Source organism: Canis lupus, chromosome 9 (assembly GCF_048164855.1).
Source record: "Canis lupus baileyi chromosome 9, mCanLup2.hap1, whole genome shotgun sequence".
NCBI lineage: Eukaryota > Metazoa > Chordata > Mammalia > Carnivora > Canidae > Canis > Canis lupus.
In genome coordinates, this window is record NC_132846.1 from 3,782,667 (window position 1) to 3,854,755 (window position 72,089).

At 40.2% G+C, this 72,089-nt stretch overlaps 2 long non-coding RNA genes, 1 other non-coding gene, 2 pseudogenes and 1 gene segment (V, D, J or C); 2 read left to right on the plus strand and 4 right to left on the minus strand.

The window, feature by feature from the left end:
* Window positions 1–5,159: 5,159 nt before the first annotated feature.
* LOC140639617 (mRNA cap guanine-N(7) methyltransferase pseudogene) lies at window positions 5,160–7,201 on the minus strand (annotated as a pseudogene).
* Window positions 7,202–14,539: 7,338 nt separating this feature from the next.
* LOC140640702 (U6 spliceosomal RNA) lies at window positions 14,540–14,646 on the minus strand. Its single transcript, XR_012037345.1, has one exon. It is a non-coding gene; the product is annotated as a U6 spliceosomal RNA (small nuclear RNA).
* Window positions 14,647–30,355: 15,709 nt separating this feature from the next.
* LOC140640642 (T cell receptor alpha variable 40-like) lies at window positions 30,356–31,196 on the plus strand. The segment is given in 2 exon segments: window positions 30,356–30,523; window positions 30,954–31,196. Coding segments are annotated over 2 exon segments (411 nt in total).
* A 4,059-nt stretch (window positions 31,197–35,255) lies between these two features.
* On the plus strand, window positions 35,256–36,268 carry LOC140639335 (uncharacterized). The gene is made up of 2 exons (XR_012036078.1): window positions 35,256–35,414; window positions 35,607–36,268. It is a non-coding gene; the product is annotated as an uncharacterized lncRNA (long non-coding RNA).
* A 9,331-nt stretch (window positions 36,269–45,599) lies between these two features.
* LOC140639336 (uncharacterized) lies at window positions 45,600–48,001 on the minus strand. Its single transcript, XR_012036079.1, has 2 exons — window positions 47,640–48,001; window positions 45,600–46,150 (listed from the first exon to the last, which is right to left on the minus strand). It is a non-coding gene; the product is annotated as an uncharacterized lncRNA (long non-coding RNA).
* Window positions 48,002–56,968: 8,967 nt separating this feature from the next.
* On the minus strand, window positions 56,969–58,554 carry LOC140639337 (mRNA cap guanine-N(7) methyltransferase pseudogene; annotated as a pseudogene).
* Between the last annotated feature and the right edge of the window lie 13,535 nt (window positions 58,555–72,089).

Below are 72,089 nucleotides of genomic sequence, written 5' to 3' on the forward strand. Positions count from 1 at the left end.
GCCTACTCATGTCATGGAGAGTAATCTGCTTTTCTCGGTCTATTGACTTTAACATTAATCTCATCTTAAAAATACCTTTATAGAGGCTCCTGAGTGGCTCAGTCAGTCAAGTGTATAACTGTTGTATTCAGCTCAGATCATGATCTCAGGGTCGTGGGATGGAGCCCCATATTGGGCTCTACACTTGGTGTGTCGCCTACTTGAGATTCTTTCCTTCCTACTCCCTCTGACTCTGTCTTTCAAAAAAACAAAACAAAACAAAACAAAACAAAACACCATCAAAACCCAACCCAAAACAAAACAAAACCCCAAAACAAAAAGACCTTCACAGCAACTTCTAATTTGACATTTGACCAAATATCTGGGTACCATGACTTAGTCTAGTAGACACATAAAATTAACCACTGTGCCTTCTTTACCTCCAATAATTCTATTCTGAAAGCCTAGTTTCTATTATACGCATACAATATGCCAGGTTTCTTTTGGTTATTTCACATGGTCTGTCTCTTTCCATCTTTTGCATATACCACTCTGTGTCCTAAACTTAACCTTGCAATAAAGCCTCATACATATATCTACACTCTCAACTATTCATTGAGAAAATAGAAGTAATAAGAGGAGAACTTTCATGAGCTTCTAACTTACTTGACTAACAAACAGAGTTGCCAGGTCTGTGCTCAAATATCGTGCCTTTCTCTTACTAGATTGTAATTCCACGAGAGCAGAGATTTTGCTTATTTTCAACACATATGAGCATACCTGACATACAGTAGGCCTACAAAAAATCTGTCGAAATACCAATGAGTACTAAAAATAGTACTGTTAGTACTAGAGCAAAGCATCATCATCTTTTCATTCAATAAAGCTTTCCTATGTGTTTTTTTCTACAAACTGAGGGTATAGGAGAGAATAGAACAGGATCCTAAGGAGTTTATGTTTAGTTGAGGGCTAAATCCAAACGATTCCCTTCTGTAGGCACTTTATATGCATCTTCTCTTTTGTTTAAATTTTTTTTTTCCAATTTTATTGATGTTAAGTTGTTTGTGTTCCTTATATATTTTGGATGTTAGTCTCTTATCAGATGGGTTGTTCACAGATATTTTCTACAATTCCATAAATTATCTTTCACTCAGTTGACTGTTTCCTTTACCATGCAGGAGCCTTTTAGTTTGATGCAATTCCACTTCTGTATTTTTGTTTTTGTCGTCTGTGCCTTTGGGTCATTCCCAAAAAATTAGCTAGATATCTGAGAGGATCAGGCTATCCATTGTTCTGTGCTCTGTATGAGGTGAGAAAGAAACTGGCTCATGAAAGGTGATTTGAATTATTTGGCATAAGGTCTCCTTACCTTCATCCCCTTCTTTTTGGGATTAAAACCTGGGTTCTGCACTTATTCCCAATCTTGCAAGCAATACCACCTGTGAAGTGTTCCCTTTCCTTACTTTTGTCCTAGCTGTTCCAGTGGATTGGGCCCTGTCTGTCCTTCAAACTGATATGAGGTAGCATTGAGCTCAGCCCCATGGAGGGGTTCTGAGAGGCTAGGAAGCCCAGGACAAAGCCCCACTTATGGCATAAACCAGAATGTGTGGTCTCATCATGGGAGTAACGGCATCCAATGTTCCAACTAAGGACTGGAACATAGCACCCCTCCATGGACACCTGGGAGAGGCAGAGCCGGTGTGTAGCTGAGCGGGTGAATTATCTCTGCCCCAGGGCCTGGAAACGAACAGAAGTGGACTGTCTTCAGTTCCCTCCATTAGGGGGGGAGCTGATGAGTGCACAAGATGGTAAAAGTTCTCCCACCACTGGTCACCCTTAAAATTGGATGAATCCAGCACGCAGTAAGAGCCTGTAGCTTGTTACTCGAGGGGAGCTTTCACTCCATGGCTGGAGATTTGGATGCCACCATTTTTTCCCTCTGCTTTCTCCCTGGAGACAAACAGTCTCTAGGGAAAAACGGCCTCACCAGACAAAGAGTTTCACACGGAGTCTGGCCACCTGGCAAAGCGTGGGGCTCCTCTGCCCAGGCACAGACACCTGAGAATGAGTATAGCAGGTGTCTTCCCCAGAAGGACAGCTGGAAGAACAGTGTAACAGCACGTTTACAGACCATGCAGCCCTGGAAAGTCCAGGACTGAAGGAAAATAGTGTATAGGAATTCAAGGCTTTTGCTTTTTATTTATCTTTCACATTAAAATTTTCCAATATTCTTTCTTTTTTCCTGCCTTAGCTAAAATATTTTATAAACTGTTCATTTTTCAGTTTTTCTTTTTCAAGTTTCCTATTTTTACAATTACATCTAGTACCTATTTTCTTCATTTTTGACTTCCTTTCATGTATTCAATTTAATTTTTGTAGATATATAAGTTTGGGGTTTTTTGTTTTTGTTTTGTTTTGTTTCATAATTTTGTAATTTAGTATCTTCTAAGATACAGATGAAAATACACTCAGAACCAGTTGGAAAAGTATATAGGTGTACTCTGTGATATTATGTTTTCTCTTCCTTCCTATTCTGCACACCTATTTTGTCTCCTTGTTTTTGTGATTGTTGTTGCTGTTGTTCTCTATATAAGTTTGCTTGTTTATATAAATCTGGAATTGAGCACCTTCTCACATACGATCAAAATACACTCAGAACTAAGAGTATCACTGTCTTGATCCACTCTGTGAGACAATATTCACTCTCCCCCACCACTCTTTTCCCCCCTTTTAAAATTTTTACAATTTAAAAAAAATTTGTTTTCTACTTTCATAGTCTTCTGTTTCTTTTATTTTCTGGTACCTGACCTCTTCAGAATTGTCTAGGGGGTATTTTATTTAGGTCATTGTTGATATTTTTAACTCTGCTCACTCTTACAAGAGCCATTCTCGACTGCACAGAATGACTAGAAGGGAGAATTCATCAGAAAATAAAGAATCAAATTACCGGTGGCTTTTGAAGAAACATAAAAGACTGTATAGATTCTCTTACTACCAAACTGAGATCTAATCAGGCCAAATTTAACAGTATAAACTGGATACTCTAACAGCTAGGCTTAATAAGGCAGAAGAGAGTGAGTGACATAGAAGACAAGTTGATGGTAAGGAAGGTTGATGGTAAGGAAGTAAACTGAGGGAAATAGAGAAAACTGACAAAGAGCCCACAAAGAGAGAATCTGGGAATTAAGTGATAGTTTGAGAAAGATTAATATTCATCGTATTGAGATTCCAGAGGATGTGGAGAGAAATTATGTTTCAACAAATCATAGCTGAGAACTTCCTTAATTTGTGGAAGTAATAGCAGCAATGTCCACAATAGCCAAACTGTGGAAGGATCCTCGGTGTCCATCGAAAGATGAATGGATAAAGAAGATGTGGTCTATGTATACAATGGAATATTACTCAGCCTTTATTTTATTTTTTTTTATTTTATTTTTTTTTATTGGTGTTCAATTTACTAACATACAGAATAACACCCAGTGCCCGCCCTCCTCCCCTTCTACCACCCCTAGTTCGTTTCCCAGAGTTAGCAGTCTTTACGTTCTGTCTCCCTTTCTGATATTTCCCACACATTTCTTCTCCCTTCCCTTATTTTCCCTTTCACTATTATTTATATTCCCCAAATGAATGAGAACATATAATGTTTGTCCTTCTCCGACTGACTTACTTCACTCAGCATAATACCCTCCAGTTCCATCCACGTTGAAGCAAATGGTGGGTATTTGTCATTTCTAATAGCCGAGTAATATTCCATTGTATACATAAACCACATCTTCTTTATCCATTCATCTTTCGTTGGACACCGAGGCTCCTTCCACAGTTTGGCTATCGTGGCCATTGCTGCTAGAAACATCGGGGTGCAGGTGTCCCGGCGTTTCATTGCATTTGTATCTTTGGGGTAAATCCCCAACAGTGCAATTGCTGGGTCGTAGGGCAGGTATATTTTTAACTGTTTGAGGAACCTCCACACAGTTTTCCAGAGTGGCTGCACCAGTTCACATTCCCACCAACAGTGTAAGAGGGTTCCCTTTTCTCCGCATCCTCTCCAACATTTGTTGTTTCCTGCCTTGTTAATTTTCCCCATTCTCACTGGTGTGAGGTGGTATCTCATTGTAGTTTTGATTTGTATTTCCCTGATGGCAAGTGATGCAGAGCATTTTCTCATATGCATGTTGGCCATGTCTATGTCTTCCTCTGTGAGATTTCTGTTCATGTCTTTTGCCCATTTCATGATTGGATTGTTTGTTTCTTTGGTGTTGAGTTTAATAAGTTCTTTATAGATCTTGGAAACTAGCCCTTTATCTGATATGTCATTTGCAAATATCTTCTCCCATTCTGTAGGTTGTCTTTGAGTTTTGTTGACTGTATCCTTTGCTGTGCAAAAGCTTCTTATCTTGATGAAGTCCCAATAGTTCATTTTTGCTTTTGTTTCTTTTGCCTTCGTGGATGTATCTTGCAAGAAGTTACTATGGCCGAGTTCAAAAAGGGTGTTGCCTGTGTTCTTCTCTAGGATTTTGATGGAATCTTGTCTCACATTTAGATCTTTCATCCATTTTGAGTTTATCTTTGTGTATGGTGAAAGAGAGTGGTCTACTCAGCCTTTAGAAATGACAAATACCCACCATTTGCTTGGACGTGGGTGGAACTGGAGGGTATTATGCTGAGTGAAATAAGTCAATAGGAGAAGGACAAACATTATATGGTCTCATTCATTTGGGGACTATAAAAAAACAGTGAAAGAGAATAAAGGGGAAAGGAGAAAAAATGAGTGGGAAATATCAGAGAGGGAGACAGAACATGAGAGACTCCTAACTCTGGTAAACGAACAAGGTGTGGTGGAAAGGGAGGTGGGCAGGGGGTGGGGGTGACTGGGTGACGGGCACTGAGGGGGGCACTTGATGGGATGAGCACTGGGTGTTATGCTATGTGTTGACAAATTGAACTCCAATAGAAAAAAATCTGGGGAATTAAAGAGGCATTCATGTCCAGGAGATAGAGAGGACCCCAGCCCCCAAGATCAACAGAAACTGAATAACACCTCGACATGTAATGGTAAAACTTGAAAATTTCAGAGAGAATGAGAAAAACCTAAAAGCAGTGAGAGATAAGATATTCCTAACTTATATGGCAAAGAATATCATATTTTTTTCTAGGTAAATAATTTTTATTATCATTTAAAATTCTGTTTTAAACTTGCAACTTTAGTGATATATATCGAACACATTCAATAGTACAGAACACAATCCATTTAATCTTGAACACACTATATAACAAAACTACAGAAATAAGCACAAACCCCACTAACCAGTATGCTCCCTCATCAATTCTATAACTGCAATAAATTTAATACTGTAAACAAACACTGAACAAATCAGAGCACTGTGGAAAGAACTCAGCAGCTCAAACAAGTCATACTATAATTTTTATGCGCTCAGAGAATAGTGAGGCAAATCGAATTCTTAGAATGTTACTTAAAAATAGGTTTTTAAAGACAAAGGTCCCAACTGATTCTTATATACACACACAAAAGTTCAGCTGTCACAGACAGCAAATGTTGAATTTATACACTGGAGTTTCCGGCAGCATCCTGCACATTTGGAATAATTAAACAAAGTTGTCAAATCTAGGATGGATCATTCAAATCTGTATAGGACGGGACACAGCCATCCTGGGCTACTGCGTATGTGCTCACTGCTGCTTCTCAAATGCAAAAACCAAGTAAATGCTTGTGGCTTCCCACTCTGATCTACTTAAGGTTCCCCAAGGTAACCTTACTTGACTGTTCTTCATGTACTCTGCTGCATGCTCATAGTCATCCACCTTCTCGGAGGCAAGTTTGGAATTCTTATTTGCTGGATATGGCTCCAAGGCCTGCATTCATTTTAACAGCATTTTATTTTCGTTGTGCTTAATCTTTTCCTCATAGAATTCCAGAAATGTCTTTTTGTAGACTAGTTTCATATTGTACTTCTTCGCCATTTCATTTAGCAATGGAAAATAGACCAGGAATTCAGGGACATCCACAACACCTTCCAAGTTGAAGTCACATTTGCAGCCAAATAAAGGATAATCTCCTTTCTTCTGAAACTTCACAGTATATATCTCATTCCCAAATGATTCTGTTTCTGAAGCTTCAAGGCGTCTTATCAGTTCAAAGCTATTGGGAGTGGTACCAATAAAATAGCCTCCAGGGCTGAGTCTCTCGCAGGCATTTCTGAGCATCATGTCAGCCTGCTCATAGGATTCAAATGAATAATGACAGACAAACTGACAACTACAGATGTCAAAGCATGTTTCGGTGTCATGAAATTTGTTAATCAAAAGTTCCTTTGAACAATCAGCAGTTACAAATTCTGCACTGAAAATATATTCATTATCACGACAACGATTTTTCATGTCCTCATACCGCTGCTGACACTGTTTGACAGAAACATCAGCGATATCTGTACAAACTAGCTTGTTAATTCTTCCCTTTTTCCATTTGAGCAAATCTCCACCTTTACCCCATCCCAGGTCCAAAACAGTGATATCGCATTTTTTTTTCTGTCGTACCTTTTCTAAAAATTCCCCAATGATGACACTTTTCATCCAATTATTAAAGTTTCTTAGGTAAAAAATACGACTTTGGCTACGCTTCTCCAAACCAACTTCCTGTAGTTCATTATAGTGGGCAGCCACTGCTGAACTGTGTCCTTCTTCTAATTTTTTTTTGCTTTTCAAGAACATCCGCAAGCTTTATTTTTCTCTTCTTCTGTGTGCCATCTCCAGTAGAAGGTTCATCTTTTGGAAAATCATCAGTTTCCATTCTTCTTTTCCTTGAAATGCCCTCATCATCACCAGAACCTTTTTCCTCTGGGACAATTTCAGCATCAAGTTTTCTTTTCTTGGTTGGAGTATCTTCCCCGCAACTAGAACTTTCCTTTATAAGATCATCTTCAAATCCATTTTTCTCTTTTTTGGTGTGTCTGCTTGTCCCCAGACAGGAGCCTTTTCAGAAAGTCGAGTCCCAGGAGTGGTTGTGTTTTCATTAATACTGAATGAAGACATTGTTTCCAAATCTTTTGATGCTTTTGCCTCTTCTAGAGAGAGCTTTTCACACTCTTCTGCTTTTGCAGAATTTTCCATTTTTGATTACTTAAGTAGGTGGCAAAACTTCATGAACTAAGATAAGTGGAACTGCTGGGTGTTTCTTCTGGCTTGGTGACACCACGCAGGCGGCTACGGCTCTCAAGGAATATCATATTAATAACAGACTTATCAACAGAGCCAAGGCAAGCCACAAAGCGCTGGTATGATATATTCAGGGGCCTGAATGAGAAGAACATGCAGCCAAGAATAGTTTCTCCAGCAAGGCTGTCATTCAGAATAGGAGAGATAAAGAGCTTTCAGGATGAAGAGAAACTGAAAGAATATGTGATCACCAAAGCAGCTCTGCAAGAAATATTAAGGGTGACCCTGTAAGCAAAGAGGGAGCCCAAAGAAACAATCTGAACAGGGATCCCTGGGTGGCTCAGTGGTTTAGCGTCTGCCTTCAGCTAAGGGCTTGATCCTGGAGTCCCGGAATGGAGTCCCGCATCAAGCTCCCCCATGGAGCCTGCTTCTCCCTCTGCCTGTGTCCGTGCCTCTCTCTGTGTGTGTGCCTCTCATGAATAAATGAATTTTAAAAATCTTAAAAAAAGAAACAATGTGCACAAGTAGTGACTGAATAGGTAACACTATGACACTAAATTGATATTCATATCTTTCAGTAGTTACTCTGAACATGAATGGGCTAAACGATCCTGTCAAAAGATACAGAGTATCAGACTGGATAAAAAGCTTATGTATATGCTGTCTACAAGGGACTCATTTTAGACTTAGGGACACCTTCATATTGAGGGGGTTGGAGAACCATTTACCATTCAAATGGACCTCAAAAAAAAAATAAAGCTGGGGTAGCAATCCACACATCAGAGAAATTAAAGTTTATCCCAAAGTTTGTAATAAGAGATGAGGAGGGATAGTATATCATATTTAAAGGGTCTGTCCTTTAATAAGAAGACTAAAAATAATGAATATTTATGCCCCTAATGTGGGAGCAGCCAAGAATATCAACCAATTAATAATCAAAATTAAGAGATACTTAAATAATAATAATTAATAGTCAGAGACTTCAACAAGGCACTCTCAGCAAAGGACAGATATTCTAAGCAGAAGATCAGCAAAGAAACCAGGGCTTTGAGTGTCTCACAGAACCAACTGGATTTCACATATACAAACAGAACATTCTGCCATAATGCAATATAATACATATTCTTCTCAAGTGCACATGGAACTTTCTCCAGAATAGACCACATACTGGGTCACATCAGGTCTCAACCTATATCAAAAGATTGGGATTGTCCCCTGCATATTTTGACCTTAATGCTTTGAAACTAGAACTCGATCACAAGAAGAGAGTTGTAAGGAAGTCAAACACTTGGAAGTTAACCTGCATCCCACTAAAAGATGAAAGGGTCAACCAGGAAATTATAGAAGAAGTAAAAGATTCATGGAAATTAACGAAAATGAAAATACAACTGTTCAAAATCTTTGAGATACAGCAAAAGCGGTCGTAAGAGGGAATACCTCAATACAAGCCTCCCTCAAAAAACTGAGAAGTCTCAAATATACAGCTAACCCTATACCTAAAGGAAGTGGAGAAAGATCATCAAATAAAGCCTCGATCAAGCAGAAGAAGAGAGATAATAAAGATTTGAGCAGAACTCAATGAAATAGAAACCAGAAGTGTAGAACATATCAATGAAACCAGGGCTGATTCATTGAAAGAATTAATAAGATCAATCAATCCCTAGCCAGACTTATTAAAAAGAAAAGAGACTCAACTTAATAAAATCATGAATGAAAAAAGAGAGAGCACAACCAAGACCAAGGAAATACAAACAATCTTAAAAATGTATTATAAGCTACTATATGTCCGCCAATTAGGCAATCTGGAAGAAATGAGTATATTGCTAGACATCTTCAAATTACCAAAAGTAAAACAAGAAGAAATAGAATACAGGCCAAAAAGCAGTGAGGAAATTGAACCAGTCATCAAAAACCTCCCAGGACACAAAAGTCCAGGGCCAGATGGCTTTCCAGGGGAATTCTTCAAACATTTAAAGAAGAAATAATACTTATTCTACTAAAGTTATTCCAAAGGACAGATGGAAAGAATGCTTCCCAAGTTGTCCTATGAGACCAGCAATACCTTGACCCCAGAACTAGACTAAGACCCCATCAAAAAGAATAATTACGGACCAATATCCCTGATGAGCATGGATGCAAAAATTTTCACCAAGATACTAGCCAACTGGATGGAACAGTACATCAAGAGGATTATTCACCAGGACCAAATGAGATTTATCCCTGAGGTGCAAGGGTGGTTCACGAGTCCTAAAACAGTCAATATGATAATCATATCAATAAAAGACAAGAACCATATGATCCTCTCAATAGATGCAGAGAAAGCATTTGACAAAATACAGCATCCGTTCCTGACAAAACTCTTCAAAGTGTAGGGATAGAAGGGACATATCTCAATATCATTAAAGCCACCTATGAAAAGCCCACAGTGAATATGACTCTCAAGGGGGAAAAACTGAGAGCCCTTTCCCTAAGGTCAGGAACATGACAGGGATACCCACTCTCACCACATAGCACATGAAAAGTAATGAAAGGCATTCAAATTGGCAAAGAAGAGGTCAAAATCTCCTTCTTTGCGATGACATGATACAGTATCTGGAAAATCCAAAAGACTCCACCCCAAGATTGCTAGAACTCATACGGCAATTTAGCAATGTTGCAGGATTAAAATTAATGCACAGAAATTGGTTGCATTTTTATACACTAATAATGAGACTGAAGAAAGAAAAATTAGGGAATCAATTCCATTTACAGTTGCACCCCAAACTGTGAGATAACTAGAAATAAACCCAATCAAAGAGGTAAAGGATCTATGCTCTAAAAAGTACAGAACACTCATGGAAGAAATCAAGGAAGAGATAAAGAGATGTAAAGACATTCCATGAACTGGAGGTTATTATGCTGAGTGAAGTAAGTCAATCGGAGAAGGACAATCATCATATGGTGTCACTCATATGAAGAATATAAGAATTAGTGAAAGGGATTAAAAGGGAAAGAAGGGAAACTGAGTGGGGAAAATTAGAGGGGGTGACAAACCATGAGAGACTCCTAACTTAGGGAAATGAACAGAGTATTAGGAGGGCAGGTGGGCGAGGGGATGGGGTAGCTGGGTGATGGGCATTGAGGAGGGCACTTGATGGGATGAGCATTGGGTGTTATACTATATGGTGGCAAATTAAATTTAAGTAAAATAAAACATACACAAATGTTCATAGCAGCTTTATTTTATTAACAGTCACCCTGGGGCTAGTAGACATGGTCATCAATAGATAAATAAACTCCTTGTTTTATAGGCATAGGATGGGATACTACACTGCAACGAAAGGAACAAAGTCTTGATAATTATGACTATGGAAGAATCTCAAAATAAGTGTGCTGAGAAGAAGCCAAACCAAAGAGAGCATATGATTCCGTTTATACAAAATTATAAAACATGCAAACTAATTCATAACAAAAAGGTTCCCTGGAAATGGGTTTATTGATGGTTGAGAGAAGGTGACAAAGAGATTAAGAAGAAAAATTTGCGGTGATACATACGTTCATTATCTGGATGCGATGATGGCTTCACAAGTGGATACACACACCACATCTCATAGTATCGTTCAATTTGGTGCAGTTTATTGTTATGTAAATTATCTATTAAAAAAGCCATTAAATATCCAAGTTTACTACGAAGCGTCTTCCCTCAATCTTGTACAAGTCTTCTCATGTGACACAAATGCAAAATATTTCTCCCACAGGCTTTGATTGCCGTGAAACTACATTTTTTTTGAAACTACATTTTTTAAAGTTATACACGATGTCTTCCTGCATGTATGTACTATATTGTTTATTTTCAACCATCATGATTCCAACCTATTTCACATTGTCCTTGCATATCTTAATAGAAGTTTGTAGGTGCTTGTCCAAAATTCCTTTCTAGCATAGATTTGAGGCAGGTTTCTGACAATATTTGGAAGGTGGAGGGGAAGCGAAGAGATACCTGACCTAAAACAGGATCCAAGCCTAAATTTCTTACTCCTCTCTGCATCTGGGAAACCGTTACACTATGTTGGCTCTGAACTCATAAAGTTCTTGACCTGAATGTGTGGGGAGTCACCTCCAGGAAACAGCTGCGCTAAGCTTCTGAATGTATCCAGGAATAAATGTTTACAGAACTTTATGAAAGTTCTGTAAGACTCCAACTTTTTCCTAGTAATCCTGATTTCTTCCCTTGTGGGGAAAATTATTTGATTAATATTTGGCAACGAATTAAAAAAATCATTCATGGATGATGTATCTTTTGTCTAGAATTCCTACTTTTCACTTTTAAATGATACTGAAACTTAGGAATAGTTGAATATGAAAACATTTGGATATAGAATGCAGTTATTTTCTTCAGAAAAACTTATTAAAAAGATATATTATTATTATTATTGGTTTTATTTTAGAACCACTTAAATACTGTATTTCAAGTAAAGGCATTTGTTCATTACTTTGTGTAACTTAACAAACAACTAGTGAATATATAAAAAATGACGGTCACTATTCTCAGTTTAGGAGTATGGTGCCAAAATACACAGAATCAATCAGCAATTTCTTTTCTTCTTATTACCTTTTCTGTAATCAACCCTGACCACTTTTCTGACAGACGGTGCATTATAGGCTGGCCAACATGGGTATATGAGAATATTATAAAGTACTGTTGTGAAATGCTTTAGTACACGGTTACCCTGTCAGCTACCAAATCCCCCGGGATGATGTGTTACGGAACTTCCATACCAGGGAGTGTCTGAAGAACAAAATGGACTTGAGAGGCTAGACTGTTGTTTTTCAGAGTTCCAAGTGCCACCTGAAGCCTGACATGGGCCTCAGAAGTCAGGGATCAAACAAGGTTGTGGAGTTTGGGAGGACCCTGACCAACATAGTTCATTCAGTCCCTGTCCACCAGGGGGTGCAGCTTCCTACCACAAACACTACCCTGGGTGAAATGAGGGCTTCCCCTGATCATTTCCCTCACACCACGTTTCTTCACGTTGAAGAGTGATGAACATTATTTAGGTGACACTCCAGAGATGAAGTGTCCTCCAGGCTTTGTGATTGCCCTGTTCTTCATGGTTGGTAAGTAAAATGTCTCTTAAAATTTAAATTTAATTTTTTCCACTATGTCGGCAAAACTGAATTTAAGTATTATTTTCTCTAAGAGCTTCATGCCCAAGCTGACACAGATCTCTTTTCTTTTTCCCCCAGGACAAACCCATGGAGACTCAGTGAACCAGACGGAAGGCCAAGTGACCCTCTCAGAAGAGGCCTTCCTGACTATGAACTGTACTTTCTCAACATCATGGTCACCCAGTCTATTCTGGTATGTCCAGTATCTGGGAGAAGTTCCAAAGCTTCTCCTGAAAGCCTTGACAAACAAGGCAAAGGGAAGCAACAAAGGTTTTGAAGCCACCTTGGACAGTTCATCCAAATCCTTCCACTTGAAGAAAGGCTCAGTGGAAATGTCAGACTCAGCTGTGTACTACTGTGCCATGAGTGACACAGTGATAGGGACTGCAGGGGGAGCTGGGTGCAAACTCTGAGCAGAGCAGGGCCTGGATGCTGAGCCTCTCTGACTGATCCACTGGGGTTCTCACGCAGTCTGTGGTTGTCTCTCGGTGTCTGGTTGATACAAAGTCAGACAAATGGCTGGAGCTTAGGACCAGAAGTGACATTGCACAACATCAACTGTTCATTAGTGACATTTAAAATACTTTGATGCCAAGAGTTCCTCAGCCAGGGAGTAAGCAATTTCAAGATAAATCCATGTAACAATGAGGTGGCACCTGCCTGATACTTGCTGTGAGAGTCCAGCCGCACAAGTGTGTCAGACAGGCCTGGTGGGTATTACTGTGCCTTATGACACTTTTACACAGACACAGTGTGCCTGAGAAGGTGGCATCTGCCCAGTGTCTTCCTGATGGAGGTTGATGGGAGAGGTGATGGGAGAGCTTCAGCCTCCAACCAGGTTTTAGTGGAGAAAGAAGGGAAGGGAAGAAAGGAGGAGGAACACATGTACCTAAGCAAGGAAGAGAGAGGCCCTGGGCCTTTGTTTAGTTGCCTTGAAATATAAATATTATTCCCAAATTTGTATAAATGTAAAAGGATGTGAAAATGTAGTTTGAAAATTTCAAATTTCTCAGACACTTGGATAAATATAGTAAACTAGAAATGCCTGCCTGGCTCTGTAGATAAAGCTGCAACTCTGGATCTCAGGTTTTATGCTTCAGCCCATGTTGGGTGTAGATTACTTAAAAAAAAAGTCTAAAAAACCTGCATGGTAGATAATAATACTTGTTTATCTCTTGATTTCCAAATTCACTTTTTTGGAAAATATTTTATTTGCTTATTTGAGAGACAGAGTGCATAGGCACAAGTGTCTACAAGTAGGTAGATGGAAAGGGAAACACAGGCTCCTCACTGAGCAGGGAGCCGTAAATTGAGGCTCAATTCCAGGACCCTGAGATCATGACCTGAGCTGAATGCAAAATCTTAAATGACTGAGCCTCTCCCATACCTCTAATACTCTTTAAGAAGTTTAGTAAAGACATCCCAAAGGGCAGAAATTCACAAACACAAAGGGAAACATGAAAGAAGTTATCAGCAGACAGTAAAGTCAACCAATTTTAGAAAATGAGCTGTATATGCTTAGGAGCGAACAAAGATACTAAAGAAGAAAACCAGGCCTAGGGTGGAAGCACTCAGTGTTGCTGTGCCCTCCAGAAAGGGTCAAGGAAAAGAAGCACCACATATTTTTTGTGAATTAAGGAAGATTTCATGGCCCACATTGGTGGGAATGTGTGTGTGCGTAGGTGTGCGTGTGTGTGTGTGTGTGTGTGTGTGTGTGTCTTGAGGTTAAGGGAAGGAATCTAAGTAGACTGAGTGGTCACCTTCAGCGCTCAGACCTGAGCATACAAAGCATGGAAGGTTACTGTGATTCAGCTGAAGTAATGGAATGATATAAATTTAAGAGTTTGGTAACCTAATGACCAAGCTCTGGTGTCTCTTCTGGCCATTCTAAATCGCTGAGCTGTGGAAACTAAACAGTGAGGAGGAGGAGGACTCAGAGACAGTATCTATTGTCTGAGCCCTGCAGCCTGAGCTCTTTAGCCAAGAGTGATTAGATTTTTCTGCTGTCCGGCCCCAGAGAGGCGTGTGACCAGACCCTGACAGTGAGGAGGAACACTAGCATTCACCAGAGGTAGCTTGACAGAGCTGCAATGAATAGTCTAAACACTTTGCCTTCTTGCCATAAGTGACCTATTTCTGCCTTGGGTGAAATCACATAGTGTGAGCATACAAGATTCTTATATCTTGTTTTCATGATCTTACATGTTATGTGGTTTCTAGAATTCATTACAGGTAGTATTAAATGATTATGTACTGCTTCAGGAATTTTCATGTCCTTCTTACACATGGGCCATGCTAATATCCTCTGTATCATTCTAATTTTAGTGTATGAGCTCCCAAAGTGAGGCCTGTCCATCATATGTTCATAAGTGCCACCCACCGACTTTTATCTCAAATGCAGTGAATGAACATATCACAGTTAAACCATCTATCCTAAGTCTTCGTTTCAATATAAATCTTACTCAAGTTTATTTTCAGATTTAATGTTTTTATTAAAGTTGCTTAATGCAAAAGAGTTTTGGGTAGTGAGACTCTCAGCTGGTACAAAGAGAAGTGTGACAGGACCCACACAACTTGCTATACCAGGAAAGTCCTGTTTCCTGTTCTGGGACCATAGCAGGATGTACCAGACAATCCCCCCTCACCTTGGCAGTCTCACCTCACACTGTTGAGCCCTGAAATTGCAGAAGCAGATGACATTTTTCATCTAGTGGGAGAACCCGAACATGGTGCCTCCAGGCTTCTCAAGGTGGTCATAGCTTCCATGTGGCTTGGTCAGGATGGTCCCTGTGCGAATGTGCCACCTGTATGACTTCAAATCAAGAGAGATGGGCAGTATCTTGTGGGTACCTTGAGAAGGACATGTGTAAAGTAGAAGTGTTTTGTGCCACATCACCTATTCTGAAACCCCTGATCCCATGCTTTTTCCTTCAGGATCTAGTATTGCCCAGACGGGAACTGAAGCCCAAGCAGCAAAGTCAGTGCCGGAGAAGGGGGCTGTCATCCTGGAATGCACATATAACACCAGTGAACTCAGTTAAAGTCTATTGTGGTACAAGCAGCTCAGTAGTGAGGTGGTGATGTTCCTTATCCATCAAGAATCTTACAGCCAGCAAAATGCCACAAATGTCGCTACTCACTGCATTTTCAGAAGACAAGAAAATCCATCCAACTCGTCATCTACACTTCAGAGCTCGCGGACTCCGCAATGTATTCCTGTGCACTGAGGGAGCCCACAGTGAGTGGCACCTTGGAGGGAGGTGTACCCAAGCCCCACAGCTCTTGTTGATGCCTGCTCCTGCTGTAGGGCCCAAGGCAGGGATTTGCCATCCCAGACAGGATGAGGCTAAGGTTGTGGCAGCACAGGCGCAGGGCTAGAGGGAAATTCTCACTCTCAGAAAACACCTCTCCAGTTAAGAGTTATCCTGCATCCAAAAGATCCCTGTTGGGGATCCCTGGGTGGCGCAGCGGTTTGGCGTCTGCCTTTGGCCCAGGGCGCGATCCTGGAGACCCGGGATCGAATCCCACATCAGGCTCCCGGTGCATGGAGCCTGCTTCTCCCTCTGCCTGTGTCTCTGTCTCTCTCTCTCTCTCTGTGTGACTATCATAAATAAATAAAAATTAAAAATAAATAAAAAATTTAAAAAAAAAAGATCCCTGTAAATTTGTGTTGAAATTGTTATCGAAGACTAGAATAACCACAGTAAACATGTTGCCATTTTGCAATTAGATTCAGCTAGAAGATTTGGCTAAGGAAATTTAGAAATCTTGACTCAAAAATCAGTAATAATGTGTGTGAATCGTTGGATTTTCAGATAAATTTGTTCACTACAATTCATTGAGGATATCTTTGATACAGGCATCGTTAGAATAAGAAAGGCCATGAATTATCTGTGTGGTTTCCTTTTTTTGTTTTATATCATACTGTTTCGTACCATTTAGGGATTTAGTTTGATTAGATTTATTTATTGCGAGTACTAAATCGTACTCTCATTTAGTTTCAAGAGACCTGCTCTGTGATGTAATTGGTACTAGTGTCCATTCCATCTTATTAACACATCTCTCAAACCTAGATGTGCTCAGGTTGCATATAGGAGGTTTAACTGCTTCTCGCCAGTCTTATCCACAAAAGATCAGAATTAGGAGCTCTTAGGGGTACATGGTGAAGGAGCAGAGTGTGAATTGTCCTCTTTGTGTGTTCCTGCCCCTCAACACTCCTTCAAGAACATTTTTTGCCTCATGTGGCTCAGTGTGTACACTCTCGAGCCCTCCTTGTTTGATCCTTTTTTGCCACATTCTCCCCACTTTCCTCTTCCCACCTCTCACTGCATGTCCCTTGTGCCTTCAAGTTTGAATGGTAACGGATGATTGATAAGACCAACGTCTTGCATTCTAACACCCTCTTATGTTTGCTAGAAAGGCAGATGTGTAGAGTAGAAATCTTAAGAAGAATCTCTTGATGGGTTCTAAGTACAAAATTTTACCATTTTAACTTACATTTTTACTATTTACATTTCTTTGACATGTACGGTGGTATCAAATACATTTACGTTGTTGTTCAGCCAGCACCACATTCCATTCCTAGAATTCGTTTCACCTTGAAAAATTGTATATTTTTACCCATTAAACAATAACTCTCCATTATTGCATCCCTCCATTCCTTGGAAAGTATTAATCTGCTTTCTTGTTCCATGAGATTCACTGCTTCAGATACTTCAAAGAATTGGAATTATTCAGCATTGGTCATTTTGTGACATTTCATTTGACATAATGCCCTCAGTGTTCATCCATGTTTCAGCATGTAACAGAATTTCTTTTTTTTTAAGGTCGAATAATATTCCAGTGCTTTACAGAGTACATTTTGTTTATCTATGTCTATCTGTGGATGGACATTTGGGTTGCTTCCACCATTTGGTGGAAATTGGAATTTATAATCATCTCAATAATTCAGATATATAGACAAATTCTTTCCATTTCTGAGTTGACTCGTGAGATTGAATTCCTGGATGATAAGGCAATTCTATTTCAGATTTTTGAGAAATATTTATACTTGTTGATTGGAACAACAATGCTCTAGACTGTGTTAACAGAAGCAAGTTTCAAGGAAGAGAGAACGAGCATGATTACTAGTCATGGATGGAGCTCCAGTAGATCGGCGCATCACAAAACCTTAGAAGAGTTTGTGCCTCTTGCTACACCGTATTACTTACACCAGATGCCTAATAATTGTTCTGAATGGAACTGTGAGGCCACTACCCATGGGTCAACTCCTGAATAGCAGTTTATGGATCCATTATAACAGTAAAAGAGTCAACCTGTAATTTCTTAATTCTTCCTCATTAGTTCCATTTGCATTAATAAAGAACCAGTAAAAGACTGTCTTGAGATATTCCAAAGGCTTGGGAAGAAGTCATTTTGCTACCCTCTAGAGTCTCTCTCAACGTTTCTTTGTCAACTATCTGTAGTGGCAAAAACAGGGAACAGGGTTTTGCTATGATCCAGCTCTGTGTTCAAAACTCTTAGTTCTGCCGTGAATTTTCCTGGCCCTTTTGAGCTTTGTTTCATTATTTGTAAATTGTGAGCGTGATGTCTTCTTTAATATTTTGTTGTGTCAATTTAACAATAATGTATTGAGGGATCCCTGGGTGGCGCAGCGGTTTGGCGCCTGCCTTTGGCCCAGGGCGCGATCCTGGAGACCCGGGATCGAATCCCACGTCGGGCTCCCGGTGCATGGAGCCTGCTTCTCCCTCTGCCTGTGTCTCTGCCTCTCTCTCTCTATCTCTCTCTCTGTGTGACTGTCATAAATAAATAATTAAATAAATAAATAAATAAATAAATAAATAAATAAAAACAATAATGTATTGAAAGAGTTTGATGAGTATCAGATGAACAATTTAGGAGGGCAATCTTAATAGGTACAGAAAAAGCATTTGACCAAGTCCAGATCCATTCCTGAGAGAAAGTGCCAGTGAATTAGATAGAATTGAAGGGGATCTGCACCTTGCAGAAGGGCTCAACAAAGGCTGCGTCAAATGGCATACTTGATGGTGAAAGCTTAGTTGCTTTTTCGTTACTTTCAGAATTAAGGGAAGAATTTTAGCTCTTACCTCGTGTATTTAATATGGAAGTACAGGTTCCAGCCTACTCAATAAGCCACGTGGTAGAAAAAAAGGCCATACAGTTTGGAAAGAAAGAAGTGAACTGATCTTTATTAATAGGCAGCATAATTGAGCAGAAAATGCAAGGAAATCTTCAAAACAGCTACTACAACAAATTGGTTTAAGAAAGCCAAATGTACACCTGCCATATGATCCAGCCATTCTACTCCCAAATATGGACTCAAGAGAAATGAAAGCATTTGTCTATAAAAAGTCTCATACTCAGAAAAAAAGTCTTATACTCAATAATTCACGGCACCTTTATCTGTCACAGCCCACTGGGACTAATCCATATGGTCAGCAACAGCTAAATAGACAAATTGTTTTATAGGCACAAGATAGGATATGACACAGCAACAGAAAGAAACAAACTCTTGATAAGATGACCAATGAAAAAAATCTCAAAATAATTATGTTGAGAAGAAGCCAACAAAAGAGTACAATTTGTAGAATATTTATACAAAATTATAAAATATGCAGACTAACTAATGCCTGAAACATTCCCTGGAAGTGAGGATGGTGCGGGTTGAGAGAAGGATTACAAAGAGACATGAGAAAGCGTTTGAGGTGATGCATACGCTCATTACCTCAAATGTGGCGAGGACTTCACAAATACATACATATGTCAAATCTTACAGAATCGCTCACTTCAAATCGGCACAGTTTATTTTTATGAAAGTTACCCATAAATAAAGCCATGAGATATCCAAATTTACTATGTATATCTTCCCTCACTGTTGTGCAATATTTTCGTGTGACCTAAAATGCAAACTATTTCTCCTGTAGGTTTGCAGTGGTTTGTTTGTTTTACAGAAAGTTATAGGTAATGATGTCCACAATAGCCAAACTGTGGAAGGAGCCTCGGTGTCCATCGAAAGATGAATGGATAAAGAAGATGTGGTTTATGTATACAATGGAATATTCCTCAGCCATTAGAAACGACAAATACCCACCATTTGCTTCGACGTGGATGGAACTGGAGGGTATTATGCTGAGTGAAGTAAGTCAATCAGAACAGGACAAACAGTGTATGTTCTCATTCATTGGGGGAAAATAAATAATAGTGAAAGGGAATATAAGGGAAGGGAGAAGAAATGTGTGGGAAATATCAGAAAGGGAGACAGAACATAAAGACTCCTAACTCTGGGAAATGAACTAGGGGTGGTGGAAGGGGAGGGGGGCGGTGGGTGGGGGTGAATGGGTGACGGGCACTGAGGGGGACACTTGACGGGATGAGCACTGGGTGTTATTCTGTATGTTGGTAAATTGAACACCAATAAAAAATTAATTTATTAAAAAAATAAAAATAAATAGTCAATTTGCTAGAATCAAAGAGAGAATCAAAGAAGAGCTGCCATGAGCTCTGGGGTTGGATAATGGGGGGATACTAATTCATGAGCAAGGTAAAAGAATAGAGAGTTGCTTTAAACATTGTACCCATAGTCAACATCCATGTATTGTACACTTAAAATTGAAAGAGGCTGTATCTTAACGGTAAGTGTTTTCTCATGTTATAAATTCAATTTGAAAAAGGAAGACACCACAACACTGATGCTACCAGTGCTGGTGTCCAAAAATTACAAGTAGCCCAAGTAAATCCCATGAATTTCACCAAGATAGTAATGATAGTAGATGTTACAAAATCATGAGTAATAGACACTACAAGATAGTAATTAGTAAGAGTATCATGTGCACACCCCGAAAAGGCACACTCATTAACAGGGAGCACTAAAACCAAAACATGGAATGAAGCTCCGGGGTATATTGTTAGAAAGCAACTTAGATACTGAGGCGAGACTGACTGTCTCTTCTTTACACGGATTGGTTATAATATCAGAAATTAGTCAGTGGGCATCTCACATGAAACTTGGGAAACAAACAGTGCAAGTTTTGCTTATGATTTCCAGAAGCATAGCAAAAAATGATACAGGTCAACTTAGTCGTGCAAAATAAGCTAAATTAAGCTTTATTTGTAGGACTAAGCTGATTTCCACAGAACACCTGGTGCTCATCAGGACACGGGCACTCCCTCATCCCTTCATGTATTGAACCCATCCCGCGGCCCTCTCCCTCTGGTAACCATAGTTTGTTCTGTTTAATAAAGCATCTGGTTCTCGATTTATCTCTCTGTATCATATTTTTGCTCTTTGCTTGTTTGGTTTGTTTCTTAAACTTCACATGCGTGAATCATATGTTCTTTGTCTTTCTCTGGCTTATTTCCCTCAGCATTATACTCTCTACCACCAGCCACATAGTGACAAATGGCAAGATTCCATTATTTCATATGGTTGAATAAGAGTCCATTAAAATTTTATATCTTCTGAACCTTTAGGAAATTACAGTGTTGAAACTAAATGCTCCGTAATATTTATGGATTTCTTTTGAATGAAGATAAGGAAATCAAATAGCACAAGATGAGATTTACTAAATTAATTTCCGAGATCAGTTTCCATACAATTCTATTTTAAAAGTAAGATTTGGTTCACTTTTAATCCCCATTCAATCTAAGCAGTTATCTTCTTCTCTGACCATCTGTGTTTCCTTTATCAGGAAGCTTTGAATGAATGGAGGAGGAGATCTGTGTCTGCTGATTGCCTGGACTGAGGTGTCTTTGCTGACTGTTTGAGTCCTCTAGGGGGCACTGCGGGCCGTACAAGACACCAAGACTTTCTGATGGTCCAGGGTTGAATGTTAGTTAAGGAGAGAACAGAAGTCAAGTGAGCCAGTCCATTATGGATAGCAATGGTGGTGGAGTGAGGGTGGGGTGGGGGAGGGAATCTGTGTCAGTTCATCTCATGTTTTCAGCTCTGCCATTTCAACTTCAGACATGTCGAGGCCATGACCCTATATCCAAGTAATTATTCTCAGAACAGGGTAGGATTTTTCTGGGCATTGTGATGTCACCATGAAGCTCAATAGAAAACATGGTTTACAAGCTGCCAATTGTTATGAATAAAATCCCCGAAAATTACTGCCATTGAATTTTTTTCAATACCGCAGATATCCTCCCTCTTCGTACATCCATGCTGAGAGTGGAGAGAACAAGAATGTAGAGAAGAAGAAGAGAGGAAAAAGTAAGGAACAGAAATAGAAGGAAAGGTAGAGGACAATGTTGACTTTGACCGGCCATGTGTGACTTGGCCAGACTCAGCTGTGTAAGTGAGCAGGTGTCCACCAGTTGCACAGGAGACTAAGAGAGCTGGAAATTAAATTAGAGAGGACGTTATGCAGACATCTTATTTTTCACTGACCAAATTCTGTTTGGAATCATTATCTATGCAGATGGGAAATGTCTCTATTGGTTTCTAGAACGATCTTGATATCAGGAAATTGTAGATATTTCTGCAATACCCAATGCAGACTAACAGATGGTTCACCACGATCAACTATTTTTATATAACTGAATTTCCACCTTGTAGGTCCAATTATGCAATTTTGGGAATGGAGTCACTCTTCCCTATGATTTATCAAGGTTCTGCATAACCCAGAGACGCTGACACTTCTAGAAATACCATCCACCTTTCCTCACACACTAACCCATACATTTCTTATGTAACGTGTTTATGAAAAGAAAAAGAAGTCTTATATCTTTCTATATTGGAAATATTGCCCCTCTCCCTCGGCAGTGTTGGCAAGTGCAATTTTGAAGACATTACTGTGCAGTGTCACTGGGGAACTGTGGGAGGAGTCTCGAGGTTTGTGACTGATGGGACTGAGGTGTGATTGGTGCCCCGTGATTCTAGTGGAACAGTTTGAGTGTAAGAACAGAGTTTCTCTGGACCCGGACTCTACACTCTGTAGAGTAGGGGTGAAGGCACCTCATTGACTAGACAAGGAATCATGAAGAGACACTGGGATGCTCTGCTGGGGCTCCTGTGGGTCCATGTTTGCTGTGAGTGAGGCGATCCCGAATGGGGCCTGGGGAGTGGTCCAGGGCCACAGTGGTGGGGGGAGCTGACACTGAGCTCAGTGGTATTTCTTGGGATGTTTAGAGATTGAAAGCTGCATCAGTGTTCTCCAGTGATATCGTTTGTGTTTGTTTTTCCTTTCTGGCAGTAGTGACAGGGATGAAGGTGGAGCAGAGCCCTTCAGCCCTGAGCCTGCAGGAGGGAGCCAGCTCTATTCTCAAGTGCAATTACTCTAGCGCAGTGAAGAGTGTGCAGTGGTTCCGACAGAATCCCGGGGGCGGCAGCCTCACCAGGCTGTTTTACATAGCTTCAGGGATGAAGCAGAGTGGAAGGCTAAACTGCACACTGAATGCTAAGGAACTGTTCAGCACCCTCCACGTTGCGGCCTCTCAGCTGGAAGACTCAGCCACCTACCTGTGTGCGGTGGAGGCACAGTGCTCCCTGGTGATCTGCAGCCTGCCCCCAAACTGCCGCTGGGCCTGCAGCACCAGCACTTCCCTGGGGAGGGCATTTGCCCCCACAGCAGCCTGTGCAGTTTTACAATTTCAGCTTTCTCTTACAATAATTTTTTCCTCCTAAACTTAGGTGAATCAGTGCTGTTGTTTGACTTACTTTTCTTGCCCTTTTTCTTCCCAGAAAATTCTTTGTAGGTAAAAACCTCTATGATGGGTCTTGAAGCAAATGACACAGATGCCTATATCCAATGCCCTGATAAATAAATAGATCTCCGGGCGCTACCTATAAAGTACCTGTAGAATAATAGAAATAGAACAGGCTTGAAAAAATAGATACCCGTCAACAGATAGAAAGAAATACCGAGATTCTTACTTAGCCTGTAGGTGGTCCGTGTTCAAGGAAATGTGAAGAGAATGTGTACAATGTTCTTTCAAGTCTCTGTTAGCTTTTTCACTCTTGGGAATAGAAATAGAATTACGTATTTTTATTGAAGTTCAGGAATTCTACTTATCCCACTACATATATTTTCTGTTTCAGTAATATAATCCCTGGTAAAGAAGTAGTTCATTTTATGCACGAACAAAGGGAAGATTTTAGAGTGTAAGTGACTTGGTTGAGCTCATACTATTCCTAAGTTAATAATCTGAGGTGACAGGAGAGCTTATCCTCTGAGTACCTGTTATTGAATGCCCTATAGAAGCACAAGTCTAAATGACTTCTACTGATCAATTTATATAATGTGTGGACATATATCACTGACCACGGTATATCCTTTTAAGGCATTTTTAAAGACCACCTTGTGGAGAAGAGCTTGTGGAGATTTTCATTCTGTTCCATGAAAATGCATTGCTCTTCCTCATGTTTTGAATGAATCTATTACTCATGATTTTGTAACATCATTCTCAGGTTGGGAAAGGGAGCAGAAAGCTTCCAAGACTGTGCAGAGGAATCTCTTCTCTGTTGTAGCCAGAGACAAAGACTTCTGAGACCAAACTCAAAGTTGAACCTATCATGTGGTCCAATTACAGCAGAAATTGAATTCCAGCCTGTGCCGGTTTTTATGTTCATGCAGAACATTGGTAGGAAGGACTGAGACCCTGAAAAATCAGATGGAGGTAGCTGGACAGACTCGCAGTAGCTGGGAGCAGAGGTAGCTTCTCGAATATGTGACCTGACAGTCACAGAGCCCGCAACTCTCCCAAGGACCCCTGCCCTTCATTGAATGCTGTGAAATCCTAAGAATGTGTTGCAATTCCTAATGATTTTATCTTCGTACTTGTCTTTAATGAGTGAGTCCCAGAAGTGGGAGGAATAGGTGCCTGAGCAGAAGCTATACATAGGGCAGCAGGACACAGGCAGGAACACGTGCAGGCTCAGGTTCTGGGTCACAGCAGGCTGTGTGTGAAGTGAGCTGTTGGCAGGACCACCTGCTGTGCCTGTGCCTGCTTTGGACTCTCTGGGGCTTTGGTATGCAGCAAGGGGTGTAGTAAAGTTTGTTGGGAAATTACTACAAAGGAAAGTGTATACATGGACATTTCAAAAAGGGATTTGGCAGTTTCCTACACAGCGAAACACTCATACTATGTGATCCAGCAGTGGCCTTCCTATTTCCCCAAAAAGGTTGAAGATTTATGGCACGCAGAGTTGTACACAGGTGTTTTATGGAAGTTTTATTCACATTTGCCAAAATGAGGAAGTAAGCAGTATGTTCTTCAGGAGGTGAATGAATAAATAAATGGTGGTACGTTTAAATACTGGAATATGGTTGACGCTAAAAAGACAGGAAGTATGAAGCCTTGAAGAGACAGGGCAACCTCGTATACATTTTACTGAGTAAAAACAGCTAATCTGAAAGGGCTATATAGGGTATGATATAATCCCATGATGTTCTGGAAAAGCCAGAAATATGGAGGTATTAAGATTGTGGTTGCCTAGTTTTGAGGGAGGCAGAGGGATGAATAGAGCACAGGGTATGTATAGTGGAGTGATCCTGCTCTGTATGATAGTAAGTGTTGGGTACATGCTTTATACATGTGTTCACACCATTAGAAAGTACAACAGCAAGTGGGAACTCTAGATATTGTAAGCTTTGGGTGATGTGTTTCATTGTGAAATTTGTCATGGGGAAGATGATAAATGGAAGGCTATGCCTGTGCGGGGGCAGGAGGTGCACTGGAAACCTCAGAGACCCTGAAAAATCTTTTGATTTTTTTTGAATTTTTTGAATCTTTTTTGAAATAGTTGAAAAAAGAAATTCTTTAAAAAATCAAATTCACGGGGTCCCTGGATGGCTCAGCGGTTTAGCACCTGTCTTTGGCCCAGGACGTGACCCTGGAGTCCAGGGATCGAGTCCCACTTCGTGTTCCCTGTATGGAGCCTGCTTTTCCCTCTGCCTGTGTCTCTGCCTCTCTCTCATGAATAAATAAATAAAATCTTAAAAAAAATCAAATTGAGAGAAATAAAACCAATATGTGTAAAGAGTTAAACATTTTAAAAAAATGTTCCCTTTGAAACAACCTAAACACACCTTTATGCTGTTTTTTTTTTTTTTTTTTTTTTAACTAAATATGCCCAATTTTCTTTCTTTTAAGGACTAAGTCCCAGTTTCTGAGGAGGCTCAGGGTGGGTTAGGATCAACATCAAAACCACTAGATCACATGTGTTTGTGAAAATAAATGGTCCTGGGGTTCCATGATGCCAGCAGTTTCATCCCTTGATGACACCAGTCCAGAGTGCACACAACCAGGTCTCAATAAATATTTGCTTTGTTATGTAGTATAAAAGAAATTTAGAGATGGAAGAGCCCTTAGAAATCCTTTGGTCCAGCTTCATTTTTATACAACAGAGACTGCATTCAGGATGACAGTATGGAACAATTAGGTAGTGAATGAGCTGGACAAGAAAGAGAGTGCATTTTCTCACTTCCTACTTAGAAATTCTCCCCTGCCTTTTTGTTGTAGGACCATTGCTGGGTGAAAAGAAAGTGTCTAATGCAAGCCCAGTCGTAGCTCTGCCGTGTGTGTCTGAGAAAGTCGTGGTCCAATCAGTTGGAACTCCCGAATGGAGAGTTCCAATTTGGGTAAATGTCTGGGACCTTGGGCAAGAAAGGAGACTGGGGCTGAGCCACTGTTATTCTACCAGGAAACTCATCCATCACTCACTGTTTCTGTAGGAGAAAGCGAATGGTGATGCTGCCATGTGAACACCTACATATATTTCTAAAGACTTTCCCCAACATAGCAAATAAATTTTGTACGCAGATGGGCATCCCTTGAAGGAAGGATGAGTATTATAATCAAAACAACACACTGTCTGCAAAAATGATCACTGGAATTGGAGCACTCATGCAGCAGGCAGTCATTGAGATGGCATAGATAAAGCTTTTCCTAGACAACTCTTAAGTCTTAACTCTTAAGTCAAACAATATTGTATGAAATCATCATGGTGCCTGGAATTTCACACAATTTACCGAATTTCACACAATTTACCTTTCGATAGTTAATTCATGGAAGGAGTCATTCATTGGAATGTTCACGTTCATATCATTATATTCGGTTAGTAGAGCCACATGTGAAAAGTGCAGATATTGACCTAAGTATCTTTCTCTGAGAAGAGGAAATTTGCCCAGAAAGACTCGGAGAATTCTTCTTTTATGGGGAATAGGAGAAAGAATGGAAGATTCTCAGAATGAGAAGCTTTCCATGTATAAAAACACATTTCATATATACACGTATATTTACGTATTGAGTTGATATTCTTCACCATAACTGTCTTTAAATCTTTCAGAGCGGGAGAGGAGGAAGAAAGAGTAGTTTTATTCTTTGTCATTTCAGAGGATCCATTTGTAGGAATCATGGGACAGGGGCTTGACTTTTGGAAATGAGGTAGTCTTGGTTTTTCTGAGACCCTTTATCTTGATCATTCTTTAGGGCCAGGTTCCTGTGGGCACCATTCCCATAGCACTCAGAATTGTATTTTTTTATCTATCTATCTATCTATCTATCTATCTATCTATCTATCTATCTAGATTTTATTTATTTATTCAAGAGTCACAGAGACAGAAGCAGACACATTATGTGGCACATGGAGATGCAGGCTTCCTATGGGTAGGCTGATGTGGGACTGGATCCCAAAACCCTGGGATCACAACCTAAGCCAAAGGCAGATGCTCAATCACTGAGCCACCAGGGTGCTCCACTCAGAATCTTTATAATTGCCTGGATTCATTGTCACAGAGGTCATCAGAAACTTCCAAGAAATAATATGAATGAGAAAGGGGTTTTGGCAAAAAGAATACTGGAACTCACCGGACCGGAGACTTTATCAATGAGTCTTGGGGAGCAGACACTCTAGTGGAGTTTAGGAGATAGATGAAGGAGTGTGGAATGTGAACCAGTTGGCCAGGAAGTAGGAAGCATGACAGGTTAGAAGGCTAATACTTCAAAAGAAATTCTCCTGAGGCTATGAGTCAGTAATTACATTGGAGGACATGCCGTACATTTTGACTGGAGAAAATGAAATCTCTTCATAATAAAGTCATATGGTTATATTTTCTTGAGGTTGCAGGTGGATGTTTCATCAGAATTTCTACTCTGTCTTTCAGTACTTTGCAGAATATAAGACACATAGCATTCAAGTGGTTTTACAGATTGACAGATTTCTCTACAGAAATTTGTCTGTCAGAGGTACAATTAAGAGAAAAACATTTCCCTGATGAATTGAGTCGAGATGTGGCCACTGACAGTAGTGCACTTGTGCTGACACAGAACACACACAGAGCATGTGGAGGGTTCATTCTAATGCATTCTGATTGACCAGGCTCTGTCAGAAGCAGGAGCTTTTTCTTATTGGCTGGGTGGACGGTGTGGGAAAGTACTGTTAGAGGAAAGAAGGGGCAGCCTGAGAGGAGAAGGAGCTGAGCTGGCTGAAGGCTGCAATTCTCAAGCTCTGAAGCTGATCAGCACTGAGAGGAGCCATGAAGACATCCATGAGAGCATTAATCACGTCCTTGTGGCTGCAGGTGAACTATGAATTGAGTGTTTATGGGAAAGAGGATATTAGTGGATATTCTTCAGAAGTCAAGAATGGTTTTACTTAGGCTTCCTCCAATTAGTGCAAAAAAGAGAATTTGGAAATATTATCACCTGGAATCTGTTCTCTTTGTTCTGACCTTTTCTTTCTGCATAGGGGTCAGCCAAGGAGAGAAAGTGGAGCCGCATCCTTCTACTTTGAGTGTCCAGGAGGGAAACACCTCTGCCATCAACTGGAATTATCCAGACAGTGGCTCGGACTACTTCCCTTGGTATAAGCAAGAATTTGGGAAAGGTCCCCAGCTCATGATAGACATTCGTTCCTCTGTGGCTGAAAAAGAAGACCAAAGACTCACTGTTTTCTTGAATAGGATGGCCCAACACCTCTCCTGCACATCGCAGGCACCCAGCCTGAAGACTCACCTGTACTTCTGTGCAGCGAGCACACTGTGCTTCCGAGGCACCTGCTGCCTCCACTCAACCCTGTGTGATGGTTGTTGGTTATTTACTAATTGTCTTGTTCTTACTGGGAAACTCTTGAGATTAGATTCGTGTAAAACATTTTACACAGGGTGAGCTAGTGCTGTCACCCAACATGTCAGTACACTGGATTCTTTCCCTCCTTATAGTGCTAACTCCTGTGCAGTAGAATCAAGGCAATTCTTGATTGGTCCATTTCCCCGAAGCCTGAAAATGGAGTCAGAGGGAATCATGCTTCTATATTATTAGTTTACTTCATCTAAGGTCAAGTTAGAAGTGAGAGAGAGGGTGCCATTTCTATAGGCCTGAATGCTTGATCACAAAGGGGAGAATTGATGCGGTGAAAGAAAAAAATTGCTTTTTCCAGAGTGTGCAGAGAGTACATAGCTCAGATCCAGACACATTCAGACTTGAAAGCTTCACCATGGTTGGCGTATTTGTTTCCTCCTGCCTTGGGACAATGTGGTACAAACTCGATGGCCTCTCTTGATCCTATGAGGCCATGCTGGGTGGTGAGAGTTTCCCTTTTGCTTGCTTTGTCAAGGATGTGTTGACTGAATTTGTGTAATTTCTCCCAGTCTGGCAGAGTGAGGCTGCTTTCTGCACATGCTCACTAGCCACTTCCCGAAGCTCACTCTTCTTGTCCTCCTTGGTTGGGTGTGCTTGTAGCAAGCCACAAGGTGCGAGATGGATGGGTGAGGCACTCAGTGTTGTGTGTAGTGTTTACTTTAACTAGGTTTGTTTGCTGTGAGTCAGTTGTACTCACATTTAGTTTTCAGAGAGGCCTGCTCTGTGACGTAGTTTGTAGTAGTGTCCGTTCCATCTTATTAACAGCTGTGGCATAGGAGAGCTCAGTTTGCATACAGGAGGTTTACCTGCTTCCTACCTGTCTTATCCACTAGTGACCATACTTAGGAGCTCTTGGGGGGACACCGTGAAGGAGCAGGGAGTGGATTTTCCTCTTTGTGTGTTCCTGCCCCTCACTTCAACACTCTCTCAAAGCACTTTTTTGCCAACCTATGGCTCAGTGTGCACACTTCCCAGCACTCTTTGTTTGACCAATGTTCAACAGTGCAGTATCCTCTTTCTCTGTATTTCCTTCCTTCCACCTTAATTCCATTCCCATAGGACCTTAAAATTCCGATGGTAATGGATGGTTGATAATTGGTCTGGCACTGCACCACCGTCTTATATTTGCTTGGATGGCAGATCTGTAGTGTAGATCTCTTAACGAGTGTCACCTTGAAATTTTCTTATCATTTTATTCATTTGTTGGAGAGCAAGAGAGAGCAGGAGAGAACAGGAACTGGGGGGAAGGGCTGAGGGAGAGGGAGAAGCAGACTGTCTGTCAGGTAGGCAGCCGACACCAAGCTAGATGCAATGAGCTTGGGATCCTGACCCCAGGTAGATGCCAGGTAGATGCTTAACTCAGCCACTCAGGAGCCCCCCCTCACATTTTTAAAAATTTAATTATAAAATTCTACCATTTTAACAATGAGTTTTACTATTTTAACATTTTTTGTGTATATACTTCAGTAGTATTAAATCCATTACATTGTTGTTCAACCAGCACCACCGGCCATTTCCAGAATACTTTTCATCTTGAGAAACTGAATATTTCTGCTCATTCAACAGTAACTCCCCATTATTCCATCCCTCCAGTCCTTGGAAAGTACCATTGTGCTTTCTCTTTCCATGTGTTTCACTACTTTAGATACCCCAAAGAAGTGGAATTATGCTATCTTGGTCATTTTGTGACGTTTCATTTGCCATAATGTCCTCAGGGTACATCCATCTTTCAGTACTTAAAAAGTGACAGTCGCAGTTCTAAATATTGGGGTACAGTGCCAAAAACCACAGACTCACTCAGCAATGACTTGTCTTCTTTATACTTTTTCTGTATTCAACCCCAACCCCTTTTCTGGCAGTCAGGGGGTTATAGGCTGGTCCACAATGGATACATGAGAATATTACAAGGTACAGTAGTAAAATGCTCTATCAGATTGCTACTCTGTCAGCTATAAAAATGCCCTGGGATGCTTTGTTAAAGAACTTCCATATCCGGGGGTGTCTGAAGAGGAAAATAGACCTGAGAGTTTGGATTGTTGTTTTTCAGAGTTCCAACCACCACCTGAAGCCTGCCATGTGCCTCATGGAGTCTGGGATGAAACAGGTTGCTGAGTTTGGGAGACCTGTGGGCAACACACACCCATTTCAGTCCCTGTCCACTAGGGGATGCAGCTTCCTATCACAATCACATTTCCTGTGTGAACTGAGGGCTTTCACTAAGCATTTCTTTGTCACTCTGTGTTTCTTCACGTTGAAGAATGAGGAACATTATTTAGGTGACACTCCAGAGATGAAGTGTTCTTCAGGCATCGTGATCGTCTTACTCTTCATGCTTGCTAAGGGAAATACCTCATAAATTTACATTTTTTTTATTTCCCATTGTGTCAGCAAAACCTTTAAGAATAATTTTTCCAAGAGCTTTATGCCTGCTCAAGGTGACTCAGGTCTCTTTTCATTATCCCTAGGACAAACCCATGGAGACTCAGGGACCCAGATGGGAGGCTAAGTGACCCTCTCAGAGGAGGCTTCCCTGACTATGAACTGTTATTATTCAGTGTCATGGTCCTGCACTCTTCTGGTACGGCCAGTATCAGGGAGAAGGTCCACAGCTCCTCCTGAAAACCTTGACAGACAAGGAAAAGGGAAGCAGCAAAGGTTTTGAAGCCACCTTGGACAAAACATCCAAACCCTTCCACCTGGAGAAAGGCTCAGTGAAAGTGTCAGACTCAGCTGTGTACTACTGTGCCCTGACTGACACGGTGACGGGGACTGTAGAAGGAGCTGAGAGTGAACTCTGATCAGACAGGGGCCTGGATGCTGAGCCTCTCTGACTGATCCACTCTGGTTCCAGCACAGTCCGTGGTTGCTTGTCCCTTGGTATCTGGTTGATACAAAATCATACAAATGGATGGAGCATAGGAGCCAGAAGTAACACTCCCCATCTGCTGTTCATTAGTGATATTGAAAACACTTTGACGCCAGTAGTTCCTCAGGCAGGGCATAAGCTATTTCAAAATAAAATCACATAAAAATGACGTGGTCTTCTGCTCATGCTTGCAGTGAAACTCCAGCCCCTCAATTGTTCAGACCATCCTGGTGAGTATTATTGTGTCTTATGACACTTTTAGATAGACACAGTGTGCCCAAGAACGTGGCATCTGCCCAGTGTCTTCCTGATGCAGTATGACAGGAGAGGTGATGGCAAACCAGGTTTTAGCAGACAAGGAAGGGAAGGGAAGAAAGGAGAAGGAACACATGTACCCAATCAGGGAAAAGAGAGGCCTAGGGCCTTTGCTCTTCTTTCTTTTCTAGTGAATCAGGTGGTAGACACGGCCAGATATCAAATGAATATGTGAGGGCAGAAGCATAATAGGCTCATGTCCTGGCCAGTTAAATAGATCAGTTGGCTTTCTGACAGTTAGAAGTCAAGTGACATAGTTTTCAGTGTCCAGGATATATTGTGAGAGAGAATGCTCTTGCACTATGTTTCCTAACAATATAGATAGATAGGTGACACTGGGAAGGAAATTGTATAGATTTCTCTAAGTCCTGTTTTTCCCCTTCTCACAGAGGCCAAAGACCATGGGATTGGGAGAATGCATGGGAGCGTGTGAAGTTGTGTAAGGCTAATATAAAAAGCAATGTGTGTATTGTACTGTCAAACTGCCATTATTGTTGCAATCTCCTCTATTTTTAATATATTATATATGTATATATATATATAATTTATTTTAGAAGGAAAGGAAGAAATACAGAGAAAGATCGCAGAGAGGGGCAGAGGGAAAAGGAGAGTTACCAAACCATATACCCAGTATGTATATTTGTATTATAATAAAGTATAAATAAATCACTCTATATTATTTAGTGATCGAAACGTAGTAAAACATCTAGAAACATCAACTCCCAATTGGCAAGACGACAAAAGAGTTAGATAAGAAGTGATGAAAGGGTCAGAATTGGGAGTGGTAGTCAAAGGACTTTTACTGTATATGTAATGTGTTATTATTTTTAATAATTCATGTACTCACAAATTCCTCCTATCGTTAAATGTAATAAAAACCACCCAAGGTTTATCCATCTTCTCTTCTATTTTTGTCACCAAAAAGTAGAAAGGAGAGAATGGTCACCTTCTTCTTAAGATTTTCTCAAAACCTAAACTATACATATTTTCCATCCTCTGGGGTCACATAGTTTTTAGTTTTCACTCCTCTTAGGGTCCTACTCTTTGACCCTATTATAATTATTTTTATTTTTGTCTTCCCCATACACTGTAAACAGAATATTTTCCACTTTATATTATTTATTATTGTTTTAATTTTATTTCCAGTTAGTTAACATGCAGTGGTATATTACTTTCAACTTACAATACAGTAATTCAACACTTCCACAAAACACCTGGTGCTCATCACAAGTGCCCTCCTTCATCCCCTCACTTATTTAACCCACCCTGCAGCCCTCTCCCTCTAGTAACTATCAGTTGTTGTTGTTGTTGTTTTAATTAAGAGTCCGTTTCTTGATTTATCTCTTTCTGTCTTATTTTTTTTCCCCATTGCTTGTTTGGTGTGTTACTTAAATTCCTCATGAGTGACATCATATGGTATTTGTCTCTCTCAGACTGACTGATTTCCCTCAGCATATACCATCCATGTCATTGCAAATGGCATGATTTCACTCTTTTTAATGGCTGAATAACATTCCATTGCACTTTTATATGTTCTGAACCTTTAGTAAATTACTTCATTGAAACTAAAAGCTGAATAAAATTTACGGATTTCTTCTGAAATCATGTCAAGAAATTTAAAAAATCGCACAAGACGAGATTACCGAATTATTTTCTGATATCAATTTCCATGCAATCGTATTTTAAAAGTAGGATTTGTTTCACTTTTATTTTATTTATTTTTTAATTGGAGTTCAATTTGCCAACATATAGCATAACACCTAGTGCTCATCTTGCCAAGTGCCCCCCTCAGTGCCCGTCACCCAGTCACCCCTACCCCCCGCCCACCTCCCTTTCCACCACACCTTGTTCGTTTACCAGAGTTAGGAGTCTCTCATGTTCTATCTCCCTCTCTGATATTTCCCACTCATTTTCTCTCCTTTCCCCTTTATTCCCTTTCACTATTTTTTATATTCCCCAAATGACTGAGACCATATAATGTTTGTCCTTCTCCGATTGACTTACTTCACTCAGCATAATACCCTCCAGTTCCATCCATGTCAAAGCAGATGGTGGGTATTTGTCGTTTCTAATGGCTGAGCAGTATTCCATTGTATACACAGACCACATCTTTATCCATTCATCTTTCGATGGATGGACACCGAGGCTCCTTCCACAGTTTGGCTATTGTGGACATTGCTGCTAGAAACATCGGGGTGCAGGTGTCCCGGCATTTTATTGCACCTGTATCTTTGGGGTAAATCCCCAGCAGTGCAATTGCTGGGTCTAGGGCAGGTCTATTTTTAACTCTTTGAGGAACCTCCACACAGTTCTCCAGAGTGGCTGCACCAGTTCACATTCCCACCAACAGTGCAGGAAGGTTCCCCTTTCTCCACATCCTCTCCAACATTTGTGGTTTCCTGCCTTGTTAATTTTCCCCTTTCTCACTGGTTCACTTTTAATCCTCATTCAATCTAAGCCTCTGACCATCTGCATTTCCTTCATCAGGAAGCTTGGAATGAATGGGGCAGGGGCTCTGTGTCTGTTACTTGGTCTGAAGTGCTCCTGGCTGACCACTTCAGTCCTCTAGGGGGCACTCTAGGCTTTACAAGATACAAAGACTTTCTGAGGATGCAAGGGTTGAACAGAGAGACAAAAATCTCTTATAGAGAGACAAAAATCATTTGAGCCAGTCCAGTTATAGATTGAAAAGGTGGGGGCATGGGGGAAAAGGGTTTGTGTAAAGTTGATCTCAGGCTTTTAGTTCTGCCATTTCAACTTCAGACATCTAGAGGCCATGACCCTATAAATCCACTATGCAGATAATCCTTCAAAGATGCCAGGATAGGAATTTTTCTGGGCATTGTGACTATGAAAACTCAACACAAAACATCCCATTACCTGTTTTCAATTTTTTATCAGTAATCCCCCAAATATTGGCCTTGAAACTATTTCAATACCCCAGATATCCTGCCTTTTCATACGTCTCTGCTGAGAGTGGAGGGAACAGGAATGAAGAGAGAAGAAGAAGAGAGGAAGAAGTGAGGAACAAAAATAGAAGGAAAGGGAGAGGACAATAATGACTTTGATCAGCAACATGTGACTTGTCCAGGCTCACAGTGTGGGAGAGCAGGGTGTCTACCGTTTAAACAGGAGAAGTGGAAGATGAAAGCTAAATCAGACAGAACATTATGGAGGCATCCTATAATTTGCCAAACAAATTCTGGTTGGAATAATTTTCTGTGTAGATGGTGACTGTTGGTCTTGGTTTCTAGAACTCTCCTGATTTTGAGAAATTGTAGTTACTTCTGCAGTACACACTGCATGCTATCAGATAGTTTTCCTCTATCACTATTTTTTATATAACTGTCTTCTCACATTGTCTGTGAAACTGCACTTTTTGAATGGAGCCGCTCTTCATTATGATTCTTCAAGGTTCTGTGCAACCCCCACTGAGACACTGACTCTTAGAAATATCACTCACCTTTCCTCACACACTAACCCCAAAATTTCTTACACAAAGTGTTTTATGAAAAAAAAAAAACAAACCTTCTTGTCCTCCTATATTGGAAATATCGCCCCTAGCTGCCTGCACCGTTGGCAAGCACAATTTTGAAGACATTACTGTGTCCTGTCACTGGGGCATTGTGGGAGGAGTCTCGAATTCAGTGAAGGATGGGGCTGAGGTATGATTGGTGCTCAGTGATTGTGGTGGAACAGATTGACTGTAAGGACACAGTTTCTCGGTAACTCTACACTCTGCACAGTAGGGGTGAAGGCACCCCAATAACTGGACAAGGAATCATGAGGAGATACTGGGGAGCTGTGCTGGGGCTCCTGTGGGTACATGGTTGCTGTGAGTGGGGGCATTGGGACCAGGGCTGGGGAGCGATCTGCAGTCCACAGTGTGTGGGGAGGGGAGCTGACACTGAGGTTTGAGAGGGTCCTACATCATCATGGTTGTGACTTGGGATATTTTACAGGTTTAAAATCTGCATCGGTAACTCCCCAGTGATATCATCTGTGTATGTTTTTCTCTTTCAAGCAGTAGTGACAGGGATGAAGGTGGAGCAGAGCCCTTCAGCCCTGAGCCTGCAGGAGGGAGCCAGCTGTACTCTGAAGTGCAATTATTCTAGTACTCCGGACAATGTGCAGTGGTTCCGACAGAATCCCGGGGGCGGCAGCCTCACCAGGCTGTTTTACATAGCTTCAGGGATGAAGCAGAGCGGAAGGCTAAACTGCACACTGAATGCTAAGGAACTGTTCAGCACCCTCCACGTCGCGGCCTCTCAGCTGGAAGACTCAGCCACCTACCTGTGTGCGGTGGAGGCACAGTGCTCCCTGGTGATCTGCAGCCTGCCCCCAAACTGCCGCTGGGCCTGCAGCACCAGCACTTCCCTGGGGAGGGCATGTGCTTGCACCGAGCTGCACGTTTTCAGATTTTCAGATTTATTTACAGCACTTTTCCATTGTAAAATTAGATCCATCAGGGTTGTCGTTTCACCTAATCTCATGGCTTTTTTCCCCAGAATACCCTTTGCAGGTAAAAAACTACCTTGGAACCGTTCGGGCAAGTGATGCAGATGCCCATATCCAATGCTCTGGGAAAACAGAATTCCTGAAAGCTAGCATATAAATTATATGTACATTACTCAACTGGAAAGCCTCGAAAAAATGGATGGTCATGAACAAATAAAGAGGTGACTACATTTTTTAGTTATTTGTAGGGTTTTTTTTTTTTGAAAGAGAATGTGTACAATGTCTTTCCATATCTGTTCAGCTTTTTAGAATAATCTTATTGGGGGTCACATATTCTACTTATGACATGTATTTTCTATTTCAGTAAGATAATAAACTGCAAATAGTAGTTTTGTTTCATGCAGGAATTAAGGGAGGATTTTTGGGAGTAAGTGACTGGGTTACTTATATTATTTATACTTATTCATATTATTCTAAAATTAGTGAATCTGAAGTGGCACGAGAGCTTATACGCTGAGTAGCTGATAACAGAAGATCCAGTAGAATCACAAAATGTGAATGATTTCTATTGGTCAGTCTGTACACTGTGTTGACATATATTACTGACAAAAGTATCCATTTCAGCCAATGCTAAATAGCACTTTGTGGGGAAGAACTCATGGAAATTTTCATTCTGTCCCATGAAAATTCATTGCTCTCCCTTGCATTTTGAATGAATCTATTACTCATGATTTTGTGACCATTCCCGGTTTGGGAAAGGGAGCAGAAAGCTTCCAGGACTCCACTAACATTCCCTTCTGTGTTGTGGCCAGAGACAAGGACTCTTGACTCCAAACCCAAAGCTGAAACAGCACAAATTGAATTCCAGCCTGCACTCGTTTTTATGTTGGTGCAAGGGTATTGATAGGAAGGACCAGGATCCTAAAAAGTCAGATGGAGTTAAATGGAGAGTCTTGCAGAAGCTGGAAGCAGAGGTAGCTTCTACCTCTGGGTATGTGACCTGTGCAGTTACAAAGCCCCTTATTTTCCCAAGGACCCCAGCCCTTCGTTGAATGCTGTGAAATCATAATGATGTGTTGAAATTCCTAATGATTTTATCTTCATACTTGTCTTTAATGAGTGAGTCCCAGAAGTGGGAGGAATAGGTGCCTGAGCAGAAGCTATACATAGGGCAGCAGGACACAGGCAGGAACATGTGCAGGCTCAGGTTCTGGGTCACAGCAGGCTGTGTGTGAAGTGAGCTGTTGGCAGGACCACCTGCCGTGCCTGTGCCTGCTTTGGACTATCTGGGGCTTTGACGTGCATCAAGGGGTGTACTGAATTTTGTTGGGAAATTACTACAAAATGCAAATATATACATGGACATTTCAAAAAGGGATTTGGCAGTTTCTTACACAGCGAAACATACTCTTAACATATGGTTCAGCAGTGGCCTTCCTGAGTAGTTACCCAAAGAGGTTGAAAATTCATATGCACACGCAGACTTGTACACAAGTCGCTTATAGCAGTTTTATTCACATTTGCCAAAATGTGGAAGTATGCAACATGTCCTTCAACAGGTGAATGAATAAATAAATGGTGGAAGTGGTGGTACATCCAAATAATGGAGTACGATTTGTTGCTAAAAAGACAGGAGGTATGGAGCCATGAAGAGATAGGGGAACCTTTCATGCGTTTTACTAAGTGAAAACAGCAATCTGCAAAGGCTACATAGCGTATGGCTATGATCCTATGATATTCCGGAAAAGCCAAAAGTATGGATGCAGTAAGAAGATTGTGGTTGCCAAGGGTTGAGGGGAGCAGGAGGAGGGAATAGAGCACAGAGCATGTTTAGTGTAGTGACTTTACTCTTTATAATGCATGGTATGTACATGCCTCATATATTTGTTCAAACCCATTGAACGTGCAACATCAGGAGTGAACCCTAATTAGATTGTGGGGTTTGGGGATATGATATGGCAGTGTAGGCTTCTTCATTGTGAAAGGTGTCATGGGGAAGATAATAATTGGAAGGCTACACCTGTGTGGGGACAGGAGGTGCGTTGGCATCATCAGTACATCTGTATCATTTTTCTTTGAACTTGGTTGGTTGAAAAAAGAAAGTCTTTAAAAAATTAAGTTGAGAGACATGAAACTAATATGTATGAACAGCTATAGCATTTAAAAAAATAGTTTCACTAGAAATATTACCTAAGGACACCTTTCCCCTGCTTTGTGAATGAGGTTCCCAAATTTTCATTTTGAAATGATCTAAAAAATTGTATAGACATCCCTGGCTGGAAATTTTGAAACTCAAGCTCAACTTTCAAGGAGAAAGCCAGAATCCACACAGCAATTAGGCTGTTTTAGAAAGTATTTCTCGCTTTCCATATTAATAAGCTCAATCCACCTCCTCTAGATTATCTCGATTGTGGAGATTTTTTCTTTGTTTCATATGATACATAAATTATATGTAATGGATATGTAATATATAAGAAATATATCTCCAGAAGAACCTTCTGCTTACTCATGGCTCACCATGGAGTCCCTGGTCTCACTGCCTGTGAAGCACTTTATACTCAATGAATAAAGTCCTATTTTTTTTCCATGTTAATTTGGACTTAGCTCTCCTTGATACCATATTGATCTCATAAAAAGAATAAAAACCCAGTTAGGATCTGATCCTGTGGAGGGAGTGTCTGCTTCTGAAGAGGCCTTAGATTAGGATCAACTTCAGACCCACTAATTGTATGTGCTTGTGGAAATGGTCTTGTTGTTCCATGATGTGGGCAATTCCACCCCACTCCATTCTGACACCAGTCCACACTGCACACAGCCAGTTCTCAATAAGATTGTTTCTGTTAGATAGTGTCAAAGAAATTTAGAGCTGGAAGAGTCCTTAGAAATCTTAGAATCCAACTTCATTTTATACAATAGAGACTATCTGAGATGACAGTAGGGAACAAACAGGTAGTGAATGAACTGGGCTAGAAAGACAGTGGGTGTCCTCACTTCCTCCTTAGCATTCTTTCCTCTGCCTCCTTGCTGTAGGACCATCCTGCTGGGTAAAGAGAAAGTGTCTAATGCAAGCCCAGCCATTTATGATTGCAGTTTGGGTCTGAGAAAGTCGTGGCCCAATCAGTTTGAACGCCTGAGTGGAGAGTTCCACTTTGGGTAAACGTTTGGGACCTTGGGTAGGAAAGGACTCAGGCTGAGCCACTGTTATTCTACCAGCAGACTCATCCACCACTCCCTGTTTCTGTAGGAGTAAGCCAAAGGTGATGGTGCTATGTGAACACCCACCTGTGTTTCTAAGTACTTTCCCCAACATAGCCAATATATTTACTATCCCAGATGGGCATCCCTTGAAGGCAGGATGAGTATAATGAGCATAACTCACACATTATCTCAAAGAAATCATTGAAATTGGAAGACTCCTGCAGTTGGCAGTCCATGAAGATGATAGATGAAGGTTTTCTAGGCCAATGCTTTGACCATAAGTAAAACACTATTCTATGAAATAATCAAGAAGCTGAGAATTTTGCCCAAGGAATGGCCTTATCTGTGTTATAGGTAATACATGGAAGAGCATTTTTCCTATGAATGGTCATATTCAGACCATTACTCCCAGTTCTGAGTGTAACATCTCAAAACTACAAGTATTGACCTAAATTTCTATCTTGGAGAAGAGGGAAATTTGCTTAGAGAAGAGTTTGAGAATTCTTATTTTGTGAAGAATGGGGAAGAGAATGAAAGATTCTCAGGGTGAAGAAGGTTTCCATACATAAAAATACATTTCATATATACACATTTATGTATATATTGAGCTGATATTCTTCACCATGGCTGTCTTTAAATCTTTCAGGGTGGGAGAAGTGGAAGGAAGCTGAATTTTCGTTTTTGTCATTTCAGAAGATCCGTAAGAATGAATCACAGGAAAGGGGGCTTCAACTTTTGAGAATGAAGTAAACTTGGTTTCCCAGAGACCATTTCTCCTGATCAGTTCTTTAGAGCAGATTTCCTATTGGTATCATTCTGAGGACACAGAATATTTATGCTTCCCTGAATTTATTCTCACAGAAGACATAAAATTTCCAATAAACTAATGTGAATGATAAAGGGATTTTGGCAGGAAGAGATAATACTGGAAACTCACATGCCTGGAGAAATTTATCAATGAATCGTGGGGAACAAACACAACAGCTTTGGAGAAATATGAAGAGTATGGTATGTGAACCAGCGATGGCCAGCAAGTGGGAAGCCTGCAGGAATAGATGGTTATTACTTTAGAGGAAATTCTCCTGAGACCATGAGTCAGTAATTGCATTCGAGGACATACCATCTCTTTTGATTTGAGAAAATGAAATCATTTGAAGAATAACGTTACACATGGTTATATTATCTGAGATTTCAGCTTGATATTTCATCAACATTTCTACTCTGTCAATATCTTGTCAAATATAAGACACACGGCATTCAAATAGTTTTTTAAAAGCATGTCAGGTTTCTCTATGCAAATTTGTCCAATCTTGGCTCAGACAGTCTCCTGTAGTTGAAGCACTGATAACAGATGGAAGCTACCCCTGCTCCCTTGTCATTGAGAGCTGTTTCCTTACTTTTTGTCATACTCATCTTAACTGAGGGAAGATTCCACATTTTGACTATTGGTACCATCAGTCCTCTGGGAATTGCAAGGTCATGAGCAACACCCACCTAGGAGGAGCAAGGTCTGAGATCGGAGGCATTTGAAATGTCAGATGATCTTGATCTTGTCTCTCTTACTCTAATCTTTGCATTATGTGACCTTTTACATGAGAATGGAATATTTTTCCATCTCTTTGTGACTTCCTCAATTTCTTTCAGAAGTGTTCTATAGTTTTTAGGGTATAGATCCTTTACCTCTTTGGTTAGGTTTATTCCTAGGTATCTTATGCTTTTGGGTGCAATTGTAAATCAGATTGTCTCCTTAATTTCTCTTTCTTCAGTCTCATTGTCAGTGTATAGAAATGCCACTGATTTCTGGGCATTGATTTTGTATCCTGCCACGCTACCAAATTGCTGTATGAGTTCTAGCAATCTTGGGGTGGAGGCTTTTGGGTTTTCTACGTAGAGTATCATGTCATCTGCAAAGAGGGAGAGTTTGACTTCTTCTTTACCAATTTGAATGCCTTTAATGTCTTTTTGTTGTCTGATTGCTGAGGCTAGGACTTCCAGTACTATGTTGAATAGCAGTGGTGAGAGTGGACATCCCTGTCTTGTTCCTGATCTTAGGGGAAAGGCTCCCAGTGCTTCCCCATTGAGAATGATATTGCTGTGGGCTTTTCATAGATGGCTTTTAAGATGTCGAGGAATGTTCCCTCTATCCCTACACTCTGAAGAGTTTTGATCAGGAATGGATGCTGTATTTTGTCAAATGCTTTCTCTGCATCTAATGAGAGGATCATATGGTTCTTGGTTTTCTCTTCCTGATATGATGAATCATTCAGTTGCATTTGGATGTAAAGTTCTGTAGATATCTGTGAAATCCATCTGGTCCAGTGTATCATTTAAAGCTTTTGTTTCTTTGGAGATGTTGTGCTTAGAAGACCTATTGAGTGTAGAAAGCGCTAGTTTGAAGTCACCAAGTATAAATGTATTATTGTCTAAGTATGTCTTAACTTTGGTTATTAATTGATTGACATATTTGGCAGCTCCCACATTCGGGGCATATATATTGATGATTGTTAAATCCTCTTGTTGGATAGATCCTTTAAGTATGATATAGTGTCCCTCTTCACCTCTCACTACAGTCTTTGGGATAAATTTTAGTTTATCTGATATAAGGATGGCTACCCCTGCTTTCTCTTGAGGACCATTTGAATGGTAAATGGTTCTCCAAACATTTATTTTCAGGCTGTTGGTGTCCTTAGGTCTAAAATGAGTCTCTTGTTACAGCAAGAAAATTCCTATTTTGGCATTTTGATCTGTGTCAAAATTATTAATTAATTAATTAATTAATTAATTAATTAGTTTGTTTGTTTATTTGTTATTTATTTATTTATAATACCTCAATTGAGACTGTTTTTTTGATTTGTTTTTATTTTTCAAAGATTTAGTTTATTTATATGAAGGAGAGAGAGAGCAGGAGCTGTGGGGAGGTGCAGAGGGAGAAACATGCTCCCCAGTGAGTAGGGAGTGGATGCAGGGCTGGAACCATGACCACAGTATTATGACCCATGCCAAAGGCAGAAGGTTATCCACCTGAGTCATCCAGATGCCCCTAAATTTTTTTTTTTTCTTTTTTTTTTTTTTTTTTTGCCCCTAAATTTTTTATTTCAAAATAATTATATGGAAAATTGACTCTTTTTGGTATACAGGGCTGTGAATTTTGAATTTTAATACATTTTATAGGTCCTATAACCATTTGAGTATCACTTACAGACTAGTTTCTTCGCTCTCCAAAACTCCTATGTTCCTTTCCTTTGTCTTTACATGCGTGCTTCCATATTCCCAACAAAACATTGGTCTATTCTTCTTTTTTAAGAATGTCATCTTGATGGGAGCCTACAACACATAGAGTTATGAGAACTATGTGTCTTGGTGGGAGGAACCGCATGTCACAGGGCACACGCATGATCTCTACCTCTGTCACCCCTCTCAGTGTTTCCTACCCCTAATGAGTGGAAGTTATTTTCATAGGAATGACTCATTATTTCAAGTGTTTAAATTCCTTGAGAGACTTGATTTATATAGTTCTACAAAGTATATTTGGCATTTGGTAATGCAGAGGTGGTGTTGAAGTTCGGATCAACTCATATAATCAAGCTGAGGTATGTTCTGTACACAAGCTTCATTGCACAGACTTCATCCTAAATTGTTCTCAATAGATATCTTATGATGTTTTGAGGGTAACTTAATTGATGAAGATTTACTCTCATCACTACCAATTAGGGTTGGTGATTATCTGGCTTCTGCAGGAGTTGAAATGAAATAGCATATCTAATAATTGTTCAACTTTGTTGCACTAGCAATGTCTGTGCAGAGCTGAGCTATAGCACTAGGGTGAGTTTGTGTCAATAAAAGGCCATACCCATGCAAGTTATTTTATTAGTGAGAGAACAATTCAGGGTAATCAGAAATACCTAACATTTTATCATTAGAGTGGGAAAATATTTCTCAAGGATAAAAATTACCACAAAAGAGTGCAAAGGAAAATATTGCAACCAGTGGTACCAAACATCTAGATTAATTCTCTTCTATGGCCTTGGATGGGACTGTCTGCTTTATGCAATTACATGTTTCTATCTAGGATACTGCATGTGCTCTCACCTGTGGAATGCCCACTTCTGCTGAATTTCTGGAGGACTTCAGCTTAAGATCTCTAATATGAGAAACTTTTTCAATTCTTGTCAATGAAGGATGTAGGATGTCAGAGAATTGATGTACATGTAACCAAGGATCCATTTCTTGTACTTTATCTACCTAACTGGTAATAAAAAGTAGATATGAGGTCAATTCACAAGTCTCAATGGCAATCTTTTCCTGAGATTGTTCAGAGCACCAAAGGTTTAGGTCAAGTAAAGGTGGTTAAATGAATGGCCAGAGGGCAATCTGTTCCTGGGACGAAAGGCAGAGCGTCAAGAGCTTACTTAGTTCAGTATGTGAAGATTGGAATACGCATGAGTTGGGACATTCTGAGTTATGTGGTCTGTAACACATGTGCATCTTTCTACAGAGAGAAAGATGCAGGCCGTGAAGGCTAAGGTAGGTACTAGGCCAAAATAGTTGAAAGGTAACTGCTACAATTACTCATTTCAGTGTAATATTCCATTTGTTGTTTCTACTTTTCTGGAGGATTGGGGTGTGGTGGGAGAAGTGAAGTTTCAGTGTGAGAGCTAACCTTACCTAAGTGTCCCAGAGAAATTTGCTCTGCTATCTCGGGACTAACTGAAATTGCATAGGCAGTAAACACAGAATCCAGGTGGTAGTTGACTCTTGCGATTGCTGTGGTGTTTTGACAGAAGAGTGGTTCAATCCATTTAGAAAAGAAAATACTAGTATCAGTCCATACTCATAGGTCATGGAGGGAATAGCGTTGTGGAAGATCCCTTGGAGATACTCAAATGTTTCCTTGGGACAGTATTGGAGACCATATTCCATGTTTCCAGATTTTATGGGTTTCTGTTGAGTCCCAGAAAGGTGTGAATAGCCCCGCTGTCTGCCATCCTAGGAAAGTCTCCCCACTAGTGTTAGTTTAATGTTGCATCCCCAGTGTGGTGTGTTATCTCTGTTGGAATGTAGCTACTGGTCACTGGCGATCATTTGGCTTCACCAGGCAGCTGTCTTGGCTTTGATATACCTTGTTCTCATGGGTCATCAAATAAATCACCCCACAGAGACTGACAAGTTGCAGATGAGCAATTATATTTTAGGTGTGTCTCTATAGGTGCAGAAAAACCATTGGACAAAATCCAGATCCATTCCTGCTTAAAACTTGCAACAAATTACTTAGAATTGAAAGGAATTTCCTCAACTTAAAAAAGGGGCTAAACAAAAAGACCTCATCAAATGTCATACTCGATGGTGAAACCTAAATCTCTTTCTCCTTAGTTTCAGAATTAAGGGAAGAATTTTAGCTCTTACCATTTGTATTCAATATTGAAATAAAGGTTCTAGCCAATACAATAAGGCATGTGGAAGCAACAAAAGCCATACAAAAAGCCATACGTTTGGAAACGAAGAAGTTAACTTATCTTTATTTATAGACAACATAATTGTCTGAAGAGAAAATGCAAGGAAATCTACAAAAACATCTACTAGAACACACTGGCTTAAGAAAATCAAAGGTACTCCTACCATAGAATCCAGCCACTCTACTCCCAAGTATGGACTCAAGAGGAAACAAAAGCATGTTTCTATAAAATATCTCAAATGCAAATGTTCACAGCAGCTTTCTTTATAACAGTCCCTGGGAATAATTGATTTGGTCAGCAACAGGTGAATAGATAAGTTGTTTTATAGGCACATGATGCTATACTACAGCGTAACAAAAAGACAACAACAGAAAGTTAAGACCAATGAAGAATTTCAAAATAATTATATTGAGAAGAAGCCAGACAAAAGAGTGTCATTAGGAAAAAATTTATAAAAAATTATGAAATATGAAGACTAATCATGACAGAAGTGTTTCCTGGAAATGGGAGTGGTAAAGAGTTGAGAGAAGGATTACAAAGTGACATGAGGAAACATTTGGGGTGATCCATATGTTCATTATCATGATTGTGGTGATGGTTTTACAAATGTATACATGCGTCAAATATTACAGAATTGTTTAATTTGGTGCAGTTTATTGTTATGCAATATATGCAATAATATAAGCCATTAAATATCTAAATTTACTATGCCGTATCTCCCCACAGTGTTGCGCAAAGTTTCTTGTGTGACCCACATGCAAAATATTTCTCATGTAGGCTTTTATTGGCCTGATAGTATGTTTTTTTCTTTAAGTTATAGATCATACTTCCTGCACCTATGTGCTATACTGTTTGTTAAGTCTTTTTCAAAGACTTATTTATTTATTTATTTATTTATTTATTTTAGAGAGAGAGAGAGAGATTGCCTGGGTGGCAGGTGAGGCGGTGGGGGAGGATGAGTGGAAAGCAGAGACTCTTGAGCATATTCCTGGAGAACTCAGAGTCCCATGTGGGGCTCCATCCTACAACCCTGAGATCATGACCCTAGTTGATATCAAGACCTTGAGACTCAACTAATTGAGCCACCTGGAAGCCCTTTGTTTATTTTCTTTTTTTAAATTGTTATTTTTTAAACAATATTCATTTAAATACAATTTGACAACTTGTTGTATAAAACCCAGTGCTCAATCCATCAATCCAGCCCTGTTCGTTTTCAACCAGCATCATTGCAACCCCTTTGGGATTGTCCCTACAAATCTGAATACAAATTTGTAGTGGCTTGTCCAAAATTCCTTTCTAGCCGAGTATTGTGGCAGATTTTGACAATGTGATTTGGAAATTGGAGGAAAGGAAGGGATACCTGAACCCAAGCAATATCCAGGCCTGAATTTCTTCCTTCACTCTGTATCTGAGAAAGCATTCCCATGTTGCCTCTGGACTCATGAAACTCCTTGTTCTGAATCTGTGAAAAAGGGTGGGAAGGAAACAGCTTGAGCTAAGCTTGCATCTATGTGTGTAGAGATAAAAGTTTACAGAGCTTTACAGAAGACTTGTCCCTCTCCAAAACTTTATCTGGATAATCCTAATTTCTTACATTTTGGGGAAATTTGTTGTTGTTGTAACTCTTGGCAACAAAATTTGACAACCGCATCATAATGGAAAGCATCCTTGAGTCTAAAACCTGTTAAGAGTATAGCATTAGTATTTGTTGCCTGATTGACATACACTAGCCACCATATGCTGGTGTCAACAAAACAGTGAGAATATAAGATAAAAAACTCAGATCATTCTACAGGGATTTGATAACTTCATGTATGATGTTTCTTCTGTCTATAATTCACATATTTCACTTTTTAATGAGTCTGAAAATTAGGAATCGCTGAGTATTAAAATATTTGAATATAAAAGAGTATGACTTTTCTTCTGAAACGCTTTCATTAAAAAGAAAGTAGTATTACAATTGGTAGTATTTTATTTTATTTTATTTTATTTTTTAATTTATTTTTTATTGGTGTTCAATTTACTAACATACAATTGGTATTATTTTAGAATCAGGTATCTGGTTCTAAAGGAAATAAGGTATCAAGTAAAGGACATTTGTTCATTATTTTTGTTTAATTTGAAAATTCTTTAGTAAACACGTAGAAAATGGCAGTCACTATTCTTAATTTTAGGGTACACTGCCAGCCAAAAAACACAGAATCACTCAGCAATGATTTTCCTTCCTAATACTTTTTTCTGTCTGTATTCAACCACAACCTCTTTTCTGGCAGTCAGGGGATTATAGGATGGCTCACATGGATACATCAGAATATTATAAGGTACAGGTAAAATGTTCTATGAGATTGCTACCCTGTGAGCTATAAAAATGCTCTGGGATACCGTGTTACAGAAATCCCATATCAGGTAGTCTCTGAAGAACAAAATAGACCTGAGAGGTTAGGATTGCTGCTGTTCAGAGTTCCAAGTGCCACCCGAAAACTTGCATGTGCTTCATGAAGTCAGGGGTGAAACAGGTTGTTGAGTTTGGGAGGATTCTGTCCCAGGCGCACCCATTTCAGTCCCTGTCCACCAGGAGGTGGAGCTTCCTCCCTCAATCACATTTCCTGTGTGAAATGAGGGCTTCCACTGATCATTTCTCTGTCACTCCAGCGTTTCTTCAGGTTAAGAAGCAGAAACATTATTTAAGTGACACTCTAGAGATGAAGTGTTCTCCAGGGATCGTGATTGTCCTATTCTTAATGCTTGGTAAGTGAAATGCCTCATAAATTTAGATCTTTCCCCCTATTGTGTCAGCAAAGACTTTAACTATCCTTTTCTCCACCGACTTTGTGCTGAAGGTAACACAGGTCTCTTTTCCCCCAGGACAAACCCATGGAAACTCAGTGAACCAGACTGAAGGCCAGGTGACCCTCTCAGAAGAGGCTTCCTTGACTATGAATTGTACTTACTCAACGTCAGGGTATCCTGTCCTTTTCTGGTATGTCCAGTATCTGGGGAATGGTCCACAGCTCCTTCTGAAAGCATCAGGAGACAAGGAGAAGGGAAGTAACAAAGGGTTTGAAGCCACTTTGGACAGCTCATCCAAATCCTTCCACTTGAAGAAAGGCTCACTGCACGTGTCAGACTCAGCTGTGTACTACTGTGTCATGAGTGACACAGTGACGGGGACTGTAGGGGGAGCTGAGCGCAAACTCTGAGCAGAGCGGGGGCCTGGATGCTGAGCCTCTCTGACTGATCCACTCTGGTTCCAGCGCAGTCGGTGGTTGTTAGTCCCTCAGCATCTGGTTGATACAAAGTCATACAAAAGGCTAGAGCCTAGGAACCAAGATAATACTCTCCACCTGGCTAGTCATTGGTGACTTCGACAACAGTTTGATGACCGTTGTTCCTCAGCCAGGGTGTAAGCAATTTCAAGATAAAGCCAGATAACAATGAAGTGGTCTTTTGCTCATCCTTGCAGGGAAAGTCCAGCCCCACAAGTTGTTCAGCCACTCTGGTGTGTTGACACTTTTAGAGTAACTCAGTGTGCCTGAGAAGGTGGCTTCTGCCCAGTGTGCCTATGACAGAGTATGTATGACAGGAGGGGAATGGGAGAACTTCAGCCCCCAAACCAGGTTTTAGGAGAGAAAGAAGGGAAGGGAAGAAAGGAGGAGAAGCAGTATACCTGAGCAAGGAAAAGAGCGGCCAGGGACCTCTGCCTGCTTTCTTCTCTAATAAGTCAGGTGTCACACATGCACTGATATTCAAAATGAAGGCATGGGGACAGAAATATAATGGAGGAAGTGGCTCATATCTAAATCACAAACTGTGCCCCTCATTCCATCTTGGTAAGTACATAAATCATTAACCTACTCACAAGAAGGCCTTGAGTGAGATGGTCTTCCAGTGCCAAGGGAAGTTGTGGCATACATATTCCTCTCTGTACCCCTTGAAGCTCTGTTAAAAAGATGGTAAGGAATTGTAAAGAGCATAAACTTACAAAGAGAACAGAAAAAGATGATAACAGAGAGTGATATTAGAAAAATTTTAGAGGGTGAGCTGTATGTATATGGAGCAATATGGAGCAATGCAAACTTGCTAAGCAGACCAAATAAAGAAGTAACGAAGTAGCACATAGTAGAGAAATGCCTCAGTGTGTGCTACACCCTCAGGAAAGGGTTAGGAAAAAGTGGCACCAATTACATTTTAATAATTATGGTAGATAGTGTCGCGTGTGTGTGTGTGTGTGTGTGTGTGTGTGTGTGTGTGTGTTGGATGTTTGGAAGATCATAGGACTGAATGAGAAAATATGTAAGTAATGGACAACCCATGTTCTTTACCTGGGCCTATATAATAAGTAGTGACACTTTTCAAATCCTATAGAAGAATGGAAGATAGTCACTGAACTGAAGAACAGCACATCAAAAAGTCAGATAACCCATCTTTTCAGTGTATCTGTGTCTTGGGGATATGATGGGGGGTCTGCACCCCAATATTCATAACTACAATGTCCACAGTTGCCAAACTGTGGAAGGAGCTGAGATGTCCTTTGATGGATGAATGGATAAAGAGGATGTGGTCTATATATACAATGGAATATTACTCAGGCATCAGAAAGGATGAATACCTACCATTAACTTTGACGTGGATGAAACCGGAGGGTATGATGCTCAGTGAAATATGTCAATTGGAGAAAGACAATTATCATATGGTTTCACTCCTATGTGGAATATAGGAAATAGTGAAAGAGACCATAAGGGAAGGGGGAGAATCTGAGTGGGGAAAAATTAGAGTGGGAGACAAACTATGAGAGACTCATAACTCTGGGAAACAAACAAAGGGTTTGCAGAAGGTTTGATACAGTAATTTGGGATTAAGTAAAGCACAAGATGAATTGAGCACTGGGTGTTATACTACATCTTGGTAAATTGAATTTAAATTTTAAAAAGTGGAAGCTGCCATACATGCCAGTTACCTAATGCCACTGCCCATGGATCTAACCCAGGCACCCGGCTCTGAGGGGACAGCCCAGGAGCCTACTGGGAAGTGGACTTTACTGAGGTTAAACCTGGAAAATACGGATACAGGTATTTACTAATGTTTGTAGATACTTTTTCAGGATGGACCGAGGCATTTCCCAACAAACATGAAACGGCACAGACCGTGTCCAAGAAACTGCTGGAAGACATCTTACCGAGGTATGGTTTTCCTGTGAGAATTGGATCAGACAACGGACAAGGACTCGTCTCTAAGGTAGCATGGGGAGTGGCACTAGTACTTAAGGCAGATTGGAAATTACATTGTGCGTATAGGCCCTAAAGCTCGGGACAGATAGAGAGGATGAACAGAACATTAAAAGAGACCTTAATTAATTAGCCCTGGAGACCTGCAGGGACTGGGTGACTCTCCTCCCCTTTGCCCTATATAGGGTGAGGAACTCCCCATATAAGATGGGACTGACTCCTTACGAGATCATGGTCGGTCTTCACCTGTTATCCCCAATTTTTTTTTTTTTTGTTATCCCCAATTTAAAACCTGAGGTGCTTGCTGAATTTGATGATCACCAACTGCTTTTCTCCCTCCAAATGTTACAACGGACCCATGAGCCGGTGTGGCCTAAGCTGAGGGCCCTGTATGAGACTGGACCACCCCTGGACCCCCATCTATATCGGCCAGGTGACTGGGTGTACGTCCAGAGATACCAACACCAGACACTTCAACCTGGCTGGAAGGGACCCTACATCGTGAGCCTGACCACTCCCACCGCTCTCAAGGTCGACGGGATTACTTCCTGGGTCCATGGACACTGAGGGGGGCACTTGATGGGATGAGCAGTGGGTGTTATGCTATATGTTGACAAATTGAACTCCAATTAAAAAAAATAGAAGGGGATTAGACTTAGTCTTCTTACAACGGCGGGGGGGTGGGGACGGTAATGTGCTGCCTTAAACTAGGATGTTGATCTTCACTGGGACGCAAACAGGAATGAGAACAGCAACAAGGTTGGTTCGAATCCTGGTTTAATCATTCCCCCTGGCTTACTCTGAGACCAACCTGGACCTATGATTGGGTCCTTGCTTAGGTTCCTCTGAGAGGGAGAAATGTGGAGGCCGAGAAAATTAAGGCCATTCCACCTTATGTTCAGTGTTAGCACAAGTACAGCCATCTCAGGCCCCTGTGAATAAGAGCTGAACTTTACCTTACTTCAGTTACAGGAAAAAACAGCTTAAGGCCCGAAAAAGCCCCATATTAGAATGAGAACAGAGCTTAATGCCCTTGAAAGCCCCATATCAGAAGTAAACAGAACTTGAGAAATTCCTCCACCCCTTCTGGAGGTCCCTTAGACCAGCCCATAAAACTCACCTGGAACCCACCTCAGGGTCCAACTTCCTGCTCCACTGTGACAGGTATACTTGGACCCAAGCTCGAGTTTGTTAATAAACCCTTGTGTACTTGCATCAGTGTCGCCTCCTCGGTGGTTTCTTGGATTTGCAACCTTGGACACAACAGTATCTTTTGTGTTCCTCTTTAAGAGGAGGAATTAGACTTGGGTTTGGAGTTCAGAAGAGTCTCAGCTACTTGAATTGCCTTGAAATCTGCTGCTGCCGCCTCAGTGTTCTGGACCCTGTCACTATGTTGCAGGAAATTTCCTGACTTTTCTTCCATTACTGCATAGAATTCCTGATGAAGTTCATGAAAATTCGTCGTGGTAATGATGAAGTTTTGGAATATAGGTGAGGTCCGGAGCTGATGACCAAGAAAGAGTTCTTGAGACTTCTTTGGTGCAAAATGGTGGTTTCACTAAGGCATGGGGGCAGGACCTGTGGGCAGAAAGAGCAACTTCCCAGGGCATGTGAGGGGTGGCTGATTATATACTTGCAGAGTTGGAGGAGGTAAGGAAAAGGAGATTCCAAAAGGATTTTCATATGCTAAGGAGGAGCTACAAGATACTGGAGGCCTTGCAATTGTGAAGTTAAAGATGGCTATTCCCTCTAGCAACGCAAAACATTAGACAAATGGAAGCTTCCTGAAGAATAGCCCACATATCCCACCCTGGGTGGGGGTGGTCTGCAGGACTTTAGTTGTGCTTTGTCCTTTGCCAGCCCTGCTGCCACATCAGTAAGTATCCTTGCCTTTCCTGAGGCTGCTGTTCAAAATGGGCTTTATTTCAAATATAGTGCCCCTATTTTAAGCAGAACAGGAATGGATGGGAATGGACTGTTACCTTGTCTGAGACTCTCTCTCTCTCTCTCTTGCGCTCTCTCGCTCTCCCTTTCCCTCTCCCTTTCTCCTCGCATATCTCCCCTCAACCCTCTCCTTCCTGAGTTTGCTGGACTGATTTTGTGTTTTAGTTCTTCCCTGAAGGGAGTGTCCTGAGGGATCAACCATTTCTGGGGCTACAATATCTTCACCATTAATACTTAACCATTTTATTGTGAAAACACAACACATGTTCATGAAATTATGTAACACAAACAAACCATCTATGTTATTTAGGAGTATACACATTTAAAACTGATTTTTTCGAATACGAAAGTTCTTCATTGATTTTTAAAAATATTCTCTGTATTACTCAGGGTTCTCCAGAGAGACAGAATCTAAATAAGATCAATAACATGTGCACGGATGCCTGTGTGTGAGCGCACGCATGCGCGAGTCTCTGTATGTGCGTGTAAAGAGATTGACAGACACAGAAAGAAAGAGATTTTAGGAATTGGCTTATGTGATTGTGGAGACAGGCAAGTCCAAATTCCATAAGGCAGGTGGGTAGGCTGGACCCCGGAAAGAGTTGGTATTGCAGCTTGTGTCCCAGAGCAGTCTGGTGGCAGAATTCCTTCTACCTCCAGGTCCTTGATCTATTTCTCTTAAGATCTTCAACTCCTGAGATGAGGCCTACTCATGTCATGGAGAGTAATCTGCTTTTTTCGGTCTATTGACTTAAACATTAATCTCATCTTAAAAATACCTTTATAGAGGCTCCTGAGTGGCTCAGTCAGTCAAGTGTATAACTATTGATTTCAGCTCAGATCATGATCTCACGGTTGTGGGATGGAGCCCCACATTAGACTCTGCACTTGGTGTGTCGCCTACTTGAGATTCTTTCCTTCCTATTCCCTCTGACTCTGTCTCTCAAAAAAACAAAACAAAGCAAAACAAAACAAAACAAAACAAAACACCATCAAAACCCAACCGAAAACAAAACAAAACCCCGAAACAAAAAGACCTTCACAGCAACTTCTAATTTGACATTTGACCAAATATCTGGGTACCATGACTTAGTCAAGTAGACACATAAAATTAAACATTGTGCCTTCTTTACCTCCAATAGTTCTATTCTGAAAGCCTAGTTTCTGTTATACGCATACAATATGCCAGGTTTCTTTTGGTTATTTCACATGGTCTGTCTCTTTCCATCTTTTGGATATACCACTCTGTGTCCTAAACTTAACCTAGCAATAAAGCCTCATACATATATCTACACTCTCAACTATTCATTGAGAAAATAGAAGTAATAAGAGGAGAACTTTCACGAGCTTCTAACTTACTTGAAAACAAACAGAGTTGCCAGGTCTGTGCTCAAATATTGTGCCTTTCTCTTACTAGATTGTAATTCCACGAGAGCAGAGATTTTGCTTATTTTCAAAACATTTGAGCATACTTGACAAACAGTAGGCCTACAAAAAATCTGTTGAAATACCAATGAGTACTAAAAATAGTACTGTTAGTACTAGAGCAAAGCATCATTATCAGTTCATTCAATAAAGCTTTGCTATGTGTCTTTTTCTACAAACTAAGGGTATAGGAGAGAATAGAACAGGATCCTAAGGAGTTTATGTTTAGTTGAGGGCTAAATCCAAACGACTACCTTCTGTAGGCACTTTATATGCATCTTCTCTTTTGTTTAAATTTTTTTTCCAATTTTATTGATGTTAAGTTGTTTGTGTTCCTTATATATTTTGGATGTTAGTCTCTTATCAGATGGGTAGTTCACAGATATTTTCTACAATTCCATAAATTATCTTGCATTCAGTTGACTGTTTCCTTTACCATGCAGGAGCTTTTTAGTTTGATGCAATTCCATTTCTGTATTTTTGTTTTGTCATCTGTGCCTTTGGGTCATACCCAAAAAATTAGCTAGATCTCTGGGAGGATCAGGCTATCCATTGTTCTGTGCTCTGTATGAGGTGAGAAAGAAACTGGCTCATGAAAGGTGATTTGAATTATTTGGCATAAGGCCTCCTTACCTTCATCCCCTTCTTTTTGGGATTAAAACCTAGGTTCTGCACTTATTCCCAATCTTGCAAGGAATACCAGCTGTAGAGTGTTCCCCTTCCTTACTTTTGTCCTAGCTGTTACAGTGGATTGGGCCCTGTCTGTCCTTCAGATTGGTATGAGGTAGAATTGAGCTCCAGCCCCATGGAGAGGTTCTTAGAGGCTAGGAAGCCCAGGACAAAGCCCCACTTATGCCATAAACCAGAAAGTGTGGTGTGATCATGGGAGTAATGGCATCCAATGTTCCAACTAAGGACTGGAACACAGCACCCCTCCATGGACACCTGGGAAAGGCAGAGCCTGTGTGTAGCTGAGCGGGTGAATGTTCTCTGCCCGAGGCCTGGAAACGAACAGAAGTGGACTATCTTCTGTTCCCTCCATTGTGGGGGGGGAGCTGATGAGTGCACAAGATGGTAAAAGTTCTCCCACCACTGGTCACCCTTAAAATTGGATGATTCCAGCACGCAGTAAGAGCCTGTAGCTTGTTACTTGAGGGGAGCTTTCACTCCGTGGCTGGAGATTTGGATGCCACCATTTTTTCCCTCTGCTTTCTCCCTGGAGACGCACAGTCTCTAGAGAACAACGGCCTCACCGGACAAAGAGTTTCACACAGAGTCTAGCCACCTGGCAAAGCGTGGGACTCCTCTGCCCAGGCACAGACACCTGAGAATGAGTATAGCAGGTGTCTTCCCCAGAACAGCTGGAAGAACAGCGTAACAGCACGTTTACAGACCATGCAGCCCTGGAAAGTCCAGGACTGAAGGAATATAGTGTATAGGAATTCAAGGCTTTTGCTTTTTATTTATCTTTCACATTAAAATATTCCAATATTCTTTCTTTTTTCCAGCCGTAGCTAAAATATTTTATAAACTATTCATTTTTCAGTTTTTCTTTTTCAAGTTTCCTATTTTTACAATTACATCTAGTACCTATTTTCTTCATTTTTTAGTTCCTTTCATGTATTCAATTTAATTTTTGTAGATATATAAGTTTGGGTTTTTTGTTTTTGTTTTGTTTTGTTTTATAATTTTGTAATTTAGTATCTTCTAAGATACAGATGAAAATACACTCAGAACCAGTTGGAGAAGTATATAGGTGTACTCTGTGATATTACGTTTTCTCTTCCTTCACATTCTGCACACCTATTTTGTCTCCTTGTTTTTGTGATTGTTGTTGATGTTGTTCTCTATATAAGTTTGCTTGCTTATATAAATCTGGAATTGAACACCTTCTCACATACGATCAAAATACACTCAGAACTAAGAGTATCACTGTCTTGGTCCACTCTGTGAGACAATATTCACTCTCCCCCACCACTCTTTTCCCCCCTTTTAAATTTTTTACAATTTAAAAAAATTTGTTTTCTACTTTCATAGTTTTCTGTTTCTTTTATTTTCTGGTACCTGACCTCTTCAGAATTGTCTAGGGGGTATTTTATTTAGGTCATTGTTGATATTTTTGACTCTGCTCACCCATACAGCCATTCTCCACTGCACAGAATGACTAGAACGGAGAATTCATCAGAAAAGAAAGTACCAAATTACTGGTGGCTTTTGAAGAAACATAAAAGACTGTATAGATTCTCTTACTACCAAACTGAGATCTAATCAGGCCAAATTTAACAGTCTAAACTGGATGCTCTAACAGCTAGGCTTAATGAGGCAGAAGAGAGTGAGTGACATAGAAGACAAGTTGATGGTAAGGAAGGTTGATGGTAAGGAAGGAAACTGAGGGAAATAGAGAAAACCAACAAAGAGCCCACAAAGAGAGAATCTGGGAATTAAGTGATAGTTTGAGAAAGAATAATATTCATCTTATGGAGATTCCAGAGGATGTGGAGAGAAATTATGTTTCAACAAATCATAGCTGAGAACTTCCTTAATTTGTGGAAGTAATAGCAGCAATGTCCACAAGCCAAACTGTGGAAGGAGCCTTGGTGTCCATCGAAAGATGAATGGAAAGAGAAGATGTGGTCTATGTATACAATGGAATATTACTCAGCCTTTAGAAACGACAAATACCCACCATTTGCTTGGACATGGATGCAACTGGAGGGTATTATTCTGAGTGAAATAAGTCAATAGGAGAAGGACAAACATTATATGGTCTCCTTCATTTGGGGACTATAAAAAACAGTGAAAGAGAATAAAGGGGAAAGGAGAAAAAATGAGTGGGAAATATCAGAGAGGGAGACAGAACATGAGAGACTCCTAACTCTGGGAAACGAACAAGGTGTGGTGGAAAGGGAGGTGGGCAGGGGTGGGGGTGACTGGGTGACGGGCACTGAGGGGGGCACTTGATGGGATGAGCACTGGGTGTTATGCTATGTGTTGACAAATTGAACTCCAATAGAAAAAAATCTGGGGAATTAAAGAGGCATTCATGTCCAGGAGATAGAGAGGACCCCAGCCCCCAAGATCAACAGAAACTGAATAACACCTCGACGTGTAATGGTGAAGTTTGAAAATTTCAGAGAGAATGAGAAAAACCTAAAAGCAGTGAGAGATAAGATATTCCTAACTTATATGGCAAGGAATATCATATTTTTTTCTAGGTAAATAATTTTTATGATCATTTAAAATTCTGTTTTAAACTTGCAACTTTATTGATATATATTGAACACATTCAATAGTACAGAACACAATCCATTTAATCTTGAACACACTATATAACAAAACTACAGAAATGAGCACAAACCCCACCAACCAGTATGCTCCCTCATCAATTCTATAACTGCAATAAATTTAATAATGTAAACAAACACTGAACAAATCAGAGCACTGTGGAAAGAGCTCAGCAGCTCAAACAAGTCATACTATAATTTTTATGTGCTCAGAGAGTAGTGAGGCAAATCAAATTCTTAGAACGTTAATTAAAAATAGGTTTTTAAAAACAAAGGTCCCAACTGATTCTTAAATACACACAGAAAAGTTCATCTGTCACAGACAGCAAATGTTGAATTTATACACTGGAGTTTCCGGAAGCATCCTGCACATTTAGAATGATTAAAGTTGCCCAATCTAGGATGGATCATTCAAATCTGTATAGGATGGGACACAGCCGTCCTGGGCTACTGCGTATGTGCTCACTGCTGCTTCTCAAATGCAAAAACAAAGGAAATACTTGTGGCTTCCCACTCCGATTTACTTAAGGTTCCCCAAGGTAACCTTACTTGACTGTTCTTCATGTACTCTGCTGCATGCTCATAGTCATCCACCTTCTCGGAGGCAAGTTTGGAATTCTTATTTGCTGGATATGGCTCCAAGGCCTGCATTCATTTTAACAGCATTTTATTTTCATTTTCTTTTCCTCATAGAATTCCAGAAATGTCTTTTTGTAGACTAGTTTCATATTGTACTTCTTCGCCATTTCATTTAGCAATGGAAAATAGACCAGGAATTCAGGGACATCCACAACACCTTCCAAGTTGAAGTCACATTTGCAGCCAAATAAAGGATAATCTCCTTTCTTCTGAAACTTCACAGTATATATCTCATTCCCAAATGGTTCTGTTTCTGAAGCTTCAAGGTGTCTTATCAGTTCAAAGCTATTGGGAGTGGTACCAATAAAATAGCCTCCAGGGCTCAGTCTCTCACAGGCATTTCTGAGCATCATGTCAGCCTGCTCATAGGATTCAAATGAATAATGACAGACAAACTGACAACTACAGATGTCAAAGCATGTTTCGGCGTCACGAAATTTGTTAATCAAAAGTTCCTTTGAACAATCAGCAGTTACAAATTCTGCACTGAAAATATATTCATTATCACGACAACGATTTTTCATGTCCTCATACCGCTGCTGACACTGTTTGACAGAAACATCAGCGATATCTGTACAAACTAGCTTGTTAATTCTTCCCTTTTTCCAATTGAGCAAATCTCCACCTATACCCCATCCCAGGTCCAAAACAGTGATATCGCGTTTTTTTTCTGTTGTACCTTTTCTAAAAATTCCCCAATAAGGACACTTTTCATCCAATTATTAACGTTTCTTAGGTAAAAAATACAACTTTGGCTACGCTTCTCCAAAGCAACTTCCTGTAGTTCATTATAGTGGGCAGCCACTGTTGAACTGTGTCCTTCTTCTAATTTTTTTTTGCTTTTCAGGAACATCCTCAAGTTCTATTTTTCTCTTCTTCTGTGTGCCATCTCCAGTAGACGGTTCATCTTTTGGAAAATCATTAATTTCCCTTTTTCTTTTCCTTGAAATGCCCTCATCATCACCAGAACCTATTTCCTCTGGGACAAATTCAGCATCAAGTTTTTTTTTCTTGGTTGGAGTATCTTCCCCACCACTACAACTTTCTTTTATAAGATCATCTTCAAATCCATTTTTCTCTTTTTTGGTGTGTCTGCTTGTCCCCAGACAGGAGCCTTTTCAGAAAATCGAGACCCAGGAGTGGTTGTGTTTTCATTAATACTGAATAAAGACTTTGTTTCCAAATCTTTTGATGCTTTTGCCTCTTCGAGAGAGAGCTTTTCACACTCTTCTGCTTTTGCAGAATTTTCCATTTTTGATTACTTAAGTAGGTGGCAAAACTTCATGAACTAAGGTAAGTGGAACTGCTGGGTGTTTCTTCTGGCCTAGTGACACCACGCAGGCGGCTACGGCTCTCAAGGAATATCATATTAATAACAGACTTATCAACAGAGCCAAGGCAAGCCACAAAGCGCTGGTATGATGTATTCAGGGTCCTGAATGAGAAGAACATGCAGCCAAGAATACTTTCTCCAGCAAGGCTGTCATTCAGAATAGGAGAGATAAAGAGCTTTCAGGATGAAGAGAAACTGAAAGAATATGTGATCACCAAAGCAGCTCTGCAAGAAATATTAAGGGTGACCCTGTAAGCAAAGAGGGAGCCCAAAGAAACAATCTGAACAGGGATCCCTGGGTGGCTCAGTGGTTTAGCGCCTGCCTTAAGCTAAGGGCTTGATCCTGGAGTCCCGGGATCGAGTCCCGCATCAAGCTCCCCCATGGAGCCTCCTTCTCCCTCTGCCTGTGTCCGTGCCTCTCTCTGTGTGTGTGCCTCTCATGAATAAATGAATTTTAAAAATCTTAAAAAAAGAAACAATGTGCAGAAGTAGTGACTGAATAGGTAACACTATGACACTAAATTGATATTCATATCTTTCAGTAGTTACTCTGAATATGAATGGGCTAAATGATCCTGTCAAAAGATACAGAGTATCAGACTGGATAAAAAGCTTATGTATATGCTGTCTACAAGAGACTCATTTTAGACCTAAGGACACCTTCATATTGAGGGGGTTGGAGAACCATTTACCATTCAAATGGACATCAAAAAAAAAAAAAAAAGCTGGGGTAGCAATCCACACATCAGAGAAATTAAAGTTTATCCCAAAGTTTGTAATAAGATATGAGGAGGGATAGTATATCATATTTAAAGGGTCTGTCCTTTAATAAGAAGACTAAAAATTATGAATATTTATGCCCCTAATGTGGGAGCAGCCAAGAATATCAACCAATTAATAATCAAAATAAAGAGATTCTTAAATAATAATAATTAATAGTCAGAGACTTCAACAAGGCACACTCAGCAAAGGACAGATCTTCTAAGCAGAAGATCAGCAAAGAAACAAGGGCTTTGAATGACCTACGGATCAATTGGATTTCACATATACAAACAGAACATTCTGCCCTAATGCAATAGAATACATATTCTTCTCTAGTGCACATGGAACTTTCTCCAGAATAGACCACATACTGGGTCACAAATCAGGTCTCAGCCTATATCAAAAGATTGGGATTGTCCCCTGCATATTTTGACCTTAATGCTTTGAAACTAGACTCATCACAAGAAGAAAGTTGTAAGGAAGTCAAACACTTGGAAGTTAAAGTGCATCCTACTAAAAGATGAAAGGGTCAACCAGGAAATTAGAGAAGAATTAAAAGATTCATGGAAATTAACGAAAATGAAAATACAACTGTTCAAAATCTTTGAGATACAGCCAAAGAGGTCCTAAGAGGGAAATACCTCAATACAAGCCTCCCTCAAAAAACTGAGAAATCTCAAATATACAGCTAACCCTACACCTAAAGGAACTGGTGAAAGATCAGCAAATAAAGCCTCAATCAAGCAGAAGAAGAGAGATAATAAAGATTTGAGCAGAACTCAATGAAATAGAAACCAGAAGAAGTGTAGAACATATCAATGAAACCAGGGAGTGATTCATTGAAAGAATTAATAAGATAGATCAATCCCTAGCCAGACTTATTAAAAAGAAAAGAGATCAACTTAAAAAATCATGAATGAAAAAAGAGAGAGCACAACCAATACCAAGGAAATACAAACAATTTAAAAAATGTATTATAAGCTACTATATGTCAGCCAATTAGGCAATCTGGAAGAAATGAGTATATTGCTAGACATCTTCAAATTACCAAAAGTAAAACAAGAAGAAGTAGAATACAGGCCAAAAAGCAGTGAGAAAATTGAACCAGTCATCAAAAACCTCCCAGGACACAAAAGTCCAGGGCCAGATGGCTTTCCAGGGGAATTCTTCAAACAGTTAAAGAAGAAATAATACTTATTCTACTAAAGCTATTCCAAAGGACAGATGGAAAGAATGCTTCCCAAGTTGTCCTATGAGACCAGCAATACCTTGACCCCAGAACTAGACTAAGACCCCATCAAAAAGAATAATTACGGACCAATATCCCTGATGAGCATGGATGCAAAAATTTTCACCAAGATACTAGCCAACTGGATGGAACAGTACATCAAGAGGATTATTCACCAGGACCAAATGAGATTTATCCCTGAGGTGCAAGAGTGGTTCACCAGTCCTAAAACAGTCAATGTGATAATCATATCAATAAAAGACAAGAACCATATGATCCTCTCAATAGATGCAGAGAAAGCATTTGACAAAATACAGCATCTGTTCCTGAGAAAACTCTTCAAAGTGTAGGGATAGAAGGGACATATCTCAATATCGTTAAAGCCACCTATGAAAAGCCCACAGTGAATATCATTCTCAAGGGGGAAAAGCTGAGAGCCCTTTCCCTAAGGTCAGGAACATGACAAGGATACCCACTCTCACCACTTAGCACATGAAAGTATTGAAAGGCATTCAAATTGGCAAAGAAGAGGTCAAAATCTCCTTCTTCGCGATGACATGATACAGTATCTGGAAAATCCAAAAGACTCCACCCCAAGATTGCTAGAACTCATACGGCAATTTAGCAATGTTGCAGGATTAAAATTAATGCACAGAAATTGGTTGCATTTTTATACACTAATAATGAGACTGAAGAAAGAAAAATTAGGGAATCAATTCCATTTACAGTTGTGCCTCAACCTGTGAGATAACTAGAAATAAACACAATCAAAGAGGTAAAGGATTTATGCTCTAAAAGTACAGAACACTCATGGAAGAAATCAAGGAAGAGATAAAGAGATGGAAAAACATTCCATGAACTGGAGGTTATTATGCTGAGTGAAGTAAGTCAATCGGAGAAGGACAATCATCATATGGTGTCACTCATATGAGGAATATAAGAATTAGTGAAAGGGATTAAAAGGGAAAGGAGGGAAACTGAGTGGGGAAAATTAGAGGGGGTGACAAACCATGAGAGACTCCTAACTTAGGGAAACGAAAACAGAGTAGTAGGAGGGCAGGTGGGCGAGGGGATAGGGTAGCTCGGTGATGGGCATTGAGGAGGGCACTTGATGGGATGAGCATTGGGTGTTATGCTATATGGTGGCAAAATAAATTTAAGTAAAATAAAACATACACAAATGTTCATCGCAGCTTTATTTTATTTACAGTCACCCTGCGGCTAGTTGACATGGTCATCAATAGATGAATAAACTCCTCGTTTTATAGGCATAGGATGGGATACTACACTGCAACAAAAGGAACAAAGTCTTGATAATTATGACTATGGAAGAATCTCAAAATAAGTGTGCTGAGAAGAAGCCAAACCAGAGTGCATGTGATTCCGTTTATACAAAATTATAAAACATGCAAACTAATTCATAACAAAAAGGTTCCCTGGAAATGGGTGTATTGATGGTTGAGAGAAGGATGACAAAGAGATTAAGAAGAAAAATTTGCGGTGAAACATATGTTCATTATCTGGATGCGGTGATGGCTTCACAAGTGGATACACACACCACATCTTATAGTATCGTTCAATTTGGTGCAGTTTATTGTTATGTAAATTATCTATTAATAAAGCCATTAAATATCCACATTTAGTATGCAGCATCTTCCCTCACTCTTGTACAAGTCTTCTCATGTGACATAAATGCAAAATATTTCTCCCACGGGTTTTGATTGCCCTGAAACTACAATTTTTAAAGTTATACACGATGTCTTCCTGCATCTATGTACTATTTTGTTTATTTTCAACCATCATGATTCCAACCCTTTTCACATTGTCCTTGCATATCTGAATAGAAGTTTGTAGGTGCTTGTCCAAAATTCCTTTGTAGCATAGATTTGAGGCAGGTTTCTGACAATATTTGGAAGGTGGAGGGGAAGCGAAGAGATACCTGACCTAAAACAGGATCCAAGCCTAAATTTCTTACTCCTCTCTGCATCTGGGAAACCGTTACACTATGTTGGCTCTGAACTCATAAAGTTCTTGACCTGAATGTGTGGGGAGTCACCTCCAGGAAACAACTGCGCTAAGCTTCTGAATGTATCCAGGAATAAATGTTTACAGAACTTTATGAAAGTTCTGTAAGACTCCAACTTTTTCCTAATAATCCTGATTTCTTCCCTTGTGGGGAAAATTATTTGATTAATATTTGGCAACGGATTAAAAAAATCATTCATGGATGATGTATCTTTTGTCTAGAATTCCTACTTTTCACTTTTAAATGATACTGAAACTTAGGAATAGTTGAATATGAAAACATTTGGATATAGAATGCAGTTATTTTCTTCAGAAAAACTTATTCAAAAGATATATTATTATTGTTGGTATTATTTTAGAACCACTTAAATACTGTATTTCAAGTAAAGACCATTTGTTCATTACGTTGTGTAACTTAACCAACAATTAGTGAGTGCTTAAAAACCGACAGTCACTATTCTCAGTTTAGGAGTATGGTGCCAAAATACACAGAATCAATCAGCAATTTCTTTTCTTCTTATTACCTTTTCTGTAATCAACCCTGACCACTTTTCTGACAGACGGTGCATTATAGGCTGGCCAACATGGGTATATGAGAATATTATAAAGTACTGTTGTGAAATGCTTTAGTACATGGTTACCCTGTCAGCTACCAAATCCCCCGGGATGATGTGTTACGGAACTTCCATACCAGGGAGTGTCTGAAGAACAAAATGGACTTGAGAGGTTAGACTGTTGTTTTTCAGAGTTCCAAGTGCCACCTGAAGCCTGACATGGGCCTCAGAAGTCAGGGATCAAACAAGGTTGTGGAGTTTGGGAGGACCCTGACCAACATAGTTCATTCAGTGCCTGTCCTCCAGGGGGTGCAGCTTCCTACCACAAACACTACCCTGGGTGAAATGAGGGCTTCCCCTGATCATTTCCCTCACACCACGTTTCTTCACGTTGAAGAGCGATGAACATTATTTCATGTTCACTGTCATGTCATGTCATTTCAGTGACACTCCAGAGATGAAGTGTCCTCCAGGCTTTGTGATTGCCCTATTCTTCATGGTTGGTAGGTAAAATGTCTCTTAAAATTTAAATTTATTTTTTTCCACTATGTCAGCAAAACTGAAGTTAACTATTATTTTCTCTAAGAGCTTCATGCCCAAGGTGACACAGATCTCTTTTCTTTTTCCCCCAGGACAAACCGATGGAGACTCAGTGAACCAGACGGAAGGCCAAGTGACCCTCTCAGAAGAGGCCTTCCTGACTATACACTGTACCTACTCAGCAACAGGATCCCCCACTCTATTCTGGTATGTCCAGTATCTGGGAGAAGGGCCACAGCTCCTCCTGAAAGCATTAAGAGACAAGGAAAAAGGAAGCAGCAAAGGTTTTGAAGCCACCTTGGACAAAACATCCAGATCCTTCCACTTGAAGAAAGGCTCGGTGCAACTGTCAGACTCAGCTGTGTACTACTGTGCCCTGAGAGACACAGTGATAGGGACTGCAGGGGGAGCTGGGTGCAAACTCTGAGCAGAGCAGGGCCTGGATGCCGAGCCTCTCTGACTGATCCACTCTGGTTCCAGCACAGCCTGTGGCTGTTTGTCTCTCAGTGTCTGGTTGTTATAAAGTCAGAAAAATGGCTGGAGCTTAGGAACCAGAAGTGACATTCCACAACATTAACTGTTCATTAGTGATATTAAAAATACTTTGATGCCAAGAGTCCCTCATCCAGGGTGTAAGAAATTTCAAGATAAATCCATGTAACAATGAGGTGGCACCTGCCTGATTCTTGCTGTGAGAGTCCAGCCGCACAAGTTGATCAGACAATCCTGGTGGGTAGTACTGTGCCTTTTGACACTTTTAGAAAGACAAGGTGTGCCCAAGATCGTGGCTTCTGCCCATTGTCTTCCTGATGGAGTATGACGAGAGAGGTGATGGGAGAGCTAGAGCTCCCAAACTCAGTTTCAGTAAAGAAGGGAAGGGAAGAAAGGAATAGGAACAGGAAGAAAGAGGCCAGGGACTTCTGCCCTGCTTTCTTCTCTGGGATATCAGATGGTAGACACAGGCTGGTGTTCAAAATGAAGGCATGGGGGCAGAAACAGAATCATGAAAGGGTTCATGTCCTGGCCACTGAAATAGATCAGTTGGCTCTCTGGCTAGGAACTGAAGGGAGACTGTTCTCGGTGCCCAGGAAATATGGTGAGAGAAAATGTTCTTGCACTGCTATTTCCTGACAATATAAATCAATAGATGACACAGAGAGGGAACGATACATATTTCTGTAAGTCCTGGTTGCAGCCTCTCACAGAGGGCCACAAATCATGGGATTGGGAGAACGTATGGGAGTAAGTGAAATTGTGTGAAGAATAATAGAAAAGCAAGGTGTGTATTGCATTGCCAGACTTTGCCAATGATTTTGAAATCTTCTTCTTTTAAAAATATTTCTTAAATATTTATTTATTTATTTTAGAGGGAAAAGGTGAGGGAAAGCTAGAGCGGAGAGTGGCAGAAGGAGAGAGAGAGAGAGAATCTCAATCACACTCTCCCTTGAGCACAAAGCCCAAAAAGGGACTGGATCTAAGGACCCTGAGATCACGGTCTGAGTGAAAGCCAAGAGTCAGTCATTTGCTTACCTGATCCATTCTGGTGCCATGAAACCTTCTTTAATTACTATCTCCTGTTATTAATGAGCTATGATCAGAATATTAATATATTTCCTCATTATTATATATTGTACACTTAAATTAATTTTTAATTGGTTTAAAATATAATTTTTCAAAGCTCTATAAATTCAAATGCATGTCAAAATGTATTTTAAATAATTCAAAATATTATATAATAAGAATATTTCTCAGACATTTTGATAAAATTGTAGACTAGGGGCGTTTGGCTGACCTGCTCAGTAGAGCTGCAATTATGGATCTCAGGGTTGTAAGTTCAGGCCCCATGTTGGGTGTTGAGATTACTTAAAAAGAAAGTCTCTAAAAATACCCCTGGGAGATTGCTAATACACATTTATCTCTTGATTTCTCAAAAACTCTATTAAAAATATAGTAAAGATACTTCAAAGGGCTGAAATGCAAACCCAAAGAGAAGTATGACAGAAGCTATCATCACACAGTGACGCCAAGCAATTTTAGAGAATGAGGTGTGTATGGTGAAAGGCAAACTTGCATGAAGGACTAGATTGGGAGAAAGTTGAGCTTAGCGTGGAAGTACCTCAGTGTGTGCTGTGCCCCCAGAATGGGACAGGGAGAAGAAGCACCATGGTTTTTTAGGTAATTAAGGAAGATGGTGTTGCCCACATTGGTGGGTATGTATGTGTGTGCGTGTGGGTGTGTGTGTGTGTTTGCCTGTGTTGAAGGTATGGGAGTGGAGGGAAGTGAAATATGTGGATTGAGTGAGAATATTTCTAAGTCACAGAACAGCCATGCACTCCACAGCCTTTCATAGGAAACAACGATCACTTTCTCAACCCAGCAGAAGATTGGAAGTTGGTTTTTGAGCAATTGAAAGGCACACAATAAAAAATTTCCCCCAAATGTTGTGTATTATGAAGCTTTTTGACTTTTGCTCACCATTAGACTTTCCTTCCCTTAGGGATGTTCTTCCCTTCCTCTGTCTAGCCCCTGGCAGTCCATGATCTTTTTACTGTCTCCACAGTGTTGTCTTTCTCAAGAATGTCACATACTAGGTAGCAAACAGAATGTAGCCTTTTCAGACTGGCTTCTCTCACTTAGAAATACGCAGGTAAGTCTCCTCCATGTCTTTCCGTGGCTTGATGGCTCATTTCTCTTCAGCACTGAGTACAATACCCTTGTCTGGCTGTACAATAGTTTCCTTACCCTTTCTTCTACTGAAAGACATCTTCCTTGCTTCTCTATTTTGGCAATTGTGACTAAAGCTGCTATAAACAGTTGTGTGCAAGTTGTTGTGTAGACAGACGTTTCCAGCTCTTTGGGTAAACCCCAAGGGTTGTCACTGCTAGATCATATGGTAGGAGTCTGTTTGGTTGTGTAAGAAACTGTTACCCCTGTGTTTCAACGTGGCACTATAGTTGCACGTTTGTGTCAGCCACAAATGAGGCCTCCTGGGCATCCTTGACTGTGTTAAAAGAAAAAAAAAAAACAGACCAGCCTTGAAAATTCCCTGGGCAAAGAGCATGAGGAAATCAGCTTAGTCCTACAAATAAAGCTTAATTTAACTTATTTTGCACGACTAAGTTGACCTGTATCATTTTTTGCTATGCTTCTGGAAATCATAAGCAAAACTTGCACTGTTTGTTTCCCAAGTTTCATGTGAGATGCCCACTGACTAATTTCTGATATTATAACCAATCCTTGTAAAGAAGAGACAGTCAGTGTCGCCTCAGTATCTAAGTTGCTTTCTAACAATATACTTCTGAGCTTCATTCCATGTTTTGGTTTTAGCGCTCCCTGTTAATGAGTGTGCCTTTTCGGGGTGTGCACATGATACTTTTACTAATTACTATCTTGTAGTGTCTATTACTCATGATTTTGTAACATCTACTATCATTACTATCTTGGTGAAATTCATGGGATTTACTTGGGCTACTTGTAATTTTTGGACACCAGCACTGGTAGCATCAGTGTTGTGGTGTCTTCCTTTTTCAAATTGAATTTATAACATGAGAAAACACTTACCGTTAAGATACAGCCTCTTTCAATTTTAAGTGTACAATACATGGATGTTGACTATGGGTACAATGTTTAAAGTGACTCTCTGTTCTTTTACCTTGCTCATGAATTAGTATCCCCCCATTACCCCAACCCCAGAGCTCATGGCAGCTCTTCTTTGATTCTCTCTTTGATTCTAGCAGTTTGACTATTTTAGACACCATATTTAAGTGAAATCATGCAATCTTTGTCTTTTCGGACTGGCTTAATTCAGTTAGAATAATGTCCTCAAGATTCATCCATGTGGTTGCATATTATCATTTTTTAAATAATAAATTTATTTTTTATTGGTGTTCAATTTGCCAACATACAGAATAACACCGAGTGCTCATCCCAACAAGTGTCCCCCTCAGTGCCCGTCACCCATTCACCCCCAGCCCCCGCTCTCCTCCCCTTCCACCACCCTTAGTTCATTTCCCAGAGTTAGGAGTCTTTATGTTCTGTCTCCCTTTCTGATATTTCCCACACATTTCTTCTCCCTTCCCTTATATTCCCTTTCACTATTATTTATATTCTCCAAATGAATGAGAACATACACTGTTTGTCCTTCTCCGATGACTTACTTCTCTCAGCATAATACCCTCCAGTTCCATCCACGTTGAAGCAAATGGTGGGTATTTGTCGTTTCTAATGGCTGACGAATATTTCATTGTATACATAGACCACAGCTTCTTTATCCATTCATCTTTCGATGGACACCGAGGCTCCTTCAACAGTTTGGCTATTGTGGACATTGCTGCTAGAAACATCGGGTGCAGGTGTCCCGGCGTACCTAACTTTTTGATGTTTCGATGAAGTAGAGTTTTTAGACATGGACAAGGAATAGAGAAGACTACTGCTGTGTTTTACATATGTTACCGAAGAAGTCTGTGGATTCAGCAAAATAATTTAATCATTTGACAGAGTTTACTATTTTGTTCATGTGGTTGCATGTTGCTGGATTTCCTTTTTTCTTTTTAAGGCTGAATAGTGCTCCACTTATGTATATACCACATTTTCTCTATCCATTCATCTGTCTTTGGACATTCAAATTGTTTATCCATCTTGGCTATTGTGAACACTGCTCCAGGGAACATAGGAGTGATTGATGTCTCTCCAGAGTGTGCTTTCAATTCTTTTCGATAAATACTCGAAGGTGGAATTACTGGATCGGTTGATAGCTGTATTTTAAACTTCTTGAAGAGCCTCTATATTGTTTTCCATGGTTGCAACACTGTGAATTCTCACCAAAGCGTGCGAATATTCCATTCTCTTTCACGTTCTCGGAAACATGTGTATGTTGTGTTTTTGATAAGAGCCATCATTTTGTTTTAGTGTTTAAAGTACGGATATACCCGATACTTTATCGTAAAAGTCACGGCAAATACATTGAGATTGTCGTCATTTAAAAGGAACTAGAAACTTCCACATGTTTAAAGTATGTGCTTTTTTTTTGCGAAGTTCTGGCTATACCACCATGTTAAATCTGAAATACTGAATAGGACTGTCCATTTTCATGTAATTGCATGACTGTAGAAGGGGCTAATTCACTGGGGCTCTGATTTGCATTTTCCTGATGAACATTGAGTATTTGCTCAGATACTTGTTGGACATTTGAAAGTTTTCTTTAAAGAAATGTGTGTTCTAGTCCTTAGACCATTTTTAATTGGCTTATTGGTGTCTAAAAACTGCTATTTTAGGAATTCCTTCTGTAGTTTGATATGAGCCTCTTATCATATATGTGGTTTGCAAATATTCTCTCCCATTCCATGGGATGACTTTTGATGTTGTTGATTGTTTCCCTTGTTGTACTGAGGTTTTTAGTTTGATTTATTTTTTATCCTCTGACGTTTAAAATTTAATTTAATTTAATATAATTTTAAAAGATTTTATTTATTCATTCATGAGAGATAGAGCGAGAGGCAGAGACAGAAGCAGAGGACAAAGCAGGCTTCCCATAGGAGCCTTATGTGGGACTCGATCCCAGGACCCCAGGATCATAGCCTTAGCTGAAGGCAGATGTTGAACCACTGAGCCACCCAGGCGTCCTGTATTTTCTGCCTTTTTTAAAAAAATAGATCCTCCCTTTAGCAGTAATTAGTTTGCTGGCTAGGGGTTCTCTTAGATCTAATTTGACTGCCTCTTCGGCTAGCCTGAACTGTTTCGGCATCTCTCTGATGGTTCTGTGTATTTGGCAGGTTAGGACAGGCCTTTAGACTTTGTACACTGGGGCAGCAGGTAAATCCCATCCTATCTGCTCACCTTTCTTGATTGTCTTCTTTTCGGTTTGCTTCTTTTTTTTTATCTTTATTTATTTATTCATGAGAGAGAGAGAGAGAGAGAGAGAGAGAGAGAGAGAGGGAGGCAGAGACACAGGCAGAGGCAGAAGCAGGCTCCATACAGGGAGCCTGACATGGGACTCCATCCCAGGTCTCCAGGATCACACCCTGGGCTGAAGGCGGCACTAAACCGCTGAGCCACCTGGGCTGCCCCTCGGTTTGTTTCTTAAGTGATATGGAGCAATAGTTGTTTTGGTTTAATAACTTCTTTTTATCTATGTTTTGATTAGTGATATATTTGGAGTAATTTCAAATATTTTGGTTTTGCTCTATATGCTTCACTTCTTCCTTTTCTCTTCTGTTGGACTGATAAACGTTTCTCCTTTTCTCTGTTGATTTGGGAAAAGTAAAGTGCCTTTCTCTCTAATGACAATAGAAAGTGGAAACTGGGGCAGCCTCGGTGGCTCAGCGGTTTAGTGCCGCCTTCAGTCCAGGGCCTGATCCTGGAGATTCCGGATCAAGTCCTACATCAGGTTCCCTGCATGGAGCCTGCTTCTCCTTCTGCCTGTGACTCTGTCTGTGTGTCTCTCTCTCTGTGTCTCTCATGAATAAATTAATAAAATCTTTAAAAAAAATGAAAACTGTCAAACAGAATGATCAGAAGATGAATTATCTTCTTTCTTCCTCAGACTCTTTGTCCCGACTTTCCTGTACTTGGAGTAATTTTCACCTGCTAGCCTCAGGGCATATTCATTCAGGTTTTCGTCATCTCTGTTCTAGGAAGATCATGTGCCCATATGAGGAATGCTTGATAGGGTTTATTTTAGTTCAATATTTCATAGATTAAATAATCTGAAGCTTGAATCAGTAAAGGAAAGGATGTAGAAATGGAAATATAGCCATAATATGGAATATAATGTAACAGACGGTTGATTATAGGTTAATATATTAGGACCAACACGATTTCCTATTGAGATTTTAAAGCAAGTTACAGAAGGGTAGACCCAGAATGTATATTTGTATTATAATAAAGTATAATAAACTATTATGTATTTTCTGGTGATTTTAACCTAGTAAAAGATGTGGAAACATTAACTCCAAATTGTCAAGATGAAGAAAAAATTAGGGTGGTAATGATGAAAAGGTCAGAATTCGGAGGGGTAGTAAACGGGATTTTACTTTGTAGGTAATGTTTGATTACTCTTAGTAATTCATGTACTCACAAATTCCTCCTATTGTTAAAACAATAAAAATCATAAAAGCCAGCATAAAAGTTTATCCATCTTCTCCCCTATTCTCATCATGAGAAAGTAGAAAAGAGAATAGTCACCTTCTTCTTAAGATTTTGTCCAAACCTAAACTATACATATTCTCCTTCCTCCGGTTCACATAGTTTTTAGTTTTCACTCCACTTAAGGTCCTACTCGTTGACTCTACTATAGTTATGTATATGTTGGTTTTCTCTGTACATTGTACGTTTTCCACTTTTGTATGTTTTATTAGTTTGTTGTTCTATTTTTAATTTCAAAAAGTTAACACACAGGGTTATATTTTTCAGGTGTACAATATAGCGATTCAACACTTCCACAGAACACCCGGTGCTCATCAGGACACGGGCACTCCCTCATCCCTTCATGTATTGAACCCATCCCGTGGCCCTCTCCCTCTGGTAACCATAGTTTGTTCTGTTTAATAAAGCATCTGGTTCTCGATTTATCTCTCTCTATCATATTTTTGCCATTTACTTGTTTGGTTTGTTTCTTAAACTCCACATGAGTGAATCATAGGTTTTTTGTCTTTCTTTGACTGGCTTATTTCCCTCAGCATTATACTCTCTACCACCAGCCACATAGTGACAAATGGCAAGATTCCATTATTTCATATGGTTGAATAATAGTCCATTAAAATTTTATATCTTCTGAACCTTTAGGAAATTACAGTGTTGAAACTAAATGCTCCGTAATATATATGGATTTCTTTTGAATGAAGATAAGGAAATCAAATAGCACAAGATGAGATTTACTAAATTAATTTCCAATATCAGTTTCCGTATAATTCTATTTTAAAAGTAAGATTTGGTTCACTTTTAATACCCCTTCAATCTAAGCAGTTATCTTCTTCTCTGACCATCTGCGTTTCCTTCATCAGGAAGCTTGGAATGAATGGGGCAGGGGATCTGTGCCTGCTGATTGCCTGGTCTGAGGTGTCTTTGCTGACTGTTTGAGTCCTCTAGGGGGCACTGCGGGCCGTACAAGACACCAAGACTTTCTGATGGTCCAGGGTTGAATGTTAGTTAAGGAGAGAACAGAAGTCAAGTGAGCCAGTCCATTATGGATAGCAAAGATGGCGGGTGGGGGGTGGAGGGGTGGAAGGAATCTGTGTCAGTAAATCTCATGTTTTCAGCTCTGCCATTTCAACTTCAGACATGTCGAGGCCATGACCCTATATCCAAGTAATTATTCTCAGAACAGGGTAGGATTTTTCTGGGCATTGTGATGTCATCATGGAAACTCAATAGAAAACATGGTTTACAAGCTGCCAATTGTTATGAATAAAATCCCCGAAAATTACTGCCATTGAAATTTTTTCA